We start from the raw sequence: 72,089 nt of genomic DNA on the forward strand, positions 1-72,089 counted from the left end.
GCCGTGACACCCCTTTTCATGGTAGAATGCAAAGGTTGCTATTTGTGTTTCTTGCTAGACTCCTATTCCAATAGATGGCGAGAGCTTAAAAGCTCGTCTTTGAGCATTGTTCATCTTTTGCTTTTCGTGTCGAAAATCTGGAGGCTGGCAAGTTGAGTGGTAAAGTCTATGATTCAAATCATGCAATGGGAAGATTATTTCCGGTGTAAATTAGGAGTGGGAAGTAATGTGGGTCGGTTGATACCATGATTAAACCCATACTATAAAAGATTAACATGCTATAAATTAAATTACTTAAAACAACATTTATCCAGTTGGTATAACCCGAGCGTTGAAACCGGACGTTGGTAAAACTCTGGCGGGTAATAACCAAGAGTTACGACGGCGAGTCAATGGGAATTCAGTGAACAGTTCGTTACGGTATAAAAACGTTGGTAAAACCCAAGCGTTAAAAACTAACAAATAAATTCGTCAAATTCACGTATAAAAAGACTAACATGTTAATAAAGAAAATATCAAAACTACATTATTCGGTCAGTAAAACAACTCAGAGCGTTGCATGTATTGGGCGTTGCGGCGGCGAGTCGGTAAGACCTGATCGCTGCCAGTTACAGGCTTTGTGGCGGTGAGTCGACTCAAAATCAATCGGTTTCTATTACGTTCGTTACAATACCGGAAGAAAAAAAACATGGCCCAATGCCACTTGGCCCAATGGGATGCTAGCGGCTAGGGCTGTTCACGAGCCTAGCCGAACCGAGCGAAAGGTTGCTCGTTGCTTGACTCGTTTACAACCGAACCGAACCGAGCGGCTGAAATTTGAACCGAGCGAAAACCGAAACGAGCCAAAATCGAATAGAGCATTTTTCGATCGAACATCGAGCATTATTTATTTATTTCTCACTTTAAAAATTTCAATAAGAAACAAATTTGAATGTTGTAAATAATATATTTTATAAATAAATTAGTAGTTTTAGACAAACATGTAATATACTGTAAATTTTTATTATAAATAAGTTTAGAGTGAGATATAATGATCATGTAAACAAACTTTTAGCTTTCTAAAAACTTGAATTGAACAAATAAAACTATAAAATTGACGGAATATGAAAAAATTTGATGAGTGAAAATAATTGTAAGCTTATATTTATGTGTTTTGTCTATATATTTATATATTTGTTCATATATAATTATATATAAAATAAATTAAAAATATTCGAGCCGAGCCGAACCGAGCATACCCTTGCTCGTTGCTTGGCTCGTTTACAACCCGAACCGAGCAGAGTGGCTCGTTTTCAATCGAGCGAAAAAACGAGCGAGCATTTTCCGAGCAATTTTCGAGCGAGCGACGTACGGTTTGGACGGCCTACTAGCGGCACCAAACCTTTAGTTTATATATATATTAAATTAAATAATAAATAATAAATAATTAGACGAATAATTGAACTATCCTACAAATATTTACTACTAGTATTTTGATCCCCCCGCGTTGCGGGGAGGGGACATATCAACCTGAGAACAAACTTTGTTAATTACAACTTCATGAAAAAAAAATCACTTTACATAGTTGCCACATAACTGCCTCCTGATTTTAGTGAGATCTAATTAGGGCGACTTACTGCACACGACATTAACAATATGTTAACACAAACATGCGTATGTAAAAAGTAAACTGCCTACAAAGCTAAAAATTAACTAACATAACCATTAACTAAAAACAAACGAATTCATATCCAAAAGCAAATGTAAGCAACTGAATGTTCTCGGCATTAACAAATTGGATAAAAAAACACCTCTTTACCTAGTTTCGACCCATTGCCCACGTTGAAATATACCCTATACGATCCGTAAAATGAATTGTGGTCAAAACAGGTTGTGTTGAAAAAAATCAACTTGACTCGTGTAAAAACGGGTGAAAAATTAAAACAGCTTGTTTCATATTAAGTCAAAACAACATATATGGTGAGATTTTTTTTTGTTACAATTATTTGTTAAGTTTGCGGATAACGTTGAATAATCACTATTGATTTGGTTGTTACACAAAGCTGCCGAGAGCATAAGCTATTAAAATTTTGACACCAATTGTAGTATTGGTATTTTCAAATACTGAAATTGCTAAAATCAAACCGTGGTTGTTTAGATCTAAGTAATTGCATTTTTAATATTATGAAAACAATTTCTATATAATTCTTTGGGTCTATAAAGAAAGTAAAAGACAAATCATAGTGGACTGTAAATTCAAAATACATTATAGCAGTCCACATATATATGAGACAACTACAACCCCATAGGATATGTAGTGTAAATTCAGTCAGGGATTGCAGCTACCACTATTGTATTTAAGGCAAACTACACAAAAAAGTAGAATTTACATGTACCTTTTTTAATCACACGAATGATGACACCCCAAACCTAAACACATGAACATAAAACAAGAAGTTAGTCGTAATAGGCTTAGATCAGGGTATCATCATAGCCTGCTAAAAATTAGAATAAAAAATATAGGCTCAGATTAATTCATCATCATAACCTTTATCATCTAAATGAGAGAATTACAGGGCCGCCACCTAAGCCAACTCTTAATCAAGTTTCAGTTTGCTCGACAACTACAACTAATGTCATATGAATCATTAAACTCTTAAAATTGAACAGGACCGAATCGTAAATGTATCGTAATTAAACTGAAGACAACAATGTCTTACTTGACCAATCGAGGCCCGGTCCGTTCGACAGGTGCAACGTAAGTTGCCAGGCCAAAAATCGAAGGCGTCGTCATAACCATAGACCATAGAGAACAATGTCATATTCATCAACCAACAATTAAATTGAATAGGAAATCTTACTCAATCCAACCCAACAATGACTAACTATACATGATAATATGATATTGTTATGACCATGTCACCGATCGATAATTGTTCGTCGACAATGTACAAACAAAATAAGCCCAAGTTCCAACTCGTAATGCCCAAAGTTGGACGAAAATGGCCAAGTTACAACTCGTAATAGTTTAGACGACAATGTAAAATTATAATATAATGGTTCCCAGAATAAACAGTTGCACCAACATAGAAGAAAAAAAATATGTGAATCCTTTGTCTCTCTCTCTCTCTCTCTATAAAATGAAACCAAATTTGGTGACTATTATTCGAAACCCGGCAGCAACAACCTCGATCCCGGCAACAGCAAGTGACGATAATGATCAATGAAGAAACGTGGATCGACTTACTGGTAGACGATCAACTTTCCTCGGGTGTGATTATGCTATTTCACCGACGGTTCTCTGGGATCTGGATTCTTCCACCTACAAAATGAACAGCACCGTAAACTTACCCCTCAGAAAGGGACAGAGGGGTCCTCTTTGGGGTAACCCTCCGGTGTGAGAATAAGAGTTTGTAGGAGAAGATAATAATATGGGAGTAAGGAAATTGGAGTGTATTGCTTAGTATAGCTGAATACTGTGTAATAGGGCATACCTCTCCTTGTGGAGTTGATGTGGTATTTATAGTGCTAGGGTTTCCAATGATTGGGCTCAGACCCAATTAGGGCCTTTTTGGCCTCCTCCTATAGCTTCGCGCCACGTGTCCTTGGGACACCTGGTGCTTTTTCATTGGTTAGTTGCACATGGGTTTTGCTGAGTTGTCCACCTTTCATTGGCAGCTGTCAACATCAGCATATTCTTATTCTTTAAAAAGATACCTTCTAGAAGGTTGTATGACGTGCACAATCAAGGTTGTCCTTACCCTAATTTGGATAAGGACGAGGTTGATTATGTGCATGTGTGATATGCGCCTATCCTGAGGATGCGCGAGGTCTTCTCTTTATTCTCACGCGCAGATGTTTCATGCGCAGATGTGATATGCACAAGCATGTGATATGCGCCACGCGCGGATGCGCCACGCGCAGATGTGATACGCGTGAGCATGTGATACGCGTGAGCATATGTGATGCCTGAGCATATGTGATGCCTGAGCATGTGATGCCTGAGCATGTGATGCATGAGCATGTGATGCATGAGCATATGTGATATGCGTGAGCATATGTGATATGCGCCATGCGCATAGGTTTTGGCTTTGTGCCTTCATAATGTCTTGATTTCAAGCCTCTTGTCTATATCTTGTGGGTTGACCCGCCTCGCTCGGTGTTGAGGCGGGTACATACCTCTTCAAGCCCCCCCAGTCTAATGTGTGTCTTGTCTCGCGCGAGCAAGGTAAGATAGATATTAGACTTAATAGTTTGCTCTTTTAGTAGGGTTTTGTCGTTTTCTTCTTATTACTCATCGTTGCGCGAAATTCTATCCTTTTGGTTGAAACGAATCGTCCCTGTACGTGGTTGGTTGTTGCTGACATGCGTCAGTGATGGAGACGTGTCAGACTTTTCGTGTGCTCGAGGTGCTACAGTTGCCTTTCATGTCCCCTCACATAGTGTCAGGAACACGTGTCGCGCTCGCGTTGGTCCGTACCTGCGAGTGGTGGCGCGTGTACTCTGGCAGCCCCTGTATCGTTTCTTTTCGTGTCCCCTCACACAGTGTCAGGGACACGTGTCGCGCTCGCGTTGGCTTACACCTGCGAGTGGGGGCGCGTGAAGTCCGATCAGTACCAATTTTTCTCTCTCCTGGGCCTATAAAAGCAAGCCCTTTTGAGTTTTTTATCCTTCATCTTCTTGTTTATTCAGAGCTTTTTCCTTTCATTCTATTCCGATTGCCTGTCTTCTGCTTCCAGATCTTTGTTCTTCAGAAGCATTCTTTGTCCGATTTTACAGTTGTATGTCTGATAGCTCAGACAACACAATCTCCCCCAGCCATCGCCGTGTGAAATCGTTAGTAATGTCTACGTTGAAGAAGACCGGCAAGGGGAAGAGGGCTGCTGAGGCCTCATCGGAGGAGGTAGGGAAAACCAAGGCAGTGAAGAAGTGGGATGAGATCCCCTGTAAACTAAGGCAGTCCGATTTTGACAGCCTTATCGCCTCTCAGGGTTTTCTCCCTGAGTATGGCTGCATGTTGCCGGCGGCCGGGCAAACGGCGGCGGACCCGCCCACCGGCTATATTTCCCTTTATTGCCATTTTTTCACCCACTGCAACCTTCGTCTCCCGATGACAAGGTTTGTGGGTGCGCTGCTTAGGTTTTATGGGATTCATATATCCCAAGTCCATCCGTTTGGACTCGTGCGCATGACTCACTTTGAGTTCATGTGCAGATCTCAGCGCGAGGAGCCCACCCCTCGGCGCTTTCAGTTTTTTTACAAGCCCAAGATCCAAGATTCTTGGTTCTCATTTATTCCTCGCAGTCAGAAGGTCAAGTGCTGCACTGCTTCATTCAAGAGCCTTCATGACTGGTCTGAGAGATTTTTCTACATCAGGGCTGGTGTGATCCCCATCCGCATGACCATGCGCGCGATTTCTTCTGCGCCTGCGGATGTGGGTGTCTTCAAGAACTCAACTGGCGCCTGGGTTAAAAAGTTGACTGCCGAACCATCCCCCGCCAAGAACATTTGTGAGGAGGCGCTGGTGGGGGTTGGTATGAGCAGGAGGTGGGCCGACAGCGCGACTGTGCCCGTTATCCAAGTTGACGGCTTGTGTAAGTTAACTCAATGCATTACTTCTGCGCGAATATAATTCGTTTTGCTGATATCATTTGACTTGTTTTGTGCAGTCAGCAAGGAGTATGTCCACACCGCCTATGATGAGCATATGGAGGGTGGCTCCGTCGCGCTGGGCGCTGGGGAGGTTGGCTTCCCCGATCGCTTCGATGACATGTTCATCCCTGTTGATCTGGGATTTCTGTTTGACAGCGATGCGCCTGGTAAGCCTTTGTACTTATGCTTATGCCTTTATAATACCAAATTTGGCTAACATTTCTGTTGCACGTATTGTAGACGCGCTTGAGAACTACGAGCTGGAGCTCGCGGAAGAGGAGGAGGAGGAGGAGGCTGAGTTGCCCCAACTAAAGCGTAAAGCTAAGGGGAAAACTGGCGCAGGGGCCAGTAAGAAACAGAAGAAGGATGTTGCCCCTGTTGCTCAGGATCCTCCTACTCAGGCGAGAGAACTTGAGAAAACCCAGGAGTTTACCTCCACGTTTTCCTTGTCTTCCCTGCCTCAAAAAGTGGGCAGACCTCCTGTCCACACGAGGTATGGTGCCGCTACCTCCTCCGTTCGCGCGGCGGAAAAGGGAAGCGGCTTTGCGCCTGCCGTTTTCTCTTCGACAGGTATACTTTATACTTTACGGTTTTATGAGCGCGATTCTGATAGAATTACTAATGAATCTTTGCTCACTCAAATGTTTGTAGAGCCGGCGACGTTGGTGGATCAACCTCAGGCGCCACAAGGTGTCGAGGCTGCGCCGGAGGTCGCTTCGAAGTCCCCTGTTTTACCCTCAAAAAAGGGGAGAATGGACTTCATGGCGATGTTTAACTCGCGAACGGCGTTGCGCCAAGGTATGCATTGCGCTTTTATTTTCTGACTTTTTCTTTTAGATCAAGTCATGAACCATTTGTTTTTGTTGATTTTTCATAGGAGTCATAGCCGGCGTTCAAGCTGCTGGCGGCACTGCTGGCGCCGGTGCCAGCGCCGTTGGTTCTGCTCCTGCTCCTGCAAGCGCTGAATCTCCCCTCATCGGGATTACAAAGGAGCAGGAGGCCGTTTTACGGGCCGATCTGGCGGCGTCGAGACCTCCCTCACCTCCTCCTGCGCGCAGCCCTCCTCGCGAGACTGATTTTGGTTCTTCTAGGTCGCAGGAGAAAAGGCCTGTTTCGAAGGATGAGGAGGTTCAAGTTGAAGGCTCCGACAGCGGCCGCGCCAGCCCTGCAGCGCCACGAGATTTCACGGCGCAGTCTTCTCGTGGGGCTGGCGCTGACTTTTCTGCTTCATCCCCGCAGGTATAGGTTTGTTTTTTGCTCCGCTGCGCGGACTTCCATATTAGTGTTTTGATGACTTAGATCATTACTTTGTGTTTGCAGGAAGCCGATCACATTTACCGCCCGAGATGGAATATTACTGAAGACAGCTCATTTCAGTCCATGGGTGTGTGTGAGGACTTCTGGGCTCATTCTGTGCCTCCAGCTGAAAGGAGGTTTCAGGAGGGCCGCGCTCGCGATGACTTGCTCAACGATCATCTGTTTGCTGGGTCGGCTTTCTTTGCTGCCTCCCAAGAGCTTCGCTATGATTACGTAAAGGTACGTGATGCTCTTGCGGAAGCCAAGCAAGAGGCTAAAGTGTCTGCTTGGCATCTTTCTGATGCTCGAGAGAGAGCTGAGAAGCTCCAAGCAGAGCTCAGCGAGAACAGAGCAAGTGCCAACACCGCCTTCGTGAAGTGCGGGCATGAGCTACAGGCTGCGCGGGAGAAGCTACAGGCGGCCGAGGCGGACTCAGCCAAGTACGCGCGTAGAGTGCGCGACTTGGAGCTGGATGCGGAGGCGCGTGACCAAGCTCTTGTCCAGTCTATAACTGACAAATCATCATTGGAGAGTGAGGTTGCGCGCCTGAAGAAGGAGCTGGCGGCCGCGCGGGCCGAGAAAGATGAAGCCTTGGCGACGGCAGCGTCTAGCCAGGAAGCCCTCGATTTTGCGCGAGCGGAAAAGGAAGAAGCCTTGGCGGGCAGCAGCGTCCGACAAAGAAGAGCTGAAACAGACTAAGGAAACTGTTGAGTTGTTAAACTCTCAGATTCCTGCTCTCGAGACGTCTGTTTCTTCCCTCGCGCAGGATCGCCAATGGCTAATCTCACAGGGTATGACTCGTTGCTCTTACGCGATGAAATACTCAGACGAGTTTCAGGCCCTTGTGATGGATTGCAACGCTGCCGCGCGCTTGGTGGGACGAGCTGAAGGGTTTAAGGATGGCTGTGAATATAGCATGCTGAAGAAGAACCCATCCGATTACCCTTATCAGCTCGACGTTGCCTGCGCGGACATGGCCGAGATGGGGGAGAAGTATTTGAATACTCCCATTCCCATCCTTGCGCAGGTATTTTAACCTTAATGAGATTACCTTGACTTATTTTCCAAGTCTTTTTGTACTCATATTTTTCCTTTTTATTTGCAGATATCCGCGCTTGCTGACCAGCCTGATCTCGGCGCGCTAAAGAAATTACTTGACGAGTGCGAAGGGGCTGGTGGCGGCGATGATGGCGCGGGGAATGCTGCCCCTGCTAGCGGCTCTGGCGTGGCCAAAGGACCCGCTCCTGACACTATTGTGATAGAGGACTCCATTCAGGATGAACAACTTGACTATGGTCAGTTTGGAGATGACGAGGAGCGGGCTGCGCCAGATGCTGAGGGCGGTGATGAGGACGATGAAGAGGCTGACGTCGACGTGGAGACTTGAGAAGCCCTTCATGTTTTTTTTTTTTTTTATTTGTAGTTTGTATCTCATCATCTTGTAAACTTGTAAATTTCAGTGCTTTGGAATGAAATTTTGTTTTTCCCTTATTCGCATCTTGCGCATTCCCGAATCATCTCTTTATATTGCATGTTTGCTTGTTGAATATAAGATATGCTTGCACGTTGAAATAAGAACAAGGTTGTAATGAAATTATTTTACTTTATCCTTGTCTTATTGTCAGTGATTTTGCAATATCCTGACTATGTTGACACGTGCTTTGGCGTTTCATTATTCCTCTTTTGCGCGACGTTATCGCGCATTTATTATAAGGAATTATGAGTTTTTTAGCCTTTACGTGTCAGTATGTGTTACTCAGATATCCATTACAATTTCATGCGCGACCTCGACCTGAGACCTTAACAACTATGTTTTGGCATGTGCTTTGCCTTAGTTGTGCTTAGGTATTTTTATGGTCAGGCTGCGCAGCATGTAGGATGGATGTTGAGTGATTTGAGCTAAGGCTCACATTATTGGGCTAAGGCCCTGAGCTAAGGCTCATATTATTGGGCTAAGGCCCTGACGTTTTAGAGTTAAGACTCATTAACGCGTTTGAGCTTGAAGCTCGCGCGTGTATGTTTTACTTCGTTTTATTTTGTTTTGATGTCAATACAATGTTGTCATATTGCTCAAAATTAATAAAGGGAAGTGTGAAACATGTATGCAAAAGGTAGTAGAATCCACATTAAGAGAAGATAGCGCGTATCATTATTCATAATGGCTTAAAAAGCCTTGATTACAAACTTGACAATTTTTACATGAAACATTTTCTAAGCTGTGCCGCGTTCCATGCGCGCGGGATCTTCTTTCCATTCAAATCTTTTAAGGCGTATGCGCCTTTTCCCAATTCCTCCGAGACTTGATAAGGTCCCTCCCAATTGGGGGACATCTTTCCCGGGGGTATCGCGCGGCTAGCTTCATTGTTTCGAAGGACAAAATCATCCTTCTTGAAGTGGCATTCTTTCACGCGCTGATTGTAATATTTTTCCAGTTTCTTCTTGTATTTGGCTTCACTAATGATAGCCGCCTCTCTGCGCCCTTCAAGCAAGTTGAGATCCAACCTCCTTTCGCGCTCGTTATCAATCTTGTTCATCATGAGCACTCTATGGGATGGGCATCCAATTTCTGCTGGAATCATTGCCTCCGTTCCATAGGTTAGGCTGAACGGGGATTCGCCATTGCTGGTTTTGCTTAATGTCCTGTGCGCCCACAGGACATTAGGTAGCTCTTCGACCCAAGAATGGGATTCTCCCTCCAACATTTTCTTCAGCCCATTTAGCAAGCTTTGGTTCGCGCGCTCCACTTGGCCATTCCCCTGAGGGTGGTATACTGAAGTGAAGATTTGGTTGATGCGCAATTCCTTGAGCCAGCTGGATATCTTTTTGTCAGTGAATTGTTTGCCATTATCGCTCACAATTTCCATAGGCAAGCCAAAACGGCATATGATGTGGCTCCAGATAAATTGCTTCATCGCCTCGGCTGTAATTTTTGCTAGTGGCTTGGCTTCAACCCATTTTGTGAAATAGTCTACTGCCACTACCAAAAATTTTACTCTTCCTTGCGCCTGCGGTAAGGGACCCACAATATCGATTGCCCATTTGTGGAAAGGCCATGCGGAGGTCACCGGAATCAAGTTGTTCTTTGGCCGCATGGTGTTTGGCGCATAGCTCTGACACGCTTTGCATTTTTGGATCTCTTTTAAAGCGTCCAAGTACATGCCTGGCCAATAGTAACCTGCGCTCATTGCCTTGGCAACCACCATGCGCGGGCCAGCATGTATTCCACAGATTCCTTCGTGTATCTCTCTGATCACATAGCTTGCTTCCTCAGCATCTAGGCATTTCATGAGTGGTCCAAGATAAGAGCGTCGATATAATGTACCATCAAGCAGTTCATAATTCTGCGACTTGTGTCTTATCTTCCTCGCCTGTGCGCGATCGTCTGGTACCTTTCCCTCCATCAAGAATTCCATTATTGGAGTTATCCATGATGAAGGGGTTGTATGAGTTACCAGGACAGACTTCGCTCCCACCGACGGGTTGCTCATTACTTCTACCCTGACATCTTTGCCAAAGTGATCGAAGCTGGTTGATGCCATCTTGCTCAGCGCGTCAGCAGACTTGTTTTCACTGCGCGGGATATGAATGATTCTGAAGCAGTCAAATTGCTCGATGAGCTTTTTCGCCTGCTCTAGATACAGAGGCATGGTGTTCTCCTTGGCATCATAAAGGCCATTGACTTGTGCTGCTACCAAGTATGAATCAACATGGGCCTCTAGCTTTTTAACTCCGAATTTGTGCGCGATGCGCAGGCCAGCCAGCAGTGCTTCATACTCAGCTTCATTGTTGGTGCTCTTGAAGTCCAACCTGATGGCGTAAGTATATTCATGATTCTCTGGATCCACCAGTTTGAGGCCTGCGCCGGACCCTTCGTTGTTTGAAGCTCCGTCAGTGAATAATCTCCAAACATTTTCTTCATCATTGGCTCGCGGAGGGTCTACCTCGCGCTGAGCCTCTTCAATTTTTCCTTCGGGGATTTCTGCGATGAAATCAGCTAAGACTTGTCCCTTTATTGCTGGACGGGGCTTATAGGCGATCGTGTGTTCTCCTAATTCCAGCGCCCATTTTGTCAGTCTTCCCGAGAGCGCGGGACGCCGCAAGACTTGCTGGATGTTGTAACCAGTCAGAACTTCAATGGGATGACCATTGAAATATCTATGAAGCTTGCGCGACGCGTGTGTTAGTGACAAAACTAACTTTTCCATGATGGAGTAGCGCGTCTCAGGATCTGTCAGCACCCGACTCACATAGTATATTGGCGTTTGGATTCCCTTGCGATCCACCAACAATACTGCGCCGATGGCGCGCTCTCCTGGTGATAGGTACAATGTCAAAATTTCACCAGGAAGTGGAGCTGTGAGGGCGGGCAGATTTATCAAACATTCTTTTATCTCACTGAAAGCTTGCTCGGCCTCAGGAGTCCATTTGAATTGGCTTTTCTTTAAGCAATTTCTCAATGTGTTGACAAATGGGGTAGATTTGCTTGCATGGTTCGCTAGGAACCTGTTGATTGAAACCAATCTACCATTCAGCTTCTGGACTTCTTTCATGGTGGATGGCGAGGGCATGTCAAGGATGGCCTCCACCTTTTCTGGGTTCACCTTGAAACCATCCTTGGTGACCATTACACCTAGAAATTTTCCCTCTTGTACGCCGAAAGTGCATTTGCTCGGATTGAGCTTCATGTTAACTTCCTTTAGGCGCCCAAGGGTTTCTTCGATGTCTTTGAGCATTTGCTTTTCCTCCCTGCTTTTGATCACCAAATCATCCACGTAGACTTCTAGGTTTCTTCCAATTTGCTCGCTGAAAACGGCATCCATAAGTCTTTGGTAGGTGGCTCCCGCATTTTTTAAAACAAAGGGCATTTTTGTGTAACAAAAAACACCCTTGTCGGTTCTGAAGGCAGTCTTGTCCTCGTCTTGTGGTGCCATTTGAATCTGGTGATAGCCCTTGTAGGCATCCAGGAAACATTTGAGCTTGAATGGCGCCACGGAGTCCACTTTTGCGTCGATGTTTGGGAGGGGGTAACAATCTTTTGGGCACGCTTTGTTGAGGTCATTGAAGTCAATGCACATCCTCCACGACCCGTTACTTTTCTTCACCATCACAGGATTGGCTACCCATGTCTGGTATCGTATCGGGCGGATGATGTTTGCGCGCAGTAGATCCTCAACCTGCTCATTCATGGCCTTCGCCTTCTCATCCCCCATGACTCTCTTCTTTTGAGCAATTGGCTCTACAGACTTGAACGTGTTGAGAGAATGTTGCGCCAGGTCTCGCGGAACCCCAGTCATATCAGAGTGTTGCCACGCGAAGACCGACATATATGCTGTGAGCAATCTTTTCATTCTCAACCTCGTGTCGTCTGATATCGTTGCGCCAATTGTGATTGTTTGCTCCGGGAATTTTGGGTTGAGAATCCATTCCTCTGGCGCGTTGTCTGCCATTGGAAGTTTCATTCTCCCTTCCCGCGGAGTACTTGTCACTGCACACAAATGATCTCGGTATACAAAAGTTACACCTGTTGGTGTTGGGAACCCCAACGCGCCGTGCGCTGGCGACGGTATGGCGTTGAATTGGGCAATCGTTCCTCTACCCAAGATCATATTGTGGCAAGAAGTGGTGGGCAAGACCAAGAAGTTGACAACTTCGGCTCGCTTGTGTTTATCATCCCTCATAGTTAGCTCAAATTGTATTTGACCTAGGGGATGAATGATTTCATTTGAAACACCAGAGATTGGTGCATTCACAATTTCGAGCCTTGCTTGGTCTGCCGGATCCAGTTTCCTGAAACATTGCTCATACATGATGTCTGATTCGCTGCCAGTGTCCACCAGGACTTTTGACACTTCATAATGAGCAATGTGTGTAGCGATGACAAGAGGACTGCTGATAGAAGGGCCTCCCCTGATTCTTGGGAAGATTACTTGTTGCTCGCGCCAATCTCCTTGGATTTGCGCGCTTCTCTTTCTTGATATTTGCCCTTGCCTTCCTCCCTCGGCTACATAGATTCTTTTGTACTTTTTGCTGGCTGAGGCTCCTTCTGGTTGTTCATTTTCTGATCTTGAGTTTTTCACCAGGTGAGCCAGCTTGCCTGATTTCACGTCTTTTTCAATTGCATCCTTCAAGTGGTGGCATGCATCAGTGTTGTGTCCTGTGGATTTGTGAAACTCACAGTACTTGCCACTGTTTGATGGTCCCTTGTAGTGTAGTGGTTTGGGGCTTTTGAACTGGACATTCTCAGTGCTTAACACTTGTGAAGGCGTTTTAGTGAGGGGAGTCCATATTCTTGGCAGAGGTCTGTTAGGATCTCTGCCGCCTTCCCTCTTGTCACCCTCCCCGCGATTACGAACGTCTTTTTGGGGCTGGGGTGAGCTTGGTTGCGCCTACTTTTCTGCGGAAGAAAAACTGGTTGGTTGCAACCTAGACCATACAGAGTTCTGTTTGCCCCTTCTTTCGTTGTTGCGCGGTGTCTCAGCTTGATGCCCTCTTTCTCTCGCTCTATCTTGGGCAATTTGTTTTTCATTTCTCGCGAAGACTCGCGATGCTTCCATTAGCTTGGCCCAAGTGGTTGGCATGCCGTCTCTGCTTACGAGAGCTCGGCGGAGTTGATCACTGCGCGCGCCTTGTATAAAGGCCACGCGCAAGAGTTGCTCAGTGATACCTCCGATTGCCAGAGACTCCTGATTGAAACGAGTTATGTAGTCTTCAATCGTTTCATCATTCCTGCGCACGCAGTGCATGATGTCATCAGGATCGCGCGTGTGTCTGCGCTGCTGTACGAAGTGGGCTTGGAACTTTTCCAATAGTTCCTCGAACCCATCGATCTGCCCAGTCGGCAAGCTCTCGAACCAAACACGCGCCGCGCCCGTGAGGCAACGAGCAAACATGTGACACCATGTTGGCATCGTCCAGCTTTCTAGGTTTCCAGTGTTGTAAAAACCTTGTAAGAAATCGTCTGGATCTGTTGTGCCGTCGTATTTGCCCAAACCACTTGGCATCTTGGTTTTGTGCTGAATAGGAGCCTTCGCGATGCGCTCAGTGAATTTTGAATGTTTCACCAAGATGGCTGGCCTGTACGGTGTGGTTACGTCCACTTGCCCTCTCACTGGTGGGCTATACGGTGTGCACAGATCCATGTCGGCTTTGGCTCCAGGCGTCACGTTCATGTGCGCGCGGAGCTGTGAGCCTCCTGCATGAGTATCTCGCGTCTTCCTCATGCTGTGCACTTCTTCATCACTAAACTCAGCATGTTCAGTGTGAACAGAGTGACCCTCTTCCGGCGCGCGCGGCCTTTTTGTTCCATGAGCGGTTTGCTTGTCAAACGCTAGCCTTTGTGTTAAGTCGGCTAACTTTTTGTGTTTGACCATCTCATTGTACTTGTCCATTAGATGTCGTTGCTCGTTTATGAGCCATTCTTTAGGGTCATTGGTTTCATCTTCTGGACCCATTGGTCCTTTTTGTTTCGCGCCGGCAAGATTTTGAAACGTGAGATCGTCTGGAGGAGTTTCAGTCTGGCTATGAGGAGTTGTGATGAAGGGATGGTTACTGGTGGTACGCGTAGAATCACGCGGCACCCTCAGAAACTGCTGTCCCCCATTAACATCCTCACGCTCAATATCCTCCAGAACTTGATCGACGTTACGAACACCAGAAACCATGGTGAAAATTTTTTTTTTTAGAGAACTGATGAGATTTTGTTGCCGTTGTCCCACGGATGGCGCCAATGAAGAAACGTGGATCGACTTACTGGTAGACGATCAACTTTCCTCGGGTGTGATTATGCTATTTCACCGACGGTTCTCTGGGATCTGGATTCTTCCACCTACAAAATGAACAGCACCGTAAACTTACCCCTCAGAAAGGGACAGAGGGGTCCTCTTTGGGGTAACCCTCCGGTGTGAGAATAAGAGTTTGTAGGAGAAGATAATAATATGAGAGTAAGGAAATTGGAGTGTATTGCTTAATTTAGCTGAATACTGTGTAATAGGGCATACCTCTCCTTGTGGAGTTGATGTGGTATTTATAGTGCTAGGGTTTCCAATGATTGGGCTCAGACCCAATTAGGGCCTTTTTGGCCTCCTCCTATAGCTTCGCGCCACGTGTCCTTGGGACACCTGGTGCTTTTTCATTGGTTAGTTGCACATGGGTTTTGCTGAGTTGTCCACCTTTCATTGGCAGCTGTCAACATCAGCATATTCTTATTCCTTAAAAAGATACCTTCTGGAAGGTTGTCTGACGTGCACAATCAAGGTTGTCCTTACCCTAATTTGGATAAGGACGAGGTTGATTATGTGCATGTGTGATATGCGCCTATCCTGAGGATGCGCGAGGTCTTCTCTTTATTCTCACGCGCAGATGTTTCATGCGCAGATGTGATATGCACAAGCATGTGATATGCGCCACGCGCGGATGCGCCACGCGCAGATGTGATACGCGTGAGCATGTGATACGCGTGAGCATATGTGATGCCTGAGCATATGTGATGCCTGAGCATGTGATGCCTGAGCATGTGATGCATGAGCATATGTGATATGCGTGAGCATATGTGATATGCGCCATGCGCATAGGTTTTGGCTTTGTGCCTTCATAATGTCTTGATTTCAAGCCTCTTGTCTATATCTTGTGGGTTAACCCGCCTCGCTCGGTGTTGAGGCGGGTACATACCTCTTCAGGTGGAGGAAAGAAACATGTGGAAATCCACGTCCGACAACCACCAATCTACCATCGTCAAAGAGAAAGAGAGAGAAAAAGAAACATGTGTATAGAAGGATAATGTGGTAGGACAGATGTCAAATAACCAAGATGATGTAAGCGACGTACAAACAACCTAATTGCAAGTTACAACTCGTAATGCCTGGAGTCAGACGAAAATGTAGTATTATAATAAATTTGAGTGGTTTTATCTTTTGGACGCTTCTTTTCCTTATCTTTTTTATATAACATATTACTATTATAGATATTACCATCCTTACTAAAATCATTTCATTCCCAAAAAATCTTGTAGCATGTCAATACATTGAATATGATTTTTAATATTTGGACACTGAAACTTTGATCACAAATTGACATGTATACAAACTTTTTTTTTAACTGCAACTTTCTTGAATTTAAGCTATCCGGTCGTTCAAATTTGAAGAACCCCGTTGCTTCACTATGGCCAGACTATGTTGTCTTAACCGGCTCTCACTGGCTTCAGAGTTTGGCTTGAGCGTTCCTTTGAGAAACCATACTGCAGACTGACACTTGACAGTCGTTGTAACACCACAAGAGCAGACCGTCGGTACTGAATCGGTACCAAAGTTTTGAGTATCAGTACTGGTAATTCCCAATTTTTTTTACCTTCAATATCAATACCGGTACCGGAACCAAAGATTTCGGTACCTGTATTGGTACCAAAAGTTTGCGATATTCGGGACCTGGACCGGTCGGTACCGGTACGATATTCATCTCATCCCTAATATCGAATCAGCATCAAGTTTTGAATTTTCGGTATTGTTATCGGTATCGGCAGACTGACACTTGACAGTCGTTGAGAAACCATCAGACATGACACACGATGAGACGAATACTCGGGTAAACTCGGAATTCAAACTAACAACCTTTACACAAGTTGTAGTTCAAGTTGACATGTATACAACTAGTGGTAATTGATTAACAAAGAGCACATATAAAAATTTAAAAATTAACTGAAAATGAAATATCATGGAGCAACATAACATTAAAATTCATAAATTTTACATGGTAACATAAAAAGGGCATATATATTTTACCAAGTGAAACTTAATAAAGCAACCTTGTTTGGATAATAAATCATAAATGTTAATTAAACCTCATGTCCAAACACTCCAAATCCTTTCACCAATGAGACTCATCAGCTTCCACACTACCGGCCCATCATCAAACTCGTTTACCTGACTCAGCTCAGTCGACCGAGTTAACTCAGTAGTGGACTCAGCTACAATAACACTAGTATGTAAATCTTCATGACTTTCATTAATATTAATATTATTAACATTTGGAAGTGGAAGAAGAAGCTGTTTCTTGGTTTTATTATTCCTAGTACTATGTTTCTTGGTTTTGTTTTTTATAACGAGAGAATCTTCAAAAGCATCTATGATTTGGTGGATGAGGTGGCGGTTAGGTGAGGTGTCCCAGCGGACCCAGTAGGTGGTGTAGCAGCTGAAGCAGGTGCAGGTGCAGGTGAAGAGTGGTGAGTGGTGAGTGGTGGTTGTAAAGGTGGTGGTGGTGGTGGTGGAGATGAGGTAGGATAAGGTTTCTTTGTCTTGTGGGGTGAGAGTGAGAGTGAGGGTGAAGATGGCTGCTGGTAGAACAAGGTGGAGGTGGGTGGTGGATGGGTGGACTGTGCTGTTTTTCTTGTAAAGTTTTTTCATGATGGTGGTGGGAGTGAGGGAGTGAGTGATGGGGGTGGCTAGGGTTAAGTTTGGTGGTTTTGGGATTATATAGGTCATAGGAACAAAACCTTGTTGGTTGCTTTTTATAATAGTGGTTAAAAATAGGGACGAGCGTTTTCGGGGTCAATTTGGTATTGTCATTATCAAACATGGATGAGTAAATTCGAAACTAGTATCGATTGGTATCCGTATCGATTTGGTATTGTCGGTACTGAATCGGTACCAAAGTTTTGAGTATCAGTACTGGTAATTCCCAATTTTTTTTACCTTCAATATCAATACCGGTACCGGAACCGAAGATTTCGGTACCTGTATTGGTACCAAAAGTTTGCGATATTCTGGACCTGGACCGGTCGGTACCGGTACGATATTGATCTCATCGCTAATATCGAATCGGCATCAAGTTTTGAATTTTCGGTATTGTTATCGGTACCGGAATTTTTCGAATTTTGCACATATACCGGTACCGAAACGAACATTTCGATACCGATACCGTCATATTGGTACCAAAATTTCAAAATTTCGGGATCGGTACTGGTACAATCCCGAGCTTATCCCTAGTTAAAACTTAAAGAGTTAAAAAAAAACAAAAAAGAAGGAAAAAGAACATAGAAAACATCCATTAAGTTTTTTCTAAATTTCAAATTAATGTTTTAAGGCTCTTGATCTAAATAAGATACGAGTCAATTGATGTAAAACTTACCTCGAAACGGTGATCCAAGCGACGAAACGGTGCTTCACTTTGAGTGTTTAAACTTCCAATTAACAAAAATCAAAGTCGTTTGAAGCAATGTTTCGAGGTAAGTTTTTACATCAGTCGACTCGTATCTCATTTCCGATCAAAAGCTCTAAAACATCATTTTGAAATTTGAAAAAAAAAACTTAACCCTAGTAAACTCTTTTTTTAGCGGAGGTTCAATAAAAACAATTAGTGTGAAATTTGAGACTAGTGACATCTATTTTAGAATGTTAGATTATTATCGGTCAACTGCAAAAAGATGAGATTATTCAAATCCAATTTGTCTATATTTTTTTAATAGCAAGCACACGCTCTCCTATTGTTTAGTTTACGATACTTGAACTCGCACCAGATTAATAAGAATAATCATCTAATACCATTAGTCATTAGGTCGCAAGGCCGGCCTTCACCATTGTAATTGCATACTTACTCATAATTGAGGCCATAGAAAGTTAAACCCACAATTGTAATAGTGAAAGAGAACTTTATGATTAGTTGAAATTGCAACGATTTTTATTTTATTTTAAATGGCAAAATTTATGTCATCTGAGAGCTTTTAGCCTAAGACTTTTCGTGTTGGCCTTTGCCAATAGGCCACCAACCTCATTGATGTATTTATAACCAATTAACAATGCACTTTCCATCTTAAAAACGTTGTTTTTAACATCTACAAATAACTTGGATTTCATGGGATATATTTAAAGAATGAAGTGTATTAGATATATAAATATTGGTGAAAACTATCTTTCAATTGAAGTCAAATAGATGAATGGACATGAAACATAGAAAGCTTTCGCAACGACCCTTGTGTACTGTGAACGTTATATTTTGTTATATAAGATATCTTGACTATTTTGAATGCGTTTGTGAGGCTTACTAGTGGGGGATAAGCCGTGATTCAAAGTTTTGAGCTTTTAATCGACACTTCAAATTTTTAAAATTTATTTATTGGCATATTCACTACGCAATGATTGTAAACAGGTGGTCCAAATAATTGTTACAATATTGAGATGAATGATTTATTACACCTTGGGCAGTTTTGCATTGGTTGATATCTACTCATATTCTTAGCCAAATTATTAGTCTCATAACATATGTCACCTTAACCTTGTGCTTTGCATTAGGGCGAGGTGGTTCCCGACATCCCGCTAGATACCAAATGTGGCGAGGTGGGTTTCCTGCCTATTTCGCTGGCATTCTTCTCGATTTGCTTACGTTCCTTTCTAATTCTTTGTTTCTTTACTTCACTTCTCCTAATCGAGAGCTACCCGAGACCCCGCTCCACCACACCTTTCACCTCGGCAAATTTTCTTTCTCGATTTTATCTTTTCCCCTTCTTTCCTATCACTCCCTCCATCCTGAGATGTTGATAATTAGTTAGTTTATTGATTAAGGTACTGCTCTTTTAGTATAATACAAATTGCAACAAATGTGTTACATTGATTTTTTTAACGTCTAACAAACATAGCACCTCTAGGTACTTTGTATGAGGTACCAAATGGCAAAAGGCCACCGCCAGCTGGCTCATCCCAGTCATACGGAGCACTTAAGCGACTCCAAGTTATCTTCAGTTTTGGGGAAACCCACCCGTTCGAAGGCCAACTGGTGGTAAAACCCGGACACCCTCAGGATCAAACTGTAAATCACAAAAATCTCAATCTTCATTTATTAAGCAACCTATGTCAAAGGCGTACCTCAAGACAACTAGAGAAGGGTATTTATTTGTATATTTATGAATAAATTAGCTCCCAATAAATAAATAAAGCTTGAAGTATAAATTGAGTGATACAACATAAAAGCATCTTTTGAGTTGACTTGTCTAACTCGTTTAGTAAGATAGGTCTGCTAATCTGTTTAAGTTTAGGGAGTTTAAACATTTTTAATTTTCGGAGGGAGTTGTTTAGAAATTTAAGATTTGATTGTTAATTAGTTTTACTTTTAGAAAGGAGGCTTCATCATCTATCATCTGACTTCTCAATTTGTTCATGAATTTGATGATTTTGCAACCCACTAAACATATCTATGTCATGGTTCTAATTATTTACATCCTGTAAATAAGGGAAAATTCATAAAATAGCCCTTAATAGAGAGAGGTTATAAGTTTATCCACTCAAATTCGAAAATTCAAGTTTTATCTCTCTTATGTTGCATCGCCGACGATGTGTTATGTTGTCCCGTCGATGACTTAACAAACCAATCACAGCAAGACGTGTAGCCAGAAACGCATCGTCCCGATGTGTTAAACACCTTATCTCCTCGTCCCCGATGTGTTATGGTCGTTCAGTATCTCATCGTCAACGCTTAGCCATAACACGTCGGGGACAATGAGATAAGGTGTTTAACACGTCCGGAACGAGGTGTTTCCGGCCACACGTCTTGTTGTGATTGGTTTGTTAACTCATCGGAAAGAAAACCTAACACATTGTCAGCAATGCGATAAAAGAGGGACAAAGTTGGAAATACAAATTTAGAAAGGATAAATTTAGAATCTCTTTCTATTAAGGGACTATTTTAGGAATTTTCCATTTAAATTATTAGGCATATCCGTTTCTTGTAACTATTTTAGTACTTGTTAATGCGTTTATTTTTATAAACAAGCGGTATAAATTTCATACTACTAAGTGAGATTCAATATTCAAAACTTTTACCAAAAACGAAGCCATACACCACAAGAAGTATTGAATATATATGGAATATTATAGAAAAAGAAATTACAATTTAAATAAAAACAGAAAATAAGTGAAATGAGAAAATTTGTAAGACCCCGTTTCCGGTAGCCCTATTTTAGCGTCGGATTTACTCATAAACACATTTCTTACAAATCAGAGTTAATCAAAACTTTCGCGGAAATGTTAACTTAAAGCATTCGTTACAAAACATTAAATCTTTTCTTTGATACCATAACACAAACATCGTATTTAAAACATCATTTTTTCCATCTTCAAATGTCAGCCGTTCAATCCATGTCATGTGTCATCCTCATGCTAACTCTATAATCAGCTCACCTGCGTGCATACTAAAAGTCAGTTACGCTGAGTGAGTTCTAGTTAATCAGGCAACTTATCATACAACCACTACATGCAATCATATACGTATCCGAATACACATAGCCCACTATCTAACCTGCTCACCTTACCACTTATCCTCTTATTTATCCCTACAACTTAGCCACTTTAATAACGAATAACGTTATGCCATTTTAATAACGTACAACGTTATGCCACTTTGCCACTTTACTAACGAAGTCACGTATATGCTTACCCTACCACGTACTATCGTCATGCCACTAACACTCTTACTAGACTCTTGTCACTTCTAACACACTCTACATCTACTTGTCTACAACACACTTCATATCATTACATAATAAGCAAATCACATCATAGCATTCATACACACTAATAATCACCTGGCAATCATTCTCCTTGACGATACGTGCAATATCCGAAGATTGTTCACGCATCGACAAGCATTATATAATAGCTAACTTATATATATATATACATATATATATATATATATATCATATATAGTATACACTTACCACTTAGGGTAAGTGTATTCACACATCACGTCGAGTATGCACACAGCCACGAAAACATAACAAGGAAATGGGGCTAGAAACTCACCTGATTGCGGTTACGTCTTCCGTCAATGATTATTCCTTCTTTAGCTGTGCGCGACTAACTGGATAATAATTACACGTATCAATTACTATCACTACCCATATCGTCTTTCTGGTTTAATTATTACTCTCAACGAACGGGGTCCGGCGGCAGCGCCCCTGGCAGCGGGGTTCTAGTGGCGGCGGCCCCTAGCAGGGTCCAAGGGGCAGAGCCCCTGGCTGGGGTCGAGCTGTCAGGTCAGCTTGGAAAAATTTTATTTCTATTAATTGTCTTATCACATTTTCCACTACGATTTTAAATTATTAATTAATTCTCCCACTTGATTGCTATAACGAATTAAGCCTAATTCGTTATCACAACACTGTCTAATTCGTTATCAAAATACTGCCTAGTTCGTTATCTTGACTTAGCGAACTGGGTGAGCTAATTCGTTAACCTGCCATGACGAATGGGCGAGTAACGAATCAGCTAACATGGTCTGATTCGTTATCCTCATTCGTCATTTCCCCTTAACGAATCACCTAGCGAGCTGCTTCTAGTTCGTCCCCCCACCATAACGAACTGGCTACCCTTCCGTTAACGAATTACCGCTAATTCGTTAGAATTCCGTAACGAATTAGGGTTAGGGTTTTGTCAGACGTCACATTTGATGTGACACAACCTCCGGCGCCGCCGTTGCCGAAAAAACGTGAATCTCGCCGGAAAAGCGAGATCTCACTCGTTTGGCCACTGTTTTCACCGTTTTTCATCCCGTTCGATCCAGATCGGAGCTAGGGTGACTCCTAAGCTCATTTTAGGTTCGGTTTATACCCGATTCCACCCGGATCTCGTGACTTCAATGGTTTAACGGTGTCGGCTCGTCGTTTCGTGACTAAATCTAACGGGTTTGTATCTCTACAATATCATACTATCATTACCTCGGGTCGGAAATCAATTCTTCTTCTTCTTCTTCTTCTTCTTCTTGGTTTCGGCTTTGAGAGAGAGTAGGACGAGAGAGAGCTAAGTGTGTGTTTTGGGTGGTGTATGGAGTATGAGAAATGAATGATAATTGGGTGATTAAGGCTTTTATAATTATGAATCATTGGCTTAAGCCCATGGTCTCATCCTTCTTTCCTTCATGAACCAAGTCCATAACCCATATCCATTAACCAACACTAGCCCGACCCATACTAACTCCTACTCTATTTATTTATTTCTCCGCTTACCCGAGTAAACTTCCCCTCTACTATTTAATAATATAATTAACATTATCTTAGAAATTTCGGGATGTTACAAAATTGTAACATAAAATGGATATAGTTGGTACAGTATATATTACAGGGTTCAAATGACTAGCTTTTAAGGCCATGTGTAGTGGAGGGTCTATAATTGGGGGCGAATTGTGACACGTGACGCCCAGTCAGCATGGAGTGGAAATTTGTTTTTGGGGTGTAATGGTGTAGGGGCTACAAGTTGGGCCCACAGTGTGTTTTTTTTATTATTTTCTTTTGTTAACTAAACTAATTAAATAAAAACCAATTTATTTAAATAATTAAATAAAAATGCTTTAAAATTAAAAAGAAATACAAAAAAAATTAAAAAACATAACTAATAATGCATTAAAATTAAAAAAAAAATACATAACTAAAAATATTAAAAAACATAACTAAATAACATACTAATATCCATAATATTTGTGCATTTTTTCAATTCGTTGTCGTTGCAATAATGCGGCCTCTTCGTGTAACCCGACCGCTTTGAGGGATTCGTATTTTTCACTTAATTCCCGCAATTTTAACATTTGGTCAATCTTTTCGTGTTGTTTGTTGGTTTCGTTCATAACACCGTTGAGTTCCTCGACACATTTTTTTTTGTTGATTTCTCTCATGGTAGCGGCGACTTCCACGAGTGTCGATTGGTTCGGGTTGTTTGTAGGATTCATTTTGCTAAATTTTTTGAAGAATCTGGTTATGAATTGTGTATGAAATGGAGAAGAAGGTGTATGTTTATATATATATATATATTGTTTAAATTAAATTTTGTTTAAACATTTGACCGTTTACCAACGATCATATTAATATAATAATATTATTTTCTTCTCCATCCCGGCGACAAGCCGACAAGTAAACCCCGCGTCGCCCCTTTTCGCCCAAATATCGCCCCCGGGGGCGGTGTTCTAGCCCTTTGTCGCCCTTTGTCACCTTTTCTCGCCCCCAACTCTCGCCCACTACGTTTGGCCTAACTAGAGAGTTACTATTCATACACCCACAAGGATATTAGAAAGGATGTGTGAAAAAAAAAATTTATATGTAAAAAAGGCGTATAAATAGACAAAGCCTTTAGCTAACTTTATGGCCCTCTGACTCTCTCAAATTGACTTTGCGTTCTACACACACCTGCTTCTCCTCTGTGTCTGTCCACTGCCAGTTTTTAACTTCATCACTTTTTGTGGTATTATTAATTGTTGAAACCATTCACTTTCAGTAAAAAACACTAGTTTTAGCAATATATTGGTTCCAGTTCTTATTTATTCGACTGATTGAATCAATTTACAAGATTATTTTATTATTCAGTTGCATTAAAAGGTACTTTTATTTAAGATATATGATATGGTTTGGCAGGTTAAAGCGTCACGTCACTGTCACGTAGACAGTGGGCTCTAACTAACCTACCATTTAACAAACACATAGTGGTTTAACTAGATATTTAAATAAATAATTGGTTAAAACGGGGTGGGCCCCACCTTTGGGAGTTATGGGAAATTGGGAATGGCAAGAGGAAGGCGTCTAGTTTAGCGTCAACACTGTGTTGTGGTTTGGCAGCTGGTTAAAGGCTGAAGTGAATGACAGCACCCCTTTTGACGCCTCCATTGCACTCAGTCAATATCAAATTAACAAGAATAATTAGTTGAATCAACTGCCGTCTATTAATAGTTCCCCGTAGTCCTCAACTAGTTTATATGCAAGCCATATAAGATGCAAAAAATGTGTAATTTCTGAAAACTATGACTAAAATCATAATATAGACTTATATTGAGTCTTCTTGAATTGAGCATGTCATATCCTTCCCAATCCAAGACGACAAGGCAGTATCAAAACTACAACTCTGGAGCGCATCTACATAAACTATCATTGTAATTATTTTAAAGTTGGAGTGAAACAACTAGGGATGAGCAAAACGAGTAATGCACAGGTGCCGACTTGGTACCAAATTTTGAATTTTTGGTATCGGTATGATATCGGTATTTTCAAATTTTTCCTTCAATACATGTACTGAACCAGTACCGAATCAAACATTTCAATACCAGTACCTAGAATTTGGGAAAATAGATACCGGTATTTTTGGTACCGGTATCGGTACCCGCTCATCCCTAGAAACAATTGGTGAATTTTTTACTTCACTTGTATTTAGTTGGCTTCTTGAACTTTTCATAGTTGTTTACTCCATCACGTTGCTAATTTTAATATAACACCGCCATTACAATTGGCGTAGCCAGGAATTTTTTCCTACGGGTTTGGAAAATTTTGAGGGACGGACGACCGATTATCACTTAGATTTGGGTTTTCTACGGGTTCGATGTTGAAATTTCTACGGGCTCGATGTCAAAATACACTAATATATAACACTAAATTTTTTTTTACGGATTCGGCCAAACCCGTTCCCCTAAAGTTGCCTACGCCTATGATATTTACAAAAAAATAAATTTACATAATGTCTTAAACTTTTAAGATTATCTTATATATTAACATATAACTACTTTTGAAACAGGTTCAGGTAATCGAATGGATGCAACCTAATACATACCCGTCCTAAACCCGTGATATTTTACTAAAACTAATCTCATACTTAAATATCAATATCTCAATAATGCATAGGTTTTGTAATTTTACCATTCCACAAATAATACATGGTGTTAAGTGATGGTTTGAATGATGAGATTGTTAAATAGTATCCAAAGGCCAACAGTGTGGGGACACATGGGCCAGGCCCCTGTGACACGCAGGTACTGTTTTATCATATTTCATCTCATGCAGCAATTTATTCATGCATTGGGCTCTGGTGGTCCAACTTTAGTACTAGTGGTTATGTCATAGTACAACTCTTTTACTATCTTTAATATTATTTGGACATTTCTTGTTGATATGAATTGTTCATGAAACATAACAATAGTAAATCATATAATAATGCAAGAGCAATAATGTCTCAACATGAAGAAGATTTAATTAGGTTTCATGTAACTTACAATGTATCAAGTTGCTATATGATATTTATCAATTGTTTCTTTCGTCGCGTTCAATTTGTCTACAATATATTCAAGTTTGTTGCAATAGATTTCGTTTGATATCTGCGCTATATATGTAATCACATTTCTCTAACGGACGGTACTCGCATGCGCTTTTAATTTCTTCCCTCAGTGTCACTTGTATATCCTGACGCACAATCATGTAACTATTAGCATACAAACATGGAAACATCATAGTTATATATAATTTTAACTAGCTTTTAGCCCACGTGTTACGCGGGTTACTTAAATTTTTTTACTTTTAAATTATTATGAATATATTAGTTTAATTACAAACCAAGTGGGCCAATGAGGGAAGACAATATGTACTCATCTTTTTCCATGTTTATAGTGGTGACAATTAGCAACATAGTATTAGTACTCGAATCTGTTAGTTCATGCCTTCTAGATTCAATCGACCCCCTTAAACCGAACATGAATTGCTTTCTATACTAATATACTTCATTAAAAGTCATTCAAACTTCCCCCTCATTAAAAGTTGTATATGCGCATAAATCTCATGGTCCAACCAATAACCACAACCAATAATTTCAAAATCGGTAAACACCAAAAAAAGAAAATAACTTTTGGGATGTGCCAGTAACACTTTGTAATTGTAGAGCATCTTAAGAAAAACTAACTTTGTCCATTTCTAAAATCAACATATGTGTTTACTAACAGATTCTTGTATTAGCTAATAAAATGGTTCTCCGATAACACCAAAATATCCAAAAAAAAATAGTCTTTGTTCTACCTCTAAACAAAGTTATTCAGCATCAGCATATCATCAATTGTCTAATGGTAGAATTAAAGAAAGTTATAGCTACATGACTCCATACTCTCAACACCACCAAGCCAGTTGATCCAATGGTGGTGGCCACCATAGCAGTTGTTGAACACATTTCGAGTACTTAAATAGGTGTCAAATATTTAACGTTATACATCTATAATAACATTTTCCTTCAATAGATTGTTTTCACAAGTTAAACGAACGCGAGAATCGAATCAACCTGCATTCATAAAGCCATTTTACAAAATTAAATTTCATCACCTACAACTGGAGAAAAAAATCCTTTAAACTATCATAATAAACTTAATTAAGCCTAAAAACCGAAACAAACCATAAAAATGTAAATGCACATATGATTTTGACTATAAATTTCCATATTTTTTAATGCTCGATTATATAATTCATTATACTAAATACACAGACATGACATAATTAAATTAAATGTTTGAATAATTAAATGAAAAATATAAATTATAAATATATAAAAACCCTTTTTAATGAATGAACATTAAAAATCAAACTTGAATGAATATAACGAACACACTAATGAACGTAAATGAAAGTTGTATATTAGGTTTCTCAACATTCTTCCTTATTTTTCTTGAAAAAGTTTCTCAGTGTGTAATGTAAGGGAGTCGCGGTCTCGACCGGTTCAACCAGCCAATCCGGTCTAGGTTTAAAAAGTTCGCATGTTGTAAGGCCCCGAACCCGGTAGCCCTACTTTAGCGTCGGATTTACTAATAAACAAAGTTCTTACAAATCAGAGTTCATTAAAACTTTCGCGGAATATAAAAACTTTCATGAAACGTTACAACAATCCAAAACTTGCCTTAATTAAACATTCTTGTCTTTCAGAATAAACGTCAATTACATTAAAACATCTTGAGTCTTCAAATGCCAGTCTCCTATTCGCCCACCATGTGCCCGCTCAAGCTAGTTGTCTCATTCTACTCACCTGCGTGCATACTAAAAGTCAGCTACGCTGAGTGAGTTCTAGTTAATCGGACGCCATAGAATACATACACATACATACATATCCGAAGATACATATCCATACTTAACTAGTTACCCTTCTGTTCTACATACATACTTACTACCATACATACATACATATCTACAATCACTAACCTCAGTCTACCGAGAGTACGTTCATAGTCCGCCGTCTATACCTGTACTCAAGGTCGTGAACACGTAAAAGGTCCGCAGTCCTTACCTATGTTCACCATTTATGGTACGTGCAAGGTCCGCAGTCCTTCCCTATACCATCCTACATCCACAACACGTACAAGGTCCACAGTCCTTCCCTATGTTGCAACCTAAACCATAGCACGTACGAGGTCCGCAGTCCTCCCCTATGCTACCACAATACAAATACAGCACGTATAAGGTCCACAGTCCTTTCCTATGCCATCCTACATCCACAACACGTACAAGGTCCACAGTCCTTCCCTATGTTGCAACCTAAACCATAGCACGTACGAGGTCCGCAGTCCTCCCCTATGCTACCACAATACAAATACAGCACGTATAAGGTCCACAGTCCTTTCCTATGCTGATGCCTATCTATAATACGTATAAGGTCCGCAGTCCTTAACTACGTTGTCGTCTATTATCTGTAACACGTATAAGGCCCACCGTCCCTATCTACGTTTACATCTATCATCTACTTTACGTATAAGGCCCGCAGTCCTTAACTACGTTGTCGTCTATTATCTGTAACACGTATAAGGCCCACCGTCCCTATCTACGTTTACATCTATCATCTACATTACGTAAAAGGCCCGCAGTCCTTAACTACGCCATCACCAGCCGAGTCTATGTCCGATAAAAGCTAGAGGGATTTGCCATCCTAACTTACTATGTCGAACGTAGAACTCACATACCATTCGTGTACCTGTATACACATACTTCACATATACAATAATTACATTATAGCATAAGAACACTCTAGGCGTTCTTTACATCATTCATTTAACAACCATACCTCTTGTCGATACGTGCAATATCCGAAGATCGTTCACGCCCCGACAAGTATTCATTTGTAATGTTCATACATCTTCGATATATAATATTCGTACCTTTATTTTTGACCTGACAGTACGCGCAATATCCAAAGATCGTTCGCGTACCGACAAGCAATCATTCATATCCATCACATATATCACATATGGCATACACTTATCACTTAGGATAAATGTATTAACAACACATCGAGTATGCACACAGCCCCGAAAACATAACACATAAATGGGGCTAGAAACTCACCTGAACTCTGCTTCTTCCTCCGATAGTTGTAAATCCCTTATTTAACTGAGCTCGGCTGACTGTATAAGTTACACGTATCAATACTTGTCTGATTTAATCTGGTGGCCTAGTATTAGCTTACTTTTACTTATCGTTTTTAATTTATTTTCTAATCGAACTTAACTTTAGGCGAAGTTAAACCTTAAGCGAACTTAGCTTTAGGCGAAGTTATCAGTCAGGCGAACTTGGCCGTAGGCGAAGTTATCAATTAGGCGAACTTGGCCTTAGGCGAAGTTATCAATTAGGCGAACTTGGCCTTAGGCGAAGTTACCAGTTAGGCGAACTTGGCCTTAGGCGAAGTTACCAGTTAGGCGAACTTGGCCGTAGGCGAAGTTGTCATCAGGCGAACTTAGCTTTGCAGGCGAAGTTCATCAGGCGAACTTAGCTTGCAGGCGAAGTTCATCAGGCGAACTTAGCTTGCAGGCGAAGTTGTCCAGCTGCAGGTACTGTACGTCCTTAAATCCCTTAATCATCTTCGTTTCTTAACCAAATAACTCGATTTAGGTATCCACGGAATCGTCTGACCAGCGCCTACAAACCCCAACCATCAAATCGACCTAACATCGATGTTTAAAGGGTGCGATTTAGGCATATAGGTTACGGGTTCTTTTATCAATCGACTAACCCATCAAATCATATCCATTTTCAGTAAGTTTAGCTTTGTTGGATTCGTTTTTACCATACAAACACAGATCTATCATTTCTATACTAATTCAAACCTAAACGAACAAGTTCTCGATATAAAAGTACCGTAAATGAGTCGAACTACGAACACGAGCTGGTCTTGTTGCTTTGGTTCGTCACGACGATCTAGCACCAACGAGCTCGGGTCCTCGCCTTTGGATCTTGGTTCGGGTTGTGTGTGTTTTGGAGTGTGTAGAGATTAGGATGGATAAATGGATGGAATGGAAAGGATTGGGGTTTAAGGGGGTATTTATACTCCCTTAAGCCCAATGGGCCTTGGCCCATATTTCATTTTAGTCCATATCTAATCCCATCTAATTATCCTACTAAGTCTTCTTATTTTGCTATTATTATTATCGTTCCACTAACTCGTTTATTTCACCCGACAAAATAATATAATAAATATTACTTTAGAAATTTCGGGATGTTACACATGCACCTCAGTATCATCTTCACAAAAACGATCTACTCATCGACAACATTGACATTTGACTCGCTAGTTGACTTTTTGGTCAAAACTGACCAAAAAGTTACAATTTCAATTTGGAACAAACATTCCCCCTGCCAACCAATTCTTCCATTTTATCCAAAACTAACCATTTTCCAAAATTGCCCGTAAATGCCATTTTATCCATATTTGACCACAAAAGCAATTCAAATGGCTTGCTTTTATATTATCTAACCCTGTAATTAGTAAACTCTGAGTTATAAATTAACTAAATAAGCAAAAACTAATATGCTTGCAGTTAAGATAGATGACCAATAAAAGCCCATCGACACAAATATTAACACGATTATTATAAGAGGTATTAACCACATGAGTATCATCTTCATAAAAAAGATTCACTCGTTGACTCGACCAAAATTGACAGTTGACCTGTCGGGTGACCTTTTAGTCAATTTAAAAGTCAAAATTACTAAAAGAGTAACATGGGCAGAAAAATGCATACTTGACCAGCAAAGTCAATAGTATCAAACACTTTGCAACATTTTCAATTTGAAACAAACATTCCCCTTCCAACCAACTCTTCCAATTTTCCCAAAATGCTTCCGCTTTAGGACCCTGTGCGTTGTGGCAGGATCGTTAAACCCGAAAAAAATAGACGCATAAACGTTAAACCACGCATGCCCGTTAACTTGTAAAAGATAATTTAAAAAGTTTTTTAAAACATATATATACAAAGAAACCAGTATACCGATAGCGAACCAATTATACCGACACGTGTTACAAACATACTCAAGAGTAAAACTAACAAACCTCATGATAGATCCGTAATCGATGCCTTTTTAAGTCAGGAAAGACGTTCAGTTGCTCGAGTAACCATACCTTAAGACTTCTTAAAATCTCAATAATTCAATGTATCATTGACTTCATTGTTCTTTAGTTTCATGTTCAATGGTTATCAAACAACCAACAGATTACTTTAAAAGTCAAAATTGGATCTTTAAATCAGATAGCTTACATAAAGAGTCAAAGTTTGAACTTGCACTTGTCGAATTTATGATTAACTAAAAAGCTCTTGTGACAGTTTCTTTTAGATTGATATGATTTTGTAAAGAACACCTTTCAACATTACCATTGTGATAATGATTTGATGTTTTACACTAATAGTAGAAAGAAAATGCCAAATTAATGTTACACATTTGCAAGATTAATTAAAAATTAATATTATACCTCTGCATGAAAGTTTCTTGTTTAGGGTTTTGAGCATCATTATCCCTTAAAAGACTTTAATGGTCTCTTTGGGGCATCATAATCTTTCTCCAATTGTTTAGTCTTACATCGAGCCTTTCAGTTCTGGAACCATATGGCTACTTCTAGAGCTGCAACACGAGAGCCCGAGCCAGCTGAGTTAAACATTTAAATAAACATAACCGACGTAACCATTAATAAAATCGAAAACATATGCCAATTCATGTGCGTATGTAAATATCACTATTCATAACGGATTACATTATGTTTGTTTTGATTTGTATTATGATCAAAAAGCTATGGTCTGCTGCATCTCCGAGCACCAGAATAAGTGGGTCATGTAATGAGTTGTGGTTGAAATGGGCCACTTTTAATACATGCTGAAATGGGTCGGGCCAAGCATTTAGTGACCCCAAACACTTTGCCAAAGTTTAATAACCAATGTGAAACAGTGAGAAAAATACGTTGTTACTACAGTTAATACGTTATGACATTTACTTTGTAGAAAATAGACTTTGAACGACTCTTAACCCCTCTAACCCGTTTGACCCATATTTTTAGCTAATTGTTTTCATTCAACCAAACTGACTCGTTTGACATCAATTTAGCTTTGCAAGATCCAAACGCAAATTTTTACCTCTGTTGCGGTTGGTAGGGGCGAAATTAGTGACGAATTCTTCCATCAACTCACCAGCAAGTTCCAATACTTTAACAATCCTCTGAGAATAACTAACACATTGACTTAGAACCCATCATATATAATCATTATAATGGTACATGTAGCTGACCTTCTCAACCGCCTGTAGACGTTGCAAGGATGCATTTTGTTTCTGTGAATCCGTTCTATTCGGAATACATGGAGCATATGATGATATAAAAAACTCATGACGAATAAAATCGAACTAAAATCTTGATAATGTTGCTACTAGAGTTTTCTTAGGGGTCGTTTTGTAGTCTCTTAATGATTCCATTAGAGGCTACATCTAAATCGTTCAGAGGTAGAGTGTGTTTGGTTCACTAAAAAGGCACATCTTAATTGTTTATAGAGCCTCTTAATGGTTAAATTACAGAGACATGCTACATGCTGAATGATTGAGAAATGTTACCTCTTAACCAGTCATGTCTCTTATTGATTCAAAATAAGATTGTCAAACAACTGAAAACAAATTAGACGATAGCTACAAACAATATCATATTTTATAAAAAAAATAAAAAAGCATAGTCTTGAATGAATTAAAGAACATACTTTAAAATTGAATGAAAGTAAACTTTGTTAATATTATTAGCCCTAGCTTGCTAACTTAACATTCTTAATTTCTCCCACAAACTTCAACTTTCATTAAACCCTAACTTAAACAATAATCATCCTAAAATCCAAAGCCTTGAATGTGAATCACTAATTAGAAATAAGTAAAAACACATTTAGAAAACACCTGATTGTTTTTCTAACCGCCGTGACTGAACACAACACTCTCTTTCGTGTGTTTTTTTAATTCTGCAAAACTGGGCCTGTATGGGTATTGGGTTGAGAAAAGCTTGGTATATTTTTAAGTTTTAAGATTTCGTTTTCTTGGTTTGGGTTGGGCTAATGTGTTCCAAGTCCAACATTTAGAGATGTGCACAGATGCATAGAGGTGCACGAACCAGGTATTATTAGGAATCGGAACCGGGTGGGATCTAGTAATAAAAGTCAAAACCGGGTCGGGTAGGAACCAGTTCCGGGTATAGTCGGGTATTTGACCGGGTTTTCTGAGTTTTTTTTCGGGTTTCAAGTGGGCTCGGGTCGGGATTTGACTAAGTAAAGGTGGAACCGGTTTCGGCAGGTCCAGATCGGGTCCGCTTTCGGGCATAGGTCTGGGGAGGAACCTAATACCAGGTCATACCCGCGGGTCAGGTATGGATAAGAACCAGTTACGGGTTGAATTCGGAACCGGGTATTTTGTGCACGTCTACCGATGGACCACCATATGTGGAGAGATTCAGGCATTAATAACTTATAGAGAAGTGTACTAGTTGCATTATTCATGTGTACCTGTTCATTTATATATTAGTACTCTAGTGTTCTTACCAGTTTAAGTTAACATAGTTTACCTGTCATTTTTAGCACCTTTTATTACACAGGTGACTTCTAGTCATTTTATTAGAAAGCTTAATGTATAGCGCCCCTAGCCACATCACTGTAATTATTCCTTGGCTTCCTGTATGTATATACAAGTAATTTTATCTTCATACTATAGTTGACAAATCAGTATAAAATTATCAAGTGCAGATCTCTTTCAGGATGTTTGTTCACATCCTATCCTTTCATACCCTACCATATAGAGGTGTGTAAAACCGTTTCGGATTGGAAACTCGAGGGAAATAATTGAAGCTATAGAAACGGTTAACTGGTTTCTTAACATGTTTAAGAGCGGGTCGGGTCCAAAAGAAGTTTCCAAACACGAGAATACAAACTGATCTACAAATCGTTAGGTAGGGCCAGGCTGGGAATCTGTTTGGGTCAATCCGATTTAGCGTGATATTTTGTACCAGTTCAGAAACCAGATTACCGGGCCCAAACCAGTTTTTTTGGCACATCTCTACCATTATGAGTGCAATTTACTTGTACTGTTAACTTATAAAACTGAGGGCTTTGGAAATATATATAATGCAGACTAAAAAAATAATAATAAACCATATAAGAGAAACTATCTTTGACAATTCTTTTAAGTTCTGAAACATTTAAATCAGTCAACAGTTGTCCAATTTCACAGCTTTCTTTGTAAAAAAAATGTGCACAATCACGCACTTTAATAATCCAGAATTTAGCTCACAATCATTTCTGTCTGTCTATCTGGTATTCGTTAGAAAATAATTACCAACTCATCATGTGGCTATTCATCCAACCAATCAACTGCCGTTAGGCTGGTCTTCCGATTCTTCGTCTCCATCATCATCACGGGCATTTAGATTCAAACTCAAACCCACAGTGCCTTTGTTATGCTCTAGCTTTTCGGTACTCTCAGAAACCTGAAATAACAAATACATTCATACTCTAAGACGCTTGATATGTTGCAGACAACACACTGTTCATGACAAACGCTACTCTGCAAAAAACTACAAAAAACACAAAAAGAACATGTACAAACGCATTACCTGATTCTCTTCCATCGGCGCATCATTCATGTCAGGTTTGGAAGATGGGTCAGCTTCTGGAGCAATTGGGTCATCCTCAACGGGTTTCGCTTCATCAGTCTGCGCCTCATTGTTCTGTTCCTCCAGTAGAGCTATCTGATCATCCATCCACAACAAACCATCACACAACATAAAACAATCCCTTACTATATTACACAACAATTTCAAACTTTACACGAAAACAGATGAATCGAGTTGAAAGTAAGAATAAACAAATAAAAGGTACTAAAAAATTCCAGCTTCAAATACTAAGCAAACACTAATGCCTAACGGTCTTACTGTGTTTTGTACTACTACCATTAGCTATCTTGGATTGAATTAACTGAAAGTATTAAAATGCATAAATGAAGAAAATGGTGCAGGCGATGGTCCCCCCCCCCCTCTTGGCGCCTGTTTGAGTTGGCTGAGCTGAACCATGGATGGCGCTTGGCCAGCCCCATTCCATCCACCACACTCGGTCCAACAAACACTCAACCATCATTCTTTTCAAACACACAAATATTCGCACTTAGTAGATGTTAAACAATTCCTCAAAAAAATTGTCTGGAACCGGCCTAAACTAGCCGTAAAACATGTCTAAAACCCCTAACAATGGTCTACCTATGTCTTACTTAAAAAAAGCCCTTGCCTTTTAGCATCAATTCAAATTCCAAAATATGCATATAAGCTACAACTATAGTAGTACATTTAGATTTAATATCAGGTACAAATTTCTACCTTTTTTTTCAACTTAAATATGGCCCATTCTTAAAACAATTCCATAAATAAACACAACAATGACATATAAAAGCAATGTTTAGAAAACCCCCGGATTTCGGTAAGGCAACCGGTATTTAGAGCCCTGTATTTTAGATGGTTTTCAAATTACTGGTTTAAACCATTATTTGACTTGATCATTGTTTATGTGTAATGTTTGGTTCATGTATGATGTTTATTAATGTACCTTAGGCTAATTTTTAAGTTGTATTTAACTGTATTTCCGGGTAAACTATTCAATCATCAATCCGGTTCAACCGGTATTGTTAGTCAGTTTTCAAAATATTGTTTTAAATCAGTATTGAATCGATCATTGTTCATGTGTAATGTCTGGTTCACGTATGAAGTTGTTATAATTTTGAGTTGTATTATATGGAATTACAGTGTAAACTACTCAATCCAGTTCAACCAGTATTTAGAGCTCGGTATTTTTAGACGGTTTTTAAAATACCGGTTTAAAAAAAAAAAAAAAAACGGTATTTGATGTATGATGTCTAGTAATGTACCTTAAACTAATTAATCCGGTTCAACCGGTTATACCAATTTTTAACAAAATCCTGTGCGAGTAAAATACCGGTTTTTAAAACGACAAATAAAACCAGATCTGGTCAAAGTCAACGAAAAGAAATAAAAACAAATCCATACCGGAATATACTTCATCTTCCGGCGAGGCGGTTCATCGTCGGCAGTATCGTCATCACCATTGGAATGATCGTCGTTATGAGTTTTACGAATCGGTGTCCACTTGTAAAGCAGAATATGAGATGCTGCCTCATTATTATTATTATTATTGGTGTTAGCGTTTCCGTTAGAATGATGGTGTTTGTTATTATTATTATCGGATGAAGGTGTGTTGGGTGTGACGTGGATCCACTTCTTCTTCCACTTTCTGACGGGACCTGTGAACACGGTGGCTGCTCCGTACCGACTTGAGGATCGGCCCAGACGAGCACCAACGCCTTCCATGGTTTGCTTTGGTTTGTAAAGACTGATGGATCGAATGGGTGTTTGTTTGTTTGATCGTTTTCGATTTGGTTTTGAATCGTGTGTTAATTTTCTATAAGATTGAGATGGGTTAGGTGTGAGAGGGTGTAGGGTGTTTTGGCGTGGCCGTCAACAAGAGCCGTTGATTACTGGCTAAATATCAGATTAAGCGTGATAAATTATTAATTTTTTTTTTTTTTGAAATTAACCGAAGGCCCATTTGTTAACTGAACCGACCCGAAAACCGAACCGGAATGAAACCAATTATGTAGAAACCGTCGGTTTGGAACTGGTGTGCAATTTTCTCCATCAAGACCGGTTTCAAACCGGTTAATCGAACCGAAACCGATCAAAACCCGAACTGCAACCGATTATAACGTGGTAAGAAACCGGTTTTAACCTGAACCAAAACCGATAATAAACTGGTTTTGACTTTTGTTGACCAAACCGAACCGGTTTTAAGTTTTAAACCGGTTTATGCACCTCTACTTTTAGTAACTGAATTTTATATGTAATGTAACAAATTAAATTTAACCTAAGCTATGCGTGACCGACAAGAGTATGGAAGGAAAAAAACAGTTTTTTTGCAACTTATACGACTTTGTAAGTATTTACTTGCTTGTATAGCACCCAATAAGCCATAAAACTTCTATGGGTCGTATAAGACTATGAGACCGTATAGAAAATTTTTGCAAAAAGACGTTATAATATAATCTTAAACGATTATAATATAATCTTTTGCCAAAAAAACTACAAATTACTTCGTAAAGTATGTTAATGTAAATTTAAATTCATTTTATTCTATTATATTATTCAACCTTTCAATATTTTACTCATCTTCAAGTCTTTGTATAAATATAACCTTGTAAGGCAAAGCATTTACAATTTCTCTAACTTTCAGAATAAAGATAACAAAACACATTATAAAAGTGTCTATTTTTTTAATTGTCTATACGGTCCATATCATACAAGGCACCAGAAATAATGACCAAGAACATCTGACACAACTCAGATGTTATACGGCCTATATAACCATATGCGAGTTTTATAGGCAAAAAGTGGTGTATGAGGATCCATACTAGTATATGAGGATTCTAAGCCTAAATTTGTCATTTAAAATATATACATGTAGTTGAAACTTTAAATCATTATTTTGGACGTTTTCATTAAAAAAATCAATGAATATTAATAAGGAAGAACATGCAAGTAGTTTTTGTAAATACCAAAAGAGAGTTAACACGTTTATATAGGGGTGTTATTGTTCATGTCCCGCTGGTCCGGACCTTAACGCTTGATTGCAAGTTAAGAGTCAAACTAAATATTGAATTTGTGTCTATGTTTTTTCATGTGTGTTGTGAATGAATTCATACATATCTGAAGTATGATATCCTTTGTTTGACTTTGATTGATAACAATATGTCTTTTTAACTTACACATCAGTTCTCTTTAGGTCTCTTCAGTCTTCAGTACATTTGCATGTTTGCGTTGTTGTTTATCATGACACTGTCATGATCTTAGCTATTCAATCCAACTCTTTAATATCAAAATTATTTGGATATTATAAAGCTTGTAAAACACATGGCATTGTGGGTAATATATAACCCTTGGCACACAATATCTTAAAAATCACACATATAACATAAACACACTGGTTTGACCAATTCGTCTTTGGAAACATACAAAATTTTAGTTTTATAAAGAGAGACCAATACTTTACACTCTGTAATTTAGTTGTGTACCTCTAAAAATCATTTACATGCTCGATTTCAAACAAAATTGAAAATTCTATCAAAACGACAAAAAATGGACTACTCGTTAGTAATTCTTGTGTAAGATCCGAACCATTTAGCTTCAACATACTCGTGCCTTCTCCATGGTGGCACGTGCATCTGTTGTTGCTTCATTGACTTCTTAATAGCGTCACACATTATTCTCACAATTTGTTGGAGCTCGTTGACCATGCAAATCGTGATTTTGGGGAAAACGTCCAGCAACAACGCATAATCTTGTGTTGGTCTAGCTATCTCGAATTCTCCTGCTAGAGATACGTCAATAATGTAGCGTCGCCCGTTAATGTTAGCGTCGATGTATTCGTAGCACCCCGATGGCTTCTTTTCCCATTTTGATTTGCAAAGTCCTGAAATAAATAATTATATTCATTAAAAATTTAAAATAAAATCTATATTGAAATAGTACTTTTTGAATAGTAAAACTAACTAAGTCGTCTAAAACTATACTTATAAATTTGAAAAAAGAAAAGTTTACCCGCGTCTAACCCTTGGTGACGCAACCTAGTCACGAGTTGTAATTTAAAACCCGACGACGTTGGCAATGAACTCACGCGTCGTCGAGCTTTCTGAATTTCGACAGCTACCTTTCGCTTTTGTTCATCGAATGCAAACAATCTCTTCAATGAATCCTTTATCTCCTCCATATCCGAATCTTCGCAATCCGAATTATTTTCATTTTCTTGTTCTTCAACAACAACTTCATAGCCTTTTTCGATGTATGAATTAACCAAATCAAACAAATCCATCATTCAAAGTTGATTATTTGAAGAAATATATAGATGAGATTTGGTTTATATATGAGTCTAATGACGTGAAAATGTGGGAAATATGTTGACATCAAATTAGTTCAAAAAAGGTGGATGTATTTAAGGATAATGAATGTAGACAGGGTAGTAGTATGTATACGTATTAATTTCTCGCCATGTGATTCGGGGTTGTAAAGTGGTATTTGAAAATTATTTTTTTAAAAACATTATCCATGAATAAATATTATGCAGTCATCATTAGTTTCAAATAAAGTTACTTATTTTGGTGGGGTTTTAATAGTTGAGTTAAAGCATCACGAAACAGTGGGGCTCTAACATGTCTCTTTGACATTGTGTTGTGGTTTAAAGCCTTGGTAACAAGTTAAAGCTTCATTATTTCCTTGTTAAAACCCCATTACCCCATTACAATTTCCTTGTTTAGCATCCAGGCCCTTAGCTTTGGCACGATGTTAAAACTCTGTTAGCACGTTACATCAATGTCACATCACTTTTGTCTTCTATATTGAAGCTCCACAACTAGTGGTCTTTGTAAGCTTTTAAAAAGTCAGTCAGGTTATGTGTTAGTGGGATATATTGTGCTTTATTAATATTTGATTTATGATTAATGTGAAATGGAGGTTTATAGGAGATTCAAGTCTTTAGGTTATGTGTTAGTGGCATATATATTGTGCTTTATTAATATTTGATTTATGATTTATGAAGGTTTATGGAAATTCGTTGACCGGTGAGATGGTCACGTGATTCTTATCATCAATATATATAAAGTTTGCTTTTTCACATTAATATTAATTTTTTGGTTTCTAACTTTATGACATTTGACTACTTTCTGTTTGCTTGACACCAACTGGCCACGCACTCACACCAAGCCTCAGTAAAATTGGGGTGTGGCAAATTGGGAGATATGAAGTTTATACTCTCTTCCACAATTTGGACTTATATTAGATTACGTGTATTGAGTTGACGACTTAACGCCTCATTACACTTGTATTTTTGTTTTCAGTTTAGGAATTAAATACACATATTTCCAAGCGTCTTGCATTTGAGCCCATTAACACGCTCACACCCAAAGTGGCTCAAGGTCTTGATGCCCACCATGAAATGGTGTTTAATGCCATTGCAAATCTGATGTAGCGTGGGGCACTAAAACGTACACATGGTCTTGATGAGAAATTTAGAAAAGAATTTCTCAAGTATATATTAATAGTGGGAGAGTAAAACATTATGTCCTCATGCTTCTCATGGTCAACACGTAATTCATATTGGGAAAATTCTTAAAATGATCCAAAGATCCAAAATGAATCCAAATTCTCAAAATAACCCATGGAATCTGTACTGGGGCGACACAATGGTAGTATAACCGACGAGATTTTCCAACCAATGAAAAGCTAACATTTGTAAAGTTTCTGACATTTTTAACCATATTTTTAAAAATATTGGGGTTTTTGTCTATATTTCTACTTTAAATCATTTGGTAAAAAACAATCTCTACAGACAGTTTTTTTATGTTTCATATTTGGTCCGTTCAAATTAATTTTTTCTTGAAAAAAGAGCCTTTTGAATTTCGTCTTCCAAGACGCATTTTGAACGAATTTCGTCGTTCATATTTTCATGGTTCTTATCTGGTAAGTTTTAAAAGTTTAATACCGTCTCGACCGATAGGATTTTTAGTATTCCGTCTTGACCTGCTATGTTTTTGAATATCCCGTCTACTCCGACTATATTTTTAATTAAGTTTCAGGTGGACCCACCTTCTTAAACTAAATTATCAGATATTTTTATTTCCATCTTGTCCCACTGTCCACACTAGTCAGCAACAGATCTTGGCCACTAAGGATGACATAGAGTGGGTTAAATCCCAGAACCAACTCAACGGACTTCATATGCAACTTAATGTCCTTCGCACCCGTGCTCAACAGCTCCAGGATCTCATCCAGTATGTTACATTACATGTTTTCTTTTCAATTTTATAAAAAATAATAATCCAATACAAATTAAATTAACATACTAACTGTGAGAATCAAGTAGTACACTATGTTGTATATATAATTAGACTGCTTGATTCTCACATTAGCACATTAATTTCATTTGTATGTTAACTTTTCCATAACTTACTAGGGAGAATCTTAGGGTACAATATTATGCAATTAGGGCTAAATAACAGGTTAGGATTGTTTAGTTTAGTTTAGTTTAGTTTAGACCGAAACTAATTAACAGAATCGGTAGGTTCTGGGATTTGTAATCCTCTCTCCTGAAACGATTCCATACAACCAAAAACCGGTTACCGGCCGACAAAACTTGTTATGTCGAGATTAGTAATCTAATCATGTATTGTACTCAATGAACTTCATTATCATCGTCATACTTAGTATATCTCACAAATAACAAGGCTATGGTAGGGTCTAAGGAGGGTAAAATGTAGACAGCCTTACCTCTACCCCGTAGGAATAGAGAGGCTGCTTCCGGTGAGATCCCCCGGCTCGATAGTAGTTTTGCATAAAGTCTTGGACATAAGACACATAGCACTGAACCATCGGCCGATTGGTGCATGTACTCATGTCTTTCAGCTATCATTGCCTGATTAAGATACTTTTGCCCCCCCCCACCCCCCGGGCCCACACACATATACACTATATGTGCTCACCACAAACATGGCGTATAATTGGCATTAATTTTTACACTCGTGCTCAGGATCTCATCAAGTGAATTCCATTTCTTCATGTTTTGTTTATAATTTTGTTTCAGTTTTATAAATTACCACTTGTTTTGTCGAGATTAGTGATATGATCATGTATTATACTTGCCCTAGATCATAATTTAGGGTTTAAATCAACTTTTCCTATTCTATACAATATGAGTATTAGGCTTTAAGTTTCAGTATTTGATTTTTAGTTTATTTAGTTTGTTATTTGAATTTTATTTCTAGAGCAGCTTGTCAACTAGGGGTATATAGTGTTCGAATGGGACTCGAAAAACTTGAAATTTGATTCGGTTCAGGTTCAGTAATAGCATTCGAATCCAGCTTCCCAATTTCAAAACTAGAAGAGAATACGAAATTCGATTCGTTGAACACCCCTATCAGACAATAATTATCATGGCCCTAATTGACCAGAATGGTATTTGATTATCAATATGTACAATGCTAACTCTAAAAACTGATTATCAACAGGTACAAAGGAATATCACACTACGATGAAGAGGAAGCAAAGAATCACACGTCATTACCATGCCCAGGTGAACTCCTGGTAGAAGAGCACCACAGCAACTACGGTGAGCCATGGGCTGGTGGTCGAGACGTTTTTGAATTTCTTGCAAAATCTTCCCAAATTACCCCTGACTCACGGGTTTTGGAGATTGGTTGCGGGACCCTTCGGGTGGGGTTACATTTCATTCACTACTTAACGCCAGAACACTTCCATTGCCTTAAAAGAGACGAGCTTTCTCTCATGGCTGCATTTAGGTATGAACTCCCTGCCAACGGGTTGCTTCATAAACGGCCTTTGATTGTTAAAGGTGAAGATATGGATTTTAAAAGATTTGGGTCAGGGGTTACATATGATTTAATATATGCTAGTGCCGTGTTTCTTCATATGCCTGATAAACTTGTGTGGGTTGGGTTAGAAAGATTGGTTAGTAGATTGAAACCTGTAGATGGAAGAATATTCGTGTCACATAACGTGAAGTTTTGTTCAAGATTGGGTGGGGATGAGTGCAGTAAGCGGCTAAAAAGTTTAGGACTTGAATATATGGGAAAACATACACACGATAGTTTACTTTTTAATCATTACGAGATTTGGTTCGAGTTTAGAAGGTTTCAAGTGTAATTTCTTTCGGATCAATGTAAAATTCTTTTTGTCAAGTGTTTGATATTAGTATTTAATATATTTAATATATATAGATTGGTCCTTTACATCAATAACAGATCATCAAAAACAAGCTCATCTAACAGATCATCCATAAGCAGCTCTTCGAGTTCAATGCCTACAAACTCGGCATCAGCTTGAAGGTTCATCCAACCGCTCCCTTTGGCCAAATCACGGCTCACTATATCATCTAATGACGGTTGGAACTCGGGTTTCCAACTTAAGTACATGTTAACAACATCCCATACCTGTTCTAGAACACGACACCCGACAGGCATAGGGCTGACCTTTGACCGGCAAGTCAATGCATGTGGGCAGTAAGTGTACGTTTTACCATGAATCTCCAATAAGGCCTCGTTGATTAGATCGAACAGAAGAAGATGCTGGTCGTTGATAATCTTTTGAACAACTTCCTCATCTTTCATTGAATCTAAGTCTTCGAGAAGTTTGGTTTGAAGGAGACTAGTTTCTACTTCCTCAAATAACAACGGGTCGATAGGCTGGTAACTAGAATACCATTCTCCAAGGAGCGCGTTCTTTAGAAAGCCAGATTTATCCAACACTTGTTTTACGAATTGGAATTCAGGGTTATCTTTAACTGACTCTAGATCCAAGTGTAAACTTCTGTTTTTAATCATGTGCGTGCTAGATCGTTTGTCATCAAGATCATTTATAGAGAATGTGTACGGTTTGTTTTCAACTGCAGCCATCAATGTAGATCCATGTTAGGAATACACACACACACACATATATATATAACTGAAACTTGATTTTTATAGCACCTTCCATTGGTGAGTTGGGTATGCTCAAAGAAGACGAGTCAAATGCTGAATCTTGCGTTGACCAGTCAATCTCAGAAAGAGGGGTTTCTTTCTCAACTTCCAGGTTTTCATCGACCTCATAACCAGAGGCTAATGTTAACATATCTTCTTCGTTATACTCCAGTGTATCTTGGTTAACTTCTAGGTTTTGGGGATCACCCGTATGCTCAGAACCCGAGTTATCTTCTTCTTGATGATCCAACGTATTTTGGTCAACTGCAGAGTTCTTGGCTACCTGCTTTTCATTTTCTTTGCTTAGTTTCTCATCAGAAACCTTTTTGAACATTCCAAGTATTTCATTAAAAGGCTTATCGTTCTCAACTTGAATAACGGCACGAGGCTCCTCTTCTTCAACCACATGATTTTGGTGATCGTTTTGCTCTTGAGTATCATGACTAATATGTTCTTGACTGTCCCCATTGTTCTCAACCGAACTAGTTTTAGACTGATCATTTTGGTGGTTGATTTGATAATTCGATGCATCTGTATCCGATCCTGGATTTTTGTTTAAACCCTCGTCATCTTTCTCAATTAATTTTGTTTCCTGCTTGCCTAACACGTTTATTCTTTCTGGATATAATAAACGATCCGTTGATCTCTGATCATTAGATATGTTTAAAGGCGTGTCCATAGTGGGTTTAACCGGAAACTCTTGATTATGGTTAAAGTCATAGGGACTAATATTAGGTAACGAACGCATTCGTCTATGTGTTTTGCGACCGCCAGCCACAAACAGCTTTGGTTTATGATCATTATTATGATGCTGCATGAAATTTCCATCTCGGGTTGATGTTTGGCTTAGTAACTTACGGTACTTGCTCATGGATTCACTGCTGGAAGACGTTTTGTTAAGGTGTGATTTAGATTTATCAGAAGACGCGTGTTTACTTGTTTTAAGCTTCTCGGGGCCCACTTTTTTGGATCTTTGGAAGATTTCCGACCGCCATACGGGACCTTGTGAAAAACCGCATCCATAAGAATCCTACGCTTCTCCTTTCTAGCATCGACTTTGATGACCAAACCGATCTTTTGTTTGAGAGATTTTGATTGATTTGCGGTTTGCTTTTTGCTATCCTTTCGGGAAGTTGCGGGTGCGGTAGTTCTAAAAGATTCCGGTCTCGTTAACATTGGTTTCGGACATCCAACTCCTTGGTTCATCGGTAGAATGAACTTGTCCTTTGTCGTCTGGATGTCTTTAAGCTCCTTCAACTTATGTTTAAGTTCTTGTAACTCAGAGTCTCGGGTCTTTGTTTTGGTAGCGAGTAACGGGAAGGACAAGGATTTTGTTAGTCCGGTGTTTTTGGACTCCGTCCGAGCTGGCTTTTTGTCTTGAATACGTACAGCCGCTTGTTTCAAGTAACTGACGGTTAACATGGCGGTACACATGTCACATTTTCTCTTCTTTTTGATAGTTGCTGGACTTTGACAGGTGGAGGGGTTGTTTTTCTTTTTTGGTGAATTCGTAGGTGACCGCCGCCATTGGTGCTTCCCCCTTCGTTTCGCCATTTCACTCGAGATAAGAGATCGGATTCTAAATTTCTTCGAACGCGTTTCTGCACTTTCTTGTTCATTGATCTGCAAATATGTGTGTATAGATTATAGAACCAGTCAATCAATCATAGGGGCGTAGGCTAGTTGGGGTCAGGGGTGGCCCCGGCCCCCTCCGTTTTTTCCTCGGTAGTGTAAATTTATTCTTTTACAGTTGAAAATGTTTATACATAGTGTAAATTTACCAGTTTCTCACCGAAATTTTGAGTCCGGCCCCTTCCGTTTTTTCGCTCGGTAGTGTAAATTTATCCTTTTTCAGCTGAAAATTTGTATACATAGTGTAAATTTACTCGTTTTCGACCGAAATTTTGAGCTCGATCCCTCCGTTTTTTCGCTCAATAGTGTAAATTTATCCTTTTTCGGACGGAAATTTTTATACATTGTAAATTTACCCGTTTCCAACAGAATTTTGAGCCCACCCCTCTCTAGTTTATGAATTCTTTATAAATATTGAGTCCGCCCCCCCTCGGCGTGTATGTCCAAGCTTCGCCACTGATCAATCAAACAAGCTTAGCCAGAACATGCATGTTACTTAATAAAGTACCTTGGGGGGTTTGATTTTTTTAGAATCACGGTGAACTACTTCTGGCGGTTGAGGTGGTTGACTCGTGCTAGCGGTGGGTTCGCTGGGCCCGCCATCTACTAAATTCTTAAAATCATATAACTTTGTCCAGGAAAAGAGTTTTCATAATAATAAGTTGAAATGAAACAATGGATACCTATACCATGCTTTCCGGAACCATCTATCGCATGCTTTCCGGAACCATGTCTCTTATTAGGCAGCAGTTTTACATTCTGCCATCGGTGGCGACGATTAAGCGCATCGAGTATTTTATTCACGCATCCGGAATTACCATTATTTTGTAAGGAAACTTTAGACGAATGCGACCGCACGTGCTTTCCCATTTCATTTAACAATGATGATGATCAAAATCTAGTCCAAAACATACACATTTTAATCATTGTAAACATGACAATCAACAATATATTAATGTAGGATGAATAAGAGAAACATATGTTATACGTTTATATATTATTAGGCAGAAGAAGTTGATGTTTTGATGAACAAAGTTTGAAACAAAATAAGTGAATGGAAATGGATGGGATGGAGAAGTAACTAACTAATCTTCATTCTTCGTTTTCCGTTAATATATGTTTACCATCCACTTGCCTCCTCTTCAAAAGTTTACCATTTATTGCTTCCGACAAATATGTTTTATTTTATTTCTCAAGTGTACGTTTTTTTTTAACGACCATTACTAACTCACCTACACGATTATCTCTATTTTATTTTCAGGAGAAAACCCATTATAGATGAGAAAACTCTCAGGCTCATACTGAAATCCCCAATTTATTATTATTATATTATTATTATTAGGAGAAACTGCGGTTTTTGTCCCTGTGTTTTGTCAAAATCTGCGGATTTAGTCAAGTAGTTTCAAATTTGCGTTTTTCATCCATATGGTTTCATTTCACTTACAATTAAAACCGAATTCATTAACCCCGTTAAGTCTAGTCGTTAAACCCGTCAGCGTATCTCTCATGTGAGAGGCAATTTTGTCATTTTTCTCCCAAATACACCATAGCCCCTCACGTGAGGGGGGAGGAGGGGGGGTTGCGAATTACGACTGTGGTTTATTTGGGGAGAAAATAGACAAAAATGTCCCTCATGTGAGGGGCACACTGACGGGTTTCACGACCAGACTTAAAGGGGTTAATGAATTTCGAGTTTAATTGCAAGTGAAATGAAACCACAGAAACGAAAATCATAAATTTGAAACTATTGGGCTAAAACCGTAGATTTGGCCAAAAGACTAAAACCATATTATTGTTATTATTATTGTCACAAGTAGGGGTGAGCAAAATACGGTTCGGGACCGTCAGAACCTAGGAACCGGAACCGAACCGGTGCCTCAGAACCGCTAATGTGTGTACCGGTTCGGTTCTCGGTTCTCATAATTTTCATTAAACGGTTCCCGGTTCGGTTCTGGGTATAACCGGCGGTTCTAGACTTTGGAATCGAAGAACCGGAATATTCAAAACATTTTAAATAACTTTACAAATCCCCATTTTTTATAGAGTAACTTATTAACCGGCATCCATTGAATATTTTTTAATTCAAATCTTCTTTCTTTACGTTCAAGAACTAGCAACCATGATCAATTTTGAATTAAGCTATCAAGGTAATTTAATATAAAATGATATGATCTTCCATTAATCTATCGTTGCTAATGATTTATTTAACTTCAACACTTAGGTTTTAATAAAAAATATAACGGATGTTCATGTTGTATTCTAAATTAGTTTTACCGTGAAAGAAGACATACAATTGTATAAACTTGTTTTGCAATTTGCAAAGTTTGCATAACTAATTTGATAAATAAATGATAGAACCGGTTCTAGCCAGAACCGATTAGCGAGAACCGGATTTAGCGGTTCTGGAACCGAACCGGTTTACTATAATAGGTTCCGGTTTCGGTTCTATTTTTCACTCATTTTCGGTTCCGGTTCCGGTTCGGTTCTCGCGGTTCTGAATCGTTGCACTGGCACATCCCTAGTCACAAGAAGAGTTTAACCCAAAATTTCTTCCTTTTAAAATGAAGACTTTGAGTCTGGTCTCAACCACTTCCACTTGGGATAATCGGTAACATGTACAAGTTACCATCCAATTTTTCATTTTTGATATGCTCAAAGCAAGGTGTGAATGTGATCAAACATAAAACCTGATCATGCCCTTTCGGAGTTTTGTGTTATGTATCTCTTGGCATGGAAAATGAACGAATCGACAATCATTTTATCGTCTTGATAACATAATTATACTAAAACAAATTACAATGCTCCAATACGAATAATATTGGTCATATAATTTGTCATGTAATTGAGCATCCTGAATGTGACATACTTCTTTAATCAGTTTCAAATGTTTATGGGAGTACTAACCTGAAATGACACAAAAGAGAGATGGGTTGACACAACGAACAACAAACAACAAATATTACTTCTATATACTATACACGCGCGTGTGTGTATGCAAGACTAATACAATACAAATTCGTCTTCAAGATTCACCAAACTGCCTATCTTTAATGATTTGACCAATCTTTGTGTACAATTCCCGTTGCTCCTCGTATGACAGGTTCATTACAATCTGAAATAAATATTAAAGCGCAATCAGGGTTTTAAATTCCCATTTTACTTTTCGCTTTTATTTGTTAGGGAATACTCTATAGAATAGTAACCAAATTTTGAAATTGTTCCAATCAGGTCACTCATGAAATCTTTTGTTCCAATCAGGTCACTAAAGTTTCCTTTTTGTTCTAATCATCGATATTTTCCTGAATAGCAGATTATGTACGTTTTTTTTTAAATAGTTTGACATTGCAAAATATTTTTTAAAAATTGAGAAAAGTAATTTTTATTTTGCGAAAAATTGTAAAAAAAATCTGGAAAGTTGGGAACAAAAATCTGAAAAATTGCAAAAAAAAAAAACTTGTTATTATTATTTTTTTGCAAGTTTTTTTTTCACAATTAATTTTTTTTTTCTCAATTTTTACTAATTTTGTCAATTTAAAAAAAAATATTTTGCAATGTCAAACTATTTAAAAATAAAAAAAAAACTGCATAACCTGCTATCCAGATAAAAAAATCTAGGATTAGAACAAAAAGAAAACTTTAATGACCTGATTGAAACAAAAGATTTTATGAGTGACCTGATTGAAACAAAAGATTTTATGAGTGACCTGATTGGAACAATTTCAAAACTTGGTATAGCATATGTACCTGGTCGAATATCATCCCAACCGATACACTTTGAGCCACAATAAACGACTGGTGGTAAATGTATGCAAACACAGCCATCACCATCTGCATGCATCACATGTTGTCAATAACTAACTAATCACCCGAAACAAATACTGATTTTGACCATATTAAGTTTATAAATTTCACCTGGCAATCCATTCGGTCTGTCATTCCACCGTGTCCCGGAATACTATCACCAAAATCCTACAACAATCACAATGAAACAATCTTAGTGGCATGAATCATCACGAAGCTTATAAGCTCTAGACATGTCGCACCTTGATCTTGAATGCTCTTTTAAAACCACTAGCAAAGAAGCCTCCAAAAGGTGCAATAATTGAAGCGAAAAGTCCAAGACCCAATGCGTGCCATTGCACAGGCATAACGTGTACTTCTTTCCACGGAAGCCAGCCAGGTAAAGCAAAGCTCTCGGGTGTAAAAAGCGGGCCCGGGTCACATTGAAGCCAACCGGTTGATAGGTCCTGCAAGGCATGGGTGTGCATAAAACCGAAAAAACCAAATCGAAATCGAAAAACCCAGATAAACCGAAGTGAAAAAACCAAACCGAATTAGAAACCAGCGGTTCGGTTTTGAACGTTAGCAAAAACCGAAATATTGGTTTTGGTTCGGTTTTATATATTGTTAAGAACCGAAAAAACCGAACCGCACCGAAATAATAAAAAAATTAAAATATCCATAATATTTTAACCGTAATCATTAAAACAAAATCTACCGATGACAATTTGTTTAGTTTTAACCATGGTTAATAACAAATATATCTGGTTTCTACATATGGTTAATAACTAATAATACTGGTATTTTTTAGTTTTAATTTTGATTTTAAATGTATCTTTTATTAGTTTTTAATATTTGAAGTCCAAATATTCAATATTCTATTAATTATTAGTTTAAAGTAAAAAAATATCATGCCCAATTTAAATATCTTGGGTCAACCTTATTTTTTTTTGGCCCAAAAAGTTTTGACTCGAGTAGCAAAACCGAACCGAAACCCAAAAACCTAAATATGAACCAAAAAACCGAGATCGAACGGTTTTAAAAAATCATAAAACCGAAAGTTTGGTTTTCGGTTCAGTTTTAGTAAAAAACCGCACCGGACCGCACCACACACACCCTTACAGTGCAAGCACAATTCTTAAACTAAATGTCTCAAAATTATACAAAGATGGTTTTTTTTAGTTAAATGATTAACCTTTCTAGGGCATGTTAACCACTGGAAGCGACCCAAAAAGTTAGCAAGCTACAGATGATTAAAAAACGTGTTACCATTTTGCATATCCATATCATAATAACATATTAACGTATGAAAAAGATAATAAAAAGATACCACGAAAGCAGATATAATCGTTGTAACTGATGCTCCAATAAACCCCTCCCATGTCTTCTTCGGGGATAACTTGATCAACGGTGTTTTTCCAAAGAAGAAGCCGAAGATGTACGCAGCAATATCATTGATGACAATCAGTGATGCGGGAAGAAGAAACCTGTGTTACATTTTGAGCATAAACCTTTGTGAACATAAACTAATGAATGTAAGGAAATATGTTGGTTAATTACCAGAATATCCCTTCGAATATATTGGCTACTGTGAAAGAGGACTGCGTGAACACGACAATAAGAATCATATGAGTCCATGCATATTGCCCAAACTGATACTTGTACATCTTCTTCTTTAACGAGAGAATGAACCATACAAAACCCGCTATGTACAAGAAATAGCAGGTGACCATGTGATATTTGATAAGGTTGGCCACAATTTTGTATAAAAGCTTGTCTGTTGTGACGGTATTGACCAGCCGTTGACTAAGAATACGACCGTATACAAATAACATCGCCGTGAAGAAGAAATGCCTGAAATTAACATTCGCTTTATTACTTGCATCAATTTTTAAACAATTCATCCTAGGGGTGTGGGTGGTGCGGTTATTGACTAAAACCGAACCAAAAACCAAACTTTCGGTTATATGATTTCAACCGTTCGGTTTCGATTTTTCGATTTTCGGTTTTGGTTTGGTTCGGTTCGGTTTTGGATGCGGTTTTTTCGGTTTTGCTAATCAAGCCAAAACATTTTGGGCAAAAAATAACACTTGACCCAAGATATTAAAATTGGGCATGATTTTTTTTATTTAACCTAATGATTAATAGAATATTGAATATTTCAGCTTCAAATATTAAAAGCTAAGAAAAGATACATTTAAAATCAAAACTAAAAGTACTAGTATTATTAGTTATTAACCATATGTAGCAACCAAATATATTTGTTAATAACCATATGTTAAAACTAAACAAATGGTCGTCGGTAGATTTTGTTTTAATGGTTACGGTTAAGATATTATGGTTAAGTTCAAAACCGAACCGTCGGTTTCTAATTCGGTTTGGTTTTCGTGGTTCGGTTTTTTTCGTTTTTCGGTTTCGATTCGGTTTTTTCGGTTTTGTGCACACCCCTAATTCATCCTGTAACACAAACTAATAAAATCCATTTTCCTTACCAATTTAAATGCTTAAATCCAGGGAGTTGTTTGTCTTCGTTCGCTTTTCTTAGCAGACCGAATAACTCTTTTGCCATGAAAATTTGAATAATGACAACCATCGCCCATATATAAAGATGTCCCATGTAGACAACAAATATAAAACCACCAATCATCCACACGCTTGAATAAGCACGAATCATCATCGACTTGTACTTATTTTGATCATTTACCAGCAACTGCTGTCCATTAGCATCTGCTGGAATCTGGTATTAAACAGATAAAAAGCTCAATCAACTTACAACTCTCTTTATTCAAATACAGTTACATGCTTGTCAATTACCTCAGTTGAACCCTTACGCCGTCGAATCCGTCCGGCATGTGTGGTACTTTCGGTCTCCTTTATCATGCTCCCACAGCTGCAACGCGTAATTAATCGAAAACAAGCCTAAACAACAAAATGCAATAGAACAACTCTTGAGTTTGAAGCTATAATCATACTTGAAACTCCCTATATATATATATATATATATACAGAAACACCATATCCAAAAACAAATACATATGCACTAGGCCTGTAAACGAACATGAGCACTTAATCGGACAATATTTGTGCTCAACTGCTCATGTTCATTCATTTAAAATATAAACAAACATAACTGTACATACTTAAACGAGCACAAACAAACATTAATGAAGGAACATATACGAACGTTCACCAACATAAATGAACGAACGAAACATGTGTTTATGTTCGTCTGTTTAATTAAATGAACGGTTCACAAACAGTTCACTGAACGTTGGGTTAATATGCACAACGTGTTGCTTGTTTGCAGTGTATTTCGATTTAAACAAACACTAGTTACTTTTTTTTGAATGAAATAGAATATATATAAATTATCATATATATGCAGAGTGAATCCCTAGTGTCATCTAAAACCCTAAGCGTTGAAAATAAATAAGCTTGTAATATGAATTACATGTTACACACATAATCATAATCATAATAATAATAATAATAATAAAATTGATTTAACATAAATTTGGAATTAGCAAGAGAAGCAAAACAGACCTAGCAGTCAAATCTGAATCAGTAGCAGGCAAATCAATATTCGATACTCACTTGCACACACTCACACACGTTGTATATAATTATAATTATAATAATATCTCTCTCTATATTCGCCTGCTCACAAACTAAAATTATAATTATAGATTTGAATAATAATAATAAAGAAAAATATGCATCACTAGTCCAATACTTTTAACTATTTACAATTTAAATCCTTAATGTTTTCTTAGCTTGTAATAGTTTGGCTAGTGTCAGCTCATGTTTGGATTGGTTTGTAAGCTGAATCGAGATTGGCTTGATTTATAAACAACCCAAGCCAAGTTGGCTCGTTTCACAAATGAGTTTTTTCGAGCTAGTTTCAAAGCACAAGCTACTTAATTACTTAATTACTTAAATAAACTTAGTATTGGTAAGTGAACAACAGGCCAACAGCTGGTGTTGGGAATTAAGTTAAAATTAGGATATAAACTAGTTTCTATGAAATGATGAGTAGACTAGCCAAAGCATCTAACGCTTCTTAACCAAAACCTTTTCATAAATGAACAATTTGTTTTTTTTATATCAACTCTACCTCTCACTTAAATTATATAATAATTGTATATAATTGTCAATATGTAATAGAATCTATGATGGATCAAATACAAGCATTTGTAAAACAGATTCTTTTAATTTGTCATATAATTGTTTTATGGTAGACGTTGATATCAAAATTAATGCACCAATAAAAGATAATTTACATTTTAGTTCAACATCATAAAACTAAATAAAATTTTTTTTATTATCATTAATAATATTGTGTTTCTAAACAAAAAGACTGTCTATTTTGGATTTTCTCAAACGAATACATTGATTTTATTTAATAAATACATTTATCATTACCTCAAATTATCAACTTTGGATCTTGTTTAGAAATAACATTGCTTTATGATTGATTGTTTTGAGCAATCAAAATGTTAGCTAGAAGCTGGGAGAAGATATAATAGGGATAGGTGCGTTCATCTATAATATATATAAACGAAACAAAAGAATGCAGGTGTAGGCATGTGTCATCCTTGGGTTCCACATCCAGCCTGATTGTTATTTACAGTGAACATGAGGTAATACATACAGCTTGATTCACCATCAACTACAAACCATCTTAAAATTTGGAAGTTTATGCCAATTTCCTTAAAAGAAATGAAGGTATTACTTACTACTTACTAGCAGACATAACACTACATGCTGTTAACATTCATTTTGCAAAATGTTTTGTCTTATATTTTTGCACACCACATAAAGTATACCAAGTCATTAGCAAAGGGAAAGGAAGTTGGTTGATGTCAAGTGTTGCAACAATTAATAAAAACGACTCGGTTTAGATTAGACGGAAGGCTCATTTGTCCCTCAACACGACATAGTTGGGACCATTGGTCTTCTGTATCTTGGAAATCCTCCTCAGAATATCCGCAAATGCATTCTTGTCCTGCAAAACCAAATTTAAAATTAATATTAAAACAGTCTTCTTTCCTTATTGACATATATAAAAATACTACCTCTTTGGTGCGTAAGCGGGATTTAAACTTAGCAACAAGATCCTGTGTGGTAACAGGTGCCTTGTGCATAAGAACTGCTGTGATTTCTTCTTCTGTGACAGGTCCGGTATTATTAGATGGTGCTGCTGCAGCTGCTGCTTTTGAAGAAGAACCTCCTTTAGCCGCCGCCTTTCCAGGCTCCTCCTTTACAGCTTTCACATCCTGAAACATAAAACATCAACAAACCATATAATAATAATGATAATAATAATAATAATACAAATTGCAAAGTGCAGTAGAACTAGAAAAGAACGGGTACATACAGTTTCTGTTTTGACTTTCTTTGCACCATTTGTTGCTTTGTTCTCTTCGGTGCTTTTCCTCTTTCCCTTAGCCGCCGCCGACTTGTTTGAAGAGGGGGTTCCCCGAGCTGATGCTGCTGTTGCTGGCTTTGAAGGGCTATTGTCAACAGGTTCTTCTTTAAGAGGACGTTTCGCATTACTATTATTATTAGCCTTTGGTGCAAGAACAGGGGAACTTTCGTCTTCAATCTATACCATACAAAGTAACAAAAACCAATAACATGATTGGATTTCAGTAATTGAAAGAGAAAAGAAAAAGAAAGTTACATCATCATCATCGTCATCATCGTCATCTTGTTCTGGATCAGATTCAACCCCACTATTTTTCCCGAGAAGCTTCTTCAACTCCTTTCCAGATTGGCTCAGTCCTCCCCCCTCTTCTTCATTTTCGTCCTCATCGTCGTCATCCTGCAACAAGTTAATAAAACAACTGTAAAGTTTGGATCCAACTTCGGATAATTCACTCATGAGGTCAAGTGTCAACAGTGTTAGAGAAACTCTCTAGGCGCTAGTCGGGCGGTGGGGGTGCTGACTAGCGATTAATCAAGGTTAATAGGGATGAACCGGATTGGAAATTTATATGTAATTTTTAAATTAAAACATACCAAATTTTATATATGAATTTTCAATTTTGAGCGACTTGGAGAATATAGAGATTAATTGAGGATTAGTCGATGGGGTACCAACTGGCGAAAAACTGGCACCGCACAATTTTTACATCCATGGCTGTCTAATACACTATAAAATGACATTGCTTAAGTGAGGATCTTTTGTTCATAAGTTGGTCTTTGGTTTAGTAAAGGTTTTTCATATCCAAATTTATGTTGGGAATCTCACACTCGAAAGTTTTTAATCATCCAATCAATATAACAGTTTTTTGTCAATGAAAATAGATTAAAAGCAAACCTGCTTAATTTCTGGAGGAGCAGGGATTTCAGGGGCCAGATCTTCCCGTTCCTCAGGATCATTACCCACAGCTTCATCGTCATCTGTGAAGATTTCCTCATGCTCCCAGTCATCACCTGCAGGAACAAAGATGCAGCATGTTTTCATTTATAAGCTTTTTTACTAATAAATGTGTAGAAGTAAGGTTAGAATATTCAAAGTGACGCAAACAAAAAAGATGAAGAGATTATTACCCTTCTCAATATCATCATCATCAAAATCAAGATCACCGCCTCTAGGACCTTCTTCGTCATCATCACCACCTCTCTTATTCAGTCCAAGTCTCGATTTCCGTGCAGACTCCTCATCTTCATCTTCTCCTTCCCGGTCCGACACATTCGCCTCGTCATCATCCGCGTTATTCTTTTTACGGCCTCTCCCGCCTGCCCCACCACTTTCCTTGTCATCAGGCCTTTCAACTTCACCAAAAGCAGCAGCTCCATTGTTTGCTGCTTTCATCATCCATCTCTGATAACCATCTGCGGTTTTCCTTCTGTTTTTTATCTTTTCTTCAGCTTCCTCAAGCGTAAGCTGCTTGTATTGTGCAACTTTGTTAAAGTTGTACCTTCAATTACAAGAAATATACATGTCTGTTATTAAGGTGCATACACGCAAATGTTAAGATGATGCTTATGCATACCATGAACCAGCAGGGATTGCAACAAACTCCTTCCCCTGTAGCATTAGAAGGTAATATGTTGCAGTCTGTGCACCCTCAAGTACACCCTGATACTGAAATTGCCCGGTTTCATCTTCCAAAAGCCAAGGTTTGTTCTTGTATTTCTCCTACACAAGTAGCATTATGACAATAATGAAGTCCTTAGTATTAATAGCAATACAGTTCAAGAACTCATTTTGTATGCATTAAGTCATCTAAATCCACAGATATGAGATATGCAACCCTACTATAATCAGCAGAAAAAATTGAGGGACCAACAAAGTAGAAGAAAAATGTACAAGTAAACATACCCGTAGTGTGTCTGTGACTTGACGTCCTTGTAATCCTTCTTCTGGAGAGACCACTTGCTGTCATTTTTCTTCTTCGAGAAACTTGGTAAACCAGTCACAAATCTTCCTATGAAGTAATTCTTATCGCTGGCTGGACTTGCCCGGACATTGTATTCCTATTCAATACAAGTCAAGCACGTAAGAACATGATGTCACGAAACCTAATGAGAGAGAGAAGAAACAATGACAAGCATATATCAATCAAAAGGCTTAAGAGCAATCGAGTGCCAAGGTTTAGTTGGTAAAAGGCAAGATAACTTACAATGATGAAATACAAAGCTTCTCACAAGAATTAATCACAAACACGTTTCTTTTTCATTCTAAATAAAAAGTCCGCGTTTCATTTTCAGGATGTTAACTGACAAGTTCTATAAAAGCCCTATTTTGGACTCACAAAATTATGTTTATGTGATCATCATGAAGATCAATCTCAAGGATGACAATGCACTTATAATTTTGGCAAACCCTAGAGTTTCATTCTGAAGACGTTCTTGTGTTTATCTACATTTAACTTGCTGTTACGTGGTTCAAAGGAAGCATGTCACTGGTCAAAATTTAAGTTGAATCGGGCATGACAACAATTTAAAGTATTATAACCGTGCTCTTAACTGCAGATGCATTGTGCATATTGAAGATGACATGATGTTTTACTGTGTGTGAAAACCATGAGCTCCCCAGCATTAACTAACCTAGTCGTTTGTGACAGTAAAGTTGATAGTGGAAAAAAACTTGATGGATGTTGACGCAAAAGGAAAGAAGAGTGTGTCAAAGATCTTAAACAAGTATTTGATAGCTTTGGATTGCATAGTCAATGTATTTCAAATATCTGATTGGTTAGTGAAGTATATAAAAGAAGACCCGACAATCGACACTGGCCCTGACTTCTAGAGTAACAATCAATATGATTCACAAGTGGATTCTAAAACCATAACCCAGTAATCCAAATAGGGTTGTAAATGAACTGTTTGTGAATTGGTGGGAAGCTCGTTCATGTTCGTCCGTTTAATATATAAACAAACACGAACAAAGAATTGTGTTCGGTATGCATAACAAAAGAACACGAACAGAGGCTGTGTAATTGTGTAAACGAAGATGTGTTCGTTTAGGTTTGTTCATTAATGTTCATTTACATGTCTGGATAATTTGTTTACGTCCGTCCGGTTACATTTCTTTACATATATATGCTCGTATATTAAAAACTTACTCTAAATGTTTTTATTTATTAGTATTTTGATATAGGGGGGAAGTTAACTTACAAATGAAATTAACATTCTAACTGTGAGAATCAAGTAGTGTAATTATATATACACAACATAGTGTAATTACACTATGTTGTAGTTACACTATACTATAATTACACTACTTGGATCTCACAGTTAACACGTTAATTTAATTTGTACGTTAACTTTCCCTCTATATCAAAATACTAATAAATTAAAATATTTAGAGTAAGTTTTTAATATACGAGCATATGTATGTAAAGAAATGTAACTGGACGGACGAATTAAATTAACGTTCTAACTGTGAGAATCAAGTAGTGTAATTATATATATACAACATAGTGTAATTACACCATGTTGTAGTTACACTATATTATAATTACACTACTTGGATCTCACCGTTAACACGTTAATTTAATTTGTACGTTAAACAAAAACTCGTATATTTGTGGCAACAACTAAATGGGGATGTTTTGATGAGGTGAAACCCTAATTAAAATAAACCGAACCGACCCGAATGAGACGAGTGATGGTGGCGCCACAATCACGGCACCTGTCCTTCCTCTCAGCCATGGTCTTGCCACAAGCGACACAAAGCGTCATGTGTTTGCAATTGCTACCGTACAATTCCACCGTCGATCTACAACCGTCACACGACGGATTCAACATCAAATCGAACGAAGAAGAAGACATATCTCTCTCTTAAATCCTGCTGCAAAATCAAAAGCTGTATTCAATCAATTAATTGAATCTAATGAAACAAGTCCAGAGTCGAATTGAATTGAATTGAATTAAATTGAATTAAACCTTGGTTTTATTGAGGGAGAATGGAGTTTGCGTTTTAGGGTACGGTCAAATTAGAGAATGGGGTGATTTTGTTTTGTTTTGGAATGGTTACTTTGAGAGGGGGCAGGGGTTTTTATACATTATTCGAGTCGGTTTTACGAGCCCGGTCCATCTAAATTATTGTTTATAACTAGAGGTATATAAATCGGGTATTTTTAGGACTCGGAACCCGGTATGGTCAACAAAATTTAAAACCGGGTCAAGGAGAACCAGTTCCGTGTATAATTGGGTATTTGATTGGGTTTTCCGGGGTTTTTTCGGGTTTCAGGTGAGGTCGAGTTTTGACCGGGTAAAAGTGAAACCGGTTTCGGGAGGGTCCTAGTCAGGTCGTGTTTCGGGTACAGGTCTGGGGAGAAGCTCAATATTAGGTCATGTTGCACCCATAGATCGGGTCGGGTACGGGTAGAAACTGGTTCTGGGTTAGATCTGAAACCATGTATTTTGTGTATCTCTATTCAAATCTTTCGGTCCACATATTTCTATGTTTAAGATTCGTTACTAAGGGTCGATAGTTTCAATATGGTACTGAGATTGGGATTGGTATTTTTTTTTGGCTTGTAAACTTGGTAGAAATCGGTTTCAGGTATAATTAGGTATTTGACTAGGTTTTCTGGTAAGGTCAGGTCGGGTTTTAACCGGGTAAATGTAGAACCAGTTTCGCGTCGGGTCCGTTCCGGGTACAGCTTTGGGGAGAAACCCAATACCAAGTCGTGCCCACGGGGTCAGGTACGGGTAGGAACCTGTTCACCTCTATTCAAAATCTTCCGATCTGTCTATTACTATTCGTTACAAAGGATCTGTACTTTTGTTATGGTACTGAGACGGTGATAGGTATTTTCTCTTGGGTTGTATACATGGTAATTTTTACGATTTTTTACGAGCTCGTCCCATCAACAATCTAATATATTGGTTATGGGCTCTGATAATTTCTTAAAGAAAATAGGTATATGAAAAACATTCACCGCAAATTTAAAAATAAAAGTATAGTTTTAACTTTTAACCAAAATATATGGGTACACCGTAACCTTAAAATGCCTCTATGTTGGCTTTTTAATATAAATCCATTGTAAAGACCGTGTAAGATATAAAACAATTCTTACTTTTATCTTATAGTTTTTTTTTATGTTTACGATAATTTATGGATACTTATGATAGTCTCGAAGTATATTTTTTCCATCACAATACATTGTAAACTCCCACAACTTAGTTCACAATTTATCCATGCCATAAAACTTCAATATTACTAGTCAAAGATCGTTCGTAAATCTAAAGATCAATTAAACATGTAAATATATACCAAAGTATATGTTTTGATAATGAGTTTATGAGAAGGACATGAATATCATTGATTTAAAAGGATTTCTAAAATCAAACAGTGCGCTCATGATTTAACTAAACGATGAATAAAGCATGACTTGTTACAAAAAAATAAATAAATCAAAAAGTCGTTTTGGTACCGGTTATGGTTATACTTTCACCCTTCTAGTTACGTCAACTACAGTAAATAACATTGTTAGTCTCGTCATAGTGAGCACTTGAGGTTTTTGCTATGACTCACCTCATACATGAAAATTAAGTTTAATTGAGATAGAAGACGGTAAATGCTTAAGTAAAACGAGTAGTTAGAGAGAATTGTATGCCCTCAAAAAGGCTTCTATACCTCCACGTTGGGCAACTTTAAGGATACATTACATGTTTCTTATGATATTGTTGACGTTGCAAGTCTGCATGCTGTGGCTTTAATCTATGGTCAATAGTGTGGTATGATGGGCAAAATGCAAATAGCCAAATATGTTTGCCTTCAAATAATGTCATGTTATAAAAGGCATATTACCCGGAGTATGTTATCTAAGTACTAACTCGTTTTAGGTTTTATAGTTTGAAAATAGACGGAATAATATCTTTAAATTTGTAGTATATTGTTTTCAGATTAAAGTATTTGATGGTACTCTTTAAAAATCTTTATTCAATAATTTGAAAAGAAAAACAAGAACAAATATGTTTTTCTGTTATGTAAAACAAGGCAAAGACCTTCCTCATAATTGTATCACAAATTTTTGTTGAAACGACACAACTCTTCATGAAATAGTATGTCGGTTGATAATTAAAACCGTTCAAACTTACTTGGTCGCATCACCATAAATCATATGTAATATGTCTGATTTACTGTTGATCGACCAAGTTGCCTCTAAATCTCTAATGCACACTTATTAATCATAGGACATGATACTGCTAGGATAACTTGTTATTAAAAGACCAAGTTGCTTATGTTCACAAACTATTGATGATTAGTTGCTAGTGACGACCAATTACTACTTATCATAAATTACTATTGACAAGAAGTTCTCACCATACCCGTTACCACTAATCTCTGATAGTCAACGTACTCATACTAAGGATCAATTTTTATGAAACTTTCTGGCAATCATACATATCTGAAGCAATTTCCAATGGCTTTTCAACAAGGTAACGTAATATCTTTTTAGTCATCCATCCGCCCCAAACGGATTTTAACACATAATAAACTTGTTCTAAGGCAACCTTTGAACTAGCACCTCGTGATATTTATCCAGACCATGGATTCTATTTATTGCCATAAACATTTCTTAAGAAGGACTTATTATAAATTCCATTACCTCGTCAACGACAATACAAACCGTACTTAAAAGTGAAATAAAACCAAACACACACACATACAAGGAGAGAGACATTAGTAGGCCGGGCAATTACACTTGCACCGTGACAAGCAACTCTTACAATCAGAAAGTCTTGGATAAGAACCGGGATCACAGTCATAGTGCTTGACACACTTGGTCTTTGGGGTATTACTCCACAAGCACCGAGCCATGCACCTCATGATCGGGAAACACTTTGGGCAATCTTTCCTCATTGCGTTCGAGATACAACTCCTACAATCTCCCCCGTTGCTCGAGCAGGCTAGACTCGGAGAACTCATGCTCCACCCGATCAGTAACACCACAAACATCACCACTTTTATTTTTAATGGTAGTACAAACTCCATTTATTCACAAGTGAAAGTGTTTTCCCCTATAGGGTATAGTTTGGACTATGGAGTGTGTTGATTATTTGATTTATATAAAAACAATTTTAGTGGGGTAAATGAGTTAACTTATAACCATTTGTCAAAGCAAATCCAACGGTTGGGAATTTGTGATTGGTTTAATTGTTTTTTTTTTATAGTTGAAGATAATTATGTAGAGAATTTACAAGCATGATGAAGGTTTAAATATGTATGGATGTGAGTGCTATAACTCTGAAAATGTTAACTACACAACTTAAATGCTTCAATAAGTTTCACTGAGCGGAGCACATTGAATATTGATCGTCTTCCTTGGGTTGCTCACATCATCTCTATCGCATTAACTAACTAAACTATTTTACTATTAGTACCCTTTGTTTTTTTAATAGCGTTTGGAACTAACTCAAATACCCGAGTAAACCTTACTGAGACAGGATATCAACCGTCCATACTGATTTTAAGGCTCTAGTCTAACTCACCCAAACACATCTCCCTTAAGTCAGTCTTTGAACATGACACACATAAATATACCCATTGTTTCTTATCTTTATATATGCCCTATATGTTGAGAATCATAAAAAGAGTATTCACATTATACTATTTGTTATATAAATGGGCAAAAATGCATATAAATTTCGATATGGTTGACAATATTATTTAAAAAATTAATATGGCATTGATAGTCTTTTGTCTAAGTGTAAATGTGACATATATGTTATAGTGTAATCTTGTGTAAGTGCGGGAACCTAGTTGTCGCACTTATAAACCTAGGGGGTTATTGAGTTAGTTTTCCTTCTATTGTTGTCTAACAAGTAATTGTATGGTTATAAATAGGGGTTATTTGTAATCAAGTAATAACAACAACTTATTAATCAATACAATAAAGGTTTAGACTTGAATCTTATTGTCTTCAATTGGCATCAGAGCCTAAATATCGATCAAGAAGTTCCGGCGGCGCAAGGCATCTCCGATCGAAGGTGAGTCCGGCTAGGAAGGAAATCACGTTTGATTGCAAGACCTCTGCGACGGGTTCTAAGATCAATCGAAGATCAAGAGCGGCAATCGGAAAGAAAGAATCGGTGTTCATCTAGTTTCCGGCGAACAAAGAATTAAGACCGTGGGTTTCAAGAAAATCGATTAGGTCTCTTGAAAGTGATCAAGAATCCAAGTGACGTGAAGAAACCGACTACGGTGAAAGTGTTCTCTATTTGTCGGCCAAAAGATAATAGAGGAGCAGAGAAGGCGGTGGTCAAAAGTTTTAACATTTTGTTGGTGTTTAAACTTGTTCAACAATTGAAAGTGTTCATAAAAAAAGCCAAAAGTGTTGTCTTTTTGTGGACAATTCAATTCTTGCACAGTGGACTTACGTAAGAAAGCATAAATTATTGAAGCAATTGAATTCTCAATTGTTTTTATTTTTCTTACTGGTCACTAGCATTAGAAGGGAGCAAACATATTTTGGTTTGTTTTGAGGTCATAGCTTATTTGTTATTAAGATGGGTGATCAACCAAATAATCAAGTCGGTTTTCCCAAAGAACCGAGTTCCCTCTCGATTCAGTTTCCGATTCTTACGTCCACTAATTATACGATTTGGACGGTAAAAATCAAGGCCATCTTCAAGGTTCAAGGGTCGTTGGAGGCTATCGAACCAAGAACGGGAATTGTAGTTGATCCAAAGATAGATGTGTTGGCAATTGTGTATCTTTATTAAGGCATGCCGGAGGCTTTGGTGATGCAAGTGGCTCACCTTTCCACCGCTAAAGAGATATGGGATGCACTTAAGACTCGTTTCGTTGGGGTTGATAGGGTTCGAGAAGCACGTATTGAGTCTCTTCAACATGAGTTCGATGTACTCAAGATGAAAGAAACGGACACGATTGATGACTTCTCGACCAAGATAGGCCAAATAGCTTCCAAAGCAAGCAATCTTGGAGAACCGTTTGAAGAAAAGACCCTTGTGAGAAAGCTTTTAAAGTCCGTTCATAGAAAAAGGTATATAGCGTTTGTTGCTACTATTGAACAGTTTGCCGATATAAAGACCATGACGTTCCATGAAGCCGTTGGACGCCTAAAAGCGTTTGAGGAACGATCTGGAGATGAAGACAAACCCGCGTCCGGTAAGCAAGAACAACTCCTATATACATATGAAGAATGGAAAGCTAAAAGCAATCAAGAAAGGCGTCATGGGAAAGGCAAGATGGGAACCGAATCAAGTCAAAAGAGCAAGGGATAGGGTAAGGTTGTGGATCGGGAAAAGAAAGAACCCCGAGTTAAGGAAGATCGGTCAAAGATTAAATGTTATCGGTGTGATGAACTAGGGCACTTTGCCACGTCATGTCCTAACCGAAACAAGGAGATGAACGATCAAAGTAACCTCGCTCAAGATGGCGGACCGGTTCTAAACATGATGACGGTAGCTCGGAGTAAGGAAGATGTCGTTTTTCTAAAAGAAGGCCGGGTTGATCTAAAGCAATATGCTTCAACCCCATGTGATAAAAACACATGGATTCTTGATAACGGAGCGAGTAACCACATGACGGGAAATCCGGAATGGTTTTCTAACATCGATCGTAATAAGACCGGTAAAGTAAGTTTCGGTGATGGTTCGTGTGTTGAAATCGAAGGTCGAGGCACGATAGTAGTTGAAGGTCAAAGGGGAGAACAACGAGCCTTGAGTGACGTTTATTTCATTCCATCTCTCAAAAATAATATTATAAGTCTTGGGCAATTAGACGAAGGAGGATGCAAGATCGCGATCCAAGACGGTATCTTATGGATATTTGAACAAGATGGAAGACTTCTAATCAAGGTACCGCGTTCCTTTAACTGGGTTTATAAAATTAATTTAAAGGTTGTTTCTCCGGTTTGCTTACAAGTCAATTTGCATAATGTTGCATGGATATGGCATGCTCGATTGGGGCATTTGAATTTCGATGCCCTTCGGGGTCTCTCGAAACTCGCGGATGGAGTGCCAAGAATCGAACACCCGATGCAAATTTGTGATGCATGTATGCTAGGCAAACAAACAAGATCGGATATCCCGAAAGAATCTAATTATCGTGCAAAGGTACCGCTCGAGCTTGTTTATGTCGATGTTTGTGGCAAGATTACTCCTGAGACACATGGTGGCAACCGATACTTTTTACTTGTTGTTGACAACTACACCCGCTATATGTGGGTTTTCACGATAGAGACGAAAGACCAATTTGCGGGTTTACTCATTGATTTCGTGAAAATGGTGGAAAACGAAACGGGCAACAAACTTAAAACCATACGAACCGACAACGGGGTGAGTTTACATCCCACGTGTTGGAAAATTACTTTTCAAGTATAGGTGTGGCACATCAGTTTACAGCCCCGTACACCCCACATCAAAACGGGGTGGTTGGAAGAAGAAATCGAACCATACTTGGTACGACTCGAAGTTTGTTAAAGGCGTTGTCACTACCACAAGATCTATAGGGAGAAGCGGTTCATCACTCGGTTTATTTACTAAACCGGTCACCAACAAAATCGTTGGAGTATTCGACTCCGTACGAGCGTTTTAAAGGAAGAAAACCGAACCTTTCAGACGTTAAAGTTTTCGGATGCACTGGGTATGTAAAAGTCCTTTGTACCGGTTAAAAGAAATTGGACGACCGAAGCATTGTGATGATTCACTTAGGTACTCAACCTAGAACAAAAGCCTACCGTATGTTTGATCCGATCAAAAGGCGAGTACACGTTACGCGGGATGTCAAGTTTGACAAGTGTAAAAGGTACGTGTGGGCTGATCTTGACAAACAAGAGGGCGAAAAGGGTCCTGAATGGACCGAGTTTATTGTTAGGTGTGATATTGAACCCGAATCGGAGCATGTGACATCCGGGTTTGACACCGGGTCCGTAGATCGACATGATACCGGTGAGTTGGTTCGTGTCAGAAACGAAAGTGAGTCATCAAGTTCAGAAGGTGGCAACTCACCTGTAATCCCGATAAGGTCGAACACTAGCCTAAACGAAGAACCGTTACAAGTCATTCAGCCGCGTCGAACTACTCGAAAGACGGTTTTACCCAAGAAATTTAGCGACTTTCTAGTTGAAGGTATACCGACACCCGCCGAGCAAGACCCAACAACCGACGAGGTAAATCTCCTATTATTATTCGATGATGAGCCGGTTAATTTTCGAGAAGCGAATAATGAAAAACATTGGAGAAAAGCAATGGAAGCGAAGATCGAGTCGATCGAAAGAAATAAGACATGGCGGTTAGTCGAAGCACCACCCAAAGTAAAACCGATAGGTTTAAAGTGGGTCTATAAAATCAAAAGAGATGAAGCCGGGAAAATAACCAAGTACAAGGCCCGACTCGTAGCTAAGGGGTATGTTCAGAAATATGGGATCGATTTCGAAGAGGTGTTCGCACCAGTGGCGAGAATCGAAACCGTTCGACTTTTACTCGCGGTAGCAGCAAACCGAGGTTGGGAAGTTCATCACTTGGATGTAAAATCCGCGTTTCTTCATGGTGATTTGAAAGAAGAGGTGTACGTGTTTCAACCGGATGGGTTCGTTAAGAAAGGTGAAGAAAGAAAAGTGTACAAGTTGGCTAAAGCGTTATACGGTCTACGCCAAGCTCCAAGGGCGTGGAATACTAAACTAGACGGGTCGTTAAAGGAACTCGGTTTCACTCAATGTAAACAAGAACAAGCGGTTTACAAAAGGTGTTCCGGTCAAAGGCTACTACTCGTTGGAGTTTACGTTGATGATTTGATAGTCACAGGTACAAGTGTGCAAGAAATTGCAAATTTCAAAAGACAAATGGAGTCAAGGTTCGAGATGAGTGACCTCGGGTTGTTGCATTACTATCTCGGGATTGAAGTGAAGCAAAACAATCGTGGGATAACGTTAAAGCAAAGTGGTTATGCAACGAAGATCCTAAAAGAAGCAAGTCTTTGGGAGGGCAACTCGACTCAATTTCCTATGGAACCAGGCTTAAAGTTGTCAAAGGAAGATGAAAATCCGAAGGTAGATCCGACTGGTTATAGAAAGATAATCGGAAGCTTGAGGTATTTAACTCATACGAGACCCGATTTGAGCTACTCGGTTGGTTATGCGAGTTGTTTCATGCAATCACCAACTCAAGCTCATGCTCAAGCGGTTAAATATATTCTCTGATATCTAAGAGGTTCACTAGACTTTGGTATTACTTACTCGAGAGGCGGAAACAGTATGTTGCACGGGTATAGTGATAGTAGTCATGCGGTGGACATGGATGATGGTCGGAGCACCTCAGGTCTAATTTTCTACTATGGTACATCACCGATATCATGGGTTTCTCAGAAACAAGGAACGGTGGCGTTATCATCATGTGAGGCTGAATTTATGGCAGCTACATCGGCTGCATGTCAAGCCTTATGGCTTCGGGGTTTGTTGTCAGAGATGACTGGAGAAAAGGAGGAGATCGTGACGTTGAAGGTGGATAATTCATCGGCTATTGCCTTGATGAAGAACCCGGTTTTTCACGGGAGAAGCAAGCACATCAACACACGGTACCATTTCACTCGGGAGTATATCGAGAGAGAACAAATCAAGGTGGAGCATGTCAGTGGAGATTTACAAAGAGCAGACATCCTTACAAAAGCGTTGCCACGGTTGAAGTTTAACGAGATGCGAAGCTTCATCGGTGTCACAAGATTAGGGGACCTAGTTGTCGCACTTACAAACCTAGGGGGTTATTGAGTTAGTTTTCCTCCTATTCTTGTCTAACAAGTATTGTATGGTTATAAACAGGTGTTATTTGTAATCAAGTAATAACAACAACTTATTAATCAATACAATAAAGGTTTAGACTCGAATCTTATTGTCTTCAATATATGCATGTGTATGCATGTCATATGTGTGTACTTTTATACTTAACAAAAATAAAGGATTAAGGGGAAAGAAGATAAAGTTAAAGAAATAGTAGAGAAATAACATTGTCTTAATAGTTTTTCTTTGTGTACGCGGGTCTTGACATATTTTAATAACTCACATACATTCGTCGATATGAATCACTATTTTCTTTTAATTAAAACTAAAAAATAAATAAATGAAAATTATGTTAATTAATTAAACTGTTTCTATCAAACTCCCTCAGTCCCTCATTTAAGATTCAGGCCGTGACATAAGATATGTAAGTTATTGTTTAATAATTAATATTGTCTTTAGAACTACATATCTACACATATGATCCTTTTGATCGTTTGTTTGAATTTTTACATACTTACAGTACATCAATCTGACAAACCGGGAGCTCAATAACAAGAAACAGATGGCAAGTATTTAATCACAGAATAACTTTTCTCCTACAGGACTAATATACTCCATGGTAGGAGAAAACACGAAACAGATTGCAAATTGGTCTTCGATTTTGAACACTTTTGACAAACGTCTAGCCATTTGAAATTCAACCTCGATTTCCGTAGGTGGGGTCCGTGGGAGGCTTACTCTCTTAGAATCGGTAACGGAATCTCTACCTATGTATTTCTCTTCTTTATATAAAGCTCCACAAAAGATCCTTGAGCAATTTTAAACAAAAAGGACGATTTTTTGGGGGTTGTAACTCGGCTAGAGTTAAGATATGTTGTGTAAGTTGGGACCGGATTACTATGCCAACTGAAGCTGTTGGTCTTGGTCTCTCTCCTCTCCGAGACTCAAACATTGTTTTATTATCAAATTGGTATTGGTGATATAAACTCGAAGTCAATTCATTATGGAGAAAAGTGATCATGTCAATTCATAGCTCAAAGAGATCTTGGCCAATTATTCCACATGCTAAGCGCTTCACCGGGGTTTGGAAGCTGATTGCAAAGTTGGAGAACCATTTGGTTGTTTCAAGTCTAAACCTTGGCAATCTTCTTAAAGGTAATATTGATAATGGTAAGAGAATAATTTTCCAGATTGACACGTGGTTGATATCGGAACCTCTCAAGGATGCTTTTCCAAATCTTTTTGCTAATGTGGGCTATAAAAATTGTTATGTTGTGGATTGCTTTGATGAGAGGATTCGTTCTTAGAAGTGGAAATGGAAAAGAAAATCACTAAATGGGGATGAAAGAAATGAATTAGTTGATCTTAAAAATTACCACAACATGTAAATCTTTAGGATCAACTAGACAAATGGGTTTGAACAGGTGTCTCTACGGGGAGTTTTCGGTGGCGTCTATGAAAAGTTTTTTTTTAAAATAATTTCGGTCTAAATGGTTCGTTTGTAATGGATTGGAACCATTGGGTCCCAAAAAATAAACATTTTTATGTGGAAAGCTCATATGGACCCGATATCAACTCTAGAAGCTCTTTCTTTTCAAAACATTCTGGCTAAAACGACCATGTGTTCATTCTGTGAGAAAGGCCCGAGAAACACAAATCACTTGCTTCTCTTGTCAAATGGCGAATCGGATTTGGCATATGATTAGCTCTTGGTGCAAGCCCCCCCCCCCCCCACCCCAACCCAACCAATTTTCCTATTCGTGATTCGTGATCTTATAATTCATAAACTGCTCCACTTTGCAACAAAAAGAAAAATGTCTTACAAGGTAATATTATGACTACATGTTGGTGCATGTGAAAGCAAGGACCCAAACAATCTTTGAAAATAAGGAGAGCTTGGTTGCTAAGGTGATTGATGACGTTAAATCCTTGACGTTGTAATGTTGGCCTTAGTTTCCTGCTAGATTGGCCTTTTTAATAAGAGTTGTTCGGGAAAAAAAGAAGTACCCTACATAAATTCTAAACAGATTAAAATCAAATATAAACACACATATATAAAGATAAATATAAACTTAAACTTAATCACCAAATTGAAAGAATTTATTTTTTTATACTATTTTATTATGATCTGCTCCAAACTGCCCCTTTGAGATCAATCGTACCTCCCTTATTGTACCAACACTAACTAGTATTGATAATTTCACACTCCTTCTCAATACCAAGTTAGTTCATTCCCATGAACGGACAAATCTGATCGAGCTTTATCTTTGTCATTCCTTTTGTTAGCATATTCGCTAGTTGCTTGTCGGTATTCACATACTCTAAAACGATTCACCCGTTAGCACCTTCTCCCGAACAAAGTGATGATGCGCTTCAATATGCTTAGTATCACACCGTAGCTTCACCCCGCTATCAACTTCTTGATTCAAAACTTTCAATACACGAAACTAACCAAGCCAATTATTGTGAAGAAAGCGTTGAAGCTCGATATTTGGTAGATAACGACACTACCGGTTGCCTTTTGTTGCTCTAAGTACTATGAAATGATTATAAAAACATACCCGGTAGTTGATCCCAGGAGTATTCGGATTTCCCCTATGGTCAGGGTCGCATTAGCCATGTAATTCTACCTGTTTCTCCCTTTTGAACTCGACACCCATCTCTACGGTGCCTTTTATGTTCAAGTTTTCTTTGAGTTGAACTATCTTATTTAGCAAATCTCCCATGATTATCAAATCATCTACCTATACAAGTACAATCGCTATCTAAGTAGCTCCTGATTTTAACGAACAAGCTTGCATTTGCCATTGTTCCTACAAATTCATTGTGCTCGAGGAACTCAAAGATCTTTCCGTACAAGCCCTTGGATATTGTGACAATCGTCAATTTCAGGTTAACTCCGTTAACTCAACTCCGTCAATTCAAACTTAAGATCACTGAATCTATAACGCACACCTCATTACATTTAAACTAGGGTTTAATGACGCTTAACACTTACTACATGTGTAGTCTTTCGGGAATTGCACCGAAACGCAAACGAGTTGACGCAAACAATTGGTGAATAAACGAAAAACGTCAAAACAGTAATTATGTGATAATTATGTGTTAGACTTATGTGTTGTGTGATAACATCGTTATAAACACTAACTCAAGATGTAAACAAGTTAGTTAAGCTAGATAAGTAATACTTAGAAGTGGAGGGGCCAAAGTGTAACATGGTATTCTATAAATAATAATAATAATAAACCCTAACTATTATTATTATTCCCCACACACATCCCGATCGGAAACCCCTCTCCCCTTGGCTCCTTGGCTGCCGTCACCTATACACACACATACAACCATCAATTTCAACTTTTGATCGAAGATTAAGGTGCTAGGAAGGTATAAACGACTATCCTATGCATCCTTTATACTTGATTTTGATGTTTAATGGGTTAATTGAAAACCCTAGATGGCCGATTTCATGTGTGTATGTAACTAATATGATTGTTGTTGATGTGATAATGATTTGATAACTAGAATGAATATTGTTACATGTTAATTGTTGTGTCTTTGATTTGAGTTCAAACAAAAACCCTAATCATGTATGTAATGCGTAATTGATGTGCATGGATAGTGATTATGGAGTCTAGAGTGTTATATGAATGCATGATGGTCCATAGATAGTTAATATGTTGAGTTTGGATGCAAACAGTTTCTGGACAGATTGTGTTATTGATGTTTAACTGACTGTAACGAGGTGTAAATGTGAAAATTGGTTGAGATTATTGATACTGCAGTAAACTAGGTTGAGTCTAGTTTCTAAAGAATATAAATTTGTAATTTTTGGACAAGTAAAGGTTAACTTTTATGATTTTACAAAAACGTTGTGCAAAGCTGAGCTGTTAGACCTGCTGTTAGGTTGTTTTGTAAATGTTATATCTCATGAACTACGAGACCAATTGGGTTGGTTCCACTTCTGGAAGTTGACTTATTGAGTTAGAAACCTAACCCAAGTGGTCTTGCATTTATTGGATTTTTCGTTTAACGGGAATTTCAAATAACATTCTGTTGCGCATGAATTTGACTGTTATGAGTTTGCTGTAATGATTTGGTGATTGTGTGAAACCTATGTGGAATAAAAATATAATAAAATATGTTCTGGAAACCTAAGACATATGTGATTCTGTGATGATTTTTGGTAAATTAATTGTGATGCTATGATCGGTGATATAGACTAGTTTTTCAAGTAGAATTCTGTCGTTAAGAAACTAGTTGCTGAGTTTTGTGAAAGTTGCATGAAACAACGTGATTGCCAATTTATTATCGTGTTTTGACCAAATTGCCCTTGAGGGGAATGATTGCTAATTGATTGTCATGATCTGACCAAATTGCCCTCATGGGGAATAATTGCTAGTTAATTGTTATGTGTTGACCAAATTGCCCTTACGGAGAGTAATTGCTAGTGATGTACTTTATGAATACATGACACGTAAATAATTGCTTACACATGTAACGTATCACAAATATATTTGTTAAAGTCACACACGATTCACAAACGAAACACGAAACATGTTATGTGCATAGGTATTATGTGCCGGGTCTAGAGACTCGATAATATTCCGACACTTAGAAAAATCTCTTTGTTGTTTTAGAACGCTAGAGAGAGTTTTTCTGTGACGCGCATCTTGGTGATTTAATTTGGGAATTTCTTCGCAAACAGTGAGTTTCACTTTCCCCTTTTTAAATTTTTTAACGCTTTTCACTTGGGGGAGATAACATACTCCGAAAACGCATTTAAGATTTTGTTAATATAGATTATATATCACTTGTAAAGACTAAGTGGCAAACGCGTTAACTAAAGTCCTTCATTCACATCGAACTGTTTAATATTGGATAATAGCGAGTCATTGTTGAGTACTACTACTGGGTTTGACAAATCCTACCCAACG

At 38.5% G+C, this 72,089-nt stretch overlaps 5 protein-coding genes and 1 pseudogene across 7 annotated transcripts; 1 reads left to right on the forward strand and 5 right to left on the reverse strand.

Annotated features, from left to right (window-relative positions):
- Window positions 1–16,760: 16,760 nt before the first annotated feature.
- LOC143564090 (uncharacterized) lies at window positions 16,761–17,399 on the reverse strand. The gene has a single exon (XM_077051473.1). The coding sequence runs from the start codon at window positions 17,397–17,399 to the stop codon at window positions 16,761–16,763; it is 639 nt and encodes a 212-aa protein (XP_076907588.1).
- Window positions 17,400–34,157: 16,758 nt separating this feature from the next.
- On the reverse strand, window positions 34,158–36,370 carry LOC143564074 (uncharacterized). The gene is made up of 3 exons (XM_077051460.1): window positions 36,015–36,370; window positions 34,575–34,709; window positions 34,158–34,448 (listed from the first exon to the last, which is right to left on the reverse strand). The coding sequence occupies exons 1-3, from the start codon at window positions 36,333–36,335 to the stop codon at window positions 34,329–34,331; spliced, it is 576 nt and encodes a 191-aa protein (XP_076907575.1). The 5' UTR covers window positions 36,336–36,370; the 3' UTR covers window positions 34,158–34,328.
- Window positions 36,371–37,819: 1,449 nt separating this feature from the next.
- On the reverse strand, window positions 37,820–39,077 carry LOC143564075 (uncharacterized). Its single transcript, XM_077051461.1, has 2 exons — window positions 38,619–39,077; window positions 37,820–38,490 (listed from the first exon to the last, which is right to left on the reverse strand). Exons 1-2 carry the CDS (start codon window positions 38,890–38,892, stop codon window positions 38,162–38,164), a joined length of 603 nt encoding a protein of 200 aa, XP_076907576.1. The 5' UTR covers window positions 38,893–39,077; the 3' UTR covers window positions 37,820–38,161.
- Window positions 39,078–40,518: 1,441 nt separating this feature from the next.
- Window positions 40,519–42,766, forward strand: LOC143564091 (uncharacterized). Its single transcript, XM_077051474.1, has 3 exons — window positions 40,519–40,532; window positions 40,649–40,843; window positions 42,077–42,766. Exons 1-3 carry the CDS (start codon window positions 40,519–40,521, stop codon window positions 42,729–42,731), a joined length of 864 nt encoding a protein of 287 aa, XP_076907589.1. The 3' UTR covers window positions 42,732–42,766.
- A 5,227-nt stretch (window positions 42,767–47,993) lies between these two features.
- Window positions 47,994–52,585, reverse strand: LOC143564082 (phosphatidate cytidylyltransferase 1-like). 2 transcript variants are annotated; one of them, XM_077051467.1, is made up of 10 exons: window positions 52,499–52,585; window positions 51,770–51,874; window positions 51,448–51,692; window positions 50,516–50,809; window positions 50,286–50,442; window positions 50,151–50,198; window positions 49,219–49,422; window positions 49,088–49,144; window positions 48,920–49,003; window positions 47,994–48,287 (listed from the first exon to the last, which is right to left on the reverse strand). In XM_077051467.1, the coding sequence occupies exons 2-10, from the start codon at window positions 51,833–51,835 to the stop codon at window positions 48,198–48,200; spliced, it is 1,245 nt and encodes a 414-aa protein (XP_076907582.1). In that variant the 5' UTR covers window positions 51,836–51,874; window positions 52,499–52,585; the 3' UTR covers window positions 47,994–48,197. The 2 variants fall into 2 exon arrangements, with proteins under 2 accessions (XP_076907582.1, XP_076907583.1); XM_077051468.1 differs by having other exon boundaries at window positions 51,770–51,845; window positions 52,499–52,542.
- Window positions 52,586–53,645: 1,060 nt separating this feature from the next.
- Window positions 53,646–58,400, reverse strand: LOC143564083 (transcription initiation factor IIF subunit alpha-like; annotated as a pseudogene). The gene is made up of 10 exons (XR_013140784.1): window positions 58,352–58,400; window positions 58,058–58,243; window positions 56,286–56,440; window positions 55,957–56,102; window positions 55,511–55,881; window positions 55,278–55,393; window positions 54,639–54,779; window positions 54,333–54,560; window positions 54,031–54,231; window positions 53,646–53,960 (listed from the first exon to the last, which is right to left on the reverse strand). The product of XR_013140784.1 is annotated as a transcription initiation factor IIF subunit alpha-like (transcript).
- Between the last annotated feature and the right edge of the window lie 13,689 nt (window positions 58,401–72,089).

This window comes from Bidens hawaiensis, unplaced genomic scaffold (assembly GCF_021521415.1).
Source record: "Bidens hawaiensis isolate Kalapana, Puna unplaced genomic scaffold, B.hawaiensis_p1.1 tig00021713_1, whole genome shotgun sequence".
Classification (NCBI taxonomy): domain Eukaryota; kingdom Viridiplantae; phylum Streptophyta; class Magnoliopsida; order Asterales; family Asteraceae; genus Bidens; species Bidens hawaiensis.

Bases quoted from the DNA above. Each gene is read 5' to 3' on its own strand.
- LOC143564090 (XM_077051473.1), bottom strand. From the start codon at position 17,399: ATGACCTATATAATCCCAAAACCACCAAACTTAACCCTAGCCACCCCC.
- LOC143564074 (XM_077051460.1), bottom strand. From the start codon at position 36,335: ATGGAAGGCGTTGGTGCTCGTCTGGGCCGATCCTCAAGTCGGTACGGA. The intron at 34,710-36,014 runs GTATGGATTTGT...ATGGATGATCAG, and splicing joins GGAAGATGAAGTATATTCCG to ATAGCTCTACTGGAGGAACA. The intron at 34,449-34,574 runs GTAATGCGTTTG...TTGTTATTTCAG, and splicing joins CGCCGATGGAAGAGAATCAG to GTTTCTGAGAGTACCGAAAA.
- LOC143564075 (XM_077051461.1), bottom strand. From the start codon at position 38,892: ATGATGGATTTGTTTGATTTGGTTAATTCATACATCGAAAAAGGCTAT. The intron at 38,491-38,618 runs GTAAACTTTTCT...TATTTATTTCAG, and splicing joins TCACCAAGGGTTAGACGCGG to GACTTTGCAAATCAAAATGG.
- LOC143564091 (XM_077051474.1), top strand. The intron at 40,844-42,076 runs GTATGTTACATT...GATTATCAACAG, and splicing joins CAGCTCCAGGATCTCATCCA to GTACAAAGGAATATCACACT.
- LOC143564082 (XM_077051467.1), bottom strand. From the start codon at position 51,835: ATGATAAAGGAGACCGAAAGTACCACACATGCCGGACGGATTCGACGG. The intron at 50,443-50,515 runs GTAATTAACCAA...AATGTAACACAG, and splicing joins ATATTCGAAGGGATATTCTG to GTTTCTTCTTCCCGCATCAC. The intron at 49,004-49,087 runs GTGAAATTTATA...TGATGCATGCAG, and splicing joins CAGACCGAATGGATTGCCAG to ATGGTGATGGCTGTGTTTGC.